Raw genomic sequence first — 72,089 nt, 5'->3', positions numbered from 1 at the left:
TTACACCGTAGACTCCCCTCGACCTCCCCGTCCCGAATCCTCACTCCGTTTCCCTCTAATGTTGCTCGATCTTCTCGAATATTAGATCGAAAACCTGGAACCCTAATAGCCGCCACCCTTTCCCCCTTTCCTCTGGTGGCAGAACCACTTCCCCTCAGCCCCAAATTAACACCAAATGACCACCAAACCTCCCTCACCACAAATCCAATGAAGGTTCCCCTCGAATACGCCCCTAACTCGTCGAATCTTAATGGGAAGATGAGACCTAAAATTGTCAAAAGTACAGAAGCGACGAGTTTTTTGTCAATTGAGACCACAGTGGATCTTGACCATGTGTTTTCATTTGAGAACATATGGTTAAGACCCCGTGTGGGTGAAATAAAGTGTATGAAGAAAGAATCTCATAGCTGGGCTAGTGTTTAGGTATGTCTGTTTCACTTGCTTTTATTTTTCTTTCTTTCTTGCACTGTTATTGGTTGTTCTTCATCTCCTACCCCTTCCTTTATTTTTATTTTTTTTTGAATGTTTTGATTCTCCGGTTTTGTTGGTCCATTGATTTAGTCTGTGAACTAGGTCGTCTGTTTAATAAATTGATTCCATGTTTGTTTGTTGTTAATCAGTTGTATCTTGAGTCTAGTTTAAAGTAGTCAACTCCGTTTTTCTGCCTTACACATAAGCGCCAAAACTGGTTTTGGATCATAGTTTGGGCCTCGAAGGGTTCAAGGACCCAAAGGTCACAGAACCCGCTAATACAGTAGCCCAAAGACTTTGGGTCAATCTGACCGTTTGATAGGTTCGAATGATTCATGGAATTTTTAAAGGGGTAATTTAAGGGGTAGTCGAGGAACCTCAATAATTGAAGTAAAGGGGTTGTTAGCAGAGGATAGTGGGTAGTACAATTAATGAAAAACACTAAGCCAGTGGGTGAATTAAAAAATGAAAAATGGGGATTGGTAGTGGAAATGTCACTAGCTTAGTGCCTACTGATGGGCTGGAAACCAGAGAACATTGGGGGAACTCACTGATAAGGAGGAGAAGTCTAAAGTTTAAAAGGGACTGGAATGGACAGGAAGAGGGGAGTCAAAAACACATAGAAAAAAACGATCAGTCCTCTTAGGTTCTGCATTTGGTTCTTCTTTAATCAGTGAAAACAACATTGAGAGAGAGTGGGGGGACAGTTCGGGTAAGGAATCAACTTTGAGAACTTAAACTCAGACACAGAGTGAGGGAAGACAATCTGAAAAAAGAGAGTTAAAGGAGAGGAAGAGAGTTTAAGAGCTGGGGAGAAGAACAACATTTGGGGGGGATCTTTTGGAGTCTGGTTTGGTTTTTCTTTTTGGGCAGACCTGAGAAGAGAGAAAAAAAATCTGAAGAGAGTTGAGAGAGCTTTTACTGTTTCATTACCTTAACTAACCTGTCAAAATCTCAGCCGGTAACCCGAGCCCCCTGAGAATCATAAACAGTTTTAAAATTCTCTACTTCAAGTTTCAGAGATCACTTTTGAGAATTCCTTTGAAATGCAGTCTCATTTAGTGTGGTCAAAGCTTCAGAAAGTTTTTTTTTTCTGGTTTAGTTTTGAGTGTAGTTTGGTACAATCCGGTCTGTTTGGGTATCTGTTGTTGTTGTTGTTCTACAATTCATTCCAGGGTAAAATTTGAGTGTGTTGAGTTCATTTCTGGGTTGAGACTGGTTTGTTGTTGCTATTTGAGTTCTGGCTGCTGATACCTGTTGAAAATTGTTGCTGATTCCTATTGTTGTTGCTGTTTGACTGACCCCCTCATTTTTTGGTTTATACTTCAACTTCCAGGTACATATTTCGAGCCTATGTCGACGTAGCTCCATCTGTTAGAAACGTGAAATGAAACTGAAGTTGAATATCTGTCGTAGTTCTATTTTGATAATTTTGTTACGTTAGGTAGTTCTCTGTATATTGATTGAGTGCTTATTGTAATAAAAATAGGACTATTTTGAATGGTAAATCTAGGACTGTTAGCTTAAGGATTGTTAAACTAATTAGAGAAGTATGTTGAATCCGGAGTTAGCAGTTTATTTTGGTCTAGCTATTGTTATCAATGTAGGGCAATTTGGATCTGTATGAGGAATAGTTTTGCAATTGGACATTGAATTAATAATCAATAGACGCTAGGGCGATAAGCAGTTCTAATAGTTTTCAGTAATCCATTTCTAAATTCATGATTCCTTTAAGTATTGAGTGTTGGTTTAATATTGTTAGTTTGAGTTAGTAATTACTGTTGCTCAAATCCAATCATGCTTCCCGTCTGATTTCCCTTTATAGTGATAATTAGGAACTCACTAATAGATAAGCAAGTAAGGTAATCTTCATAATCATCGAGTGCATGTTGAATAATTTGTAGCATCTCAGTGTATGTGTATTTAACTCGAGTTAAAACTGGGTCTGATTTAACAATTAAAGGCTTAACAGTCCACTAGCGGACGGTTTGGGCTTCAATGTCCTTCACAGACAGCCCAGACTTCATACACGTAGCAACTTGTCAAGGCAGGTTGGCCATTTCGTTCCTGGGCAGACCTTGAGGCCCCTAAACCGTTGAGAGTTTGACTTAGTTGGAAGTCATAGGTTCAAAAGTAATAGCTCATAAATAATGCTCATTAATTAGGATTTTATTTTGTTATTAGAGATAAATAGAGTAGAAACTCACAATTGCTTTAGGTTTACCTTCCTAAAATAAACGAGACGGGCCTCGCCAAATAAAATGCACAAATTGTGGGGTCCTCAATAAATGGTTACAATAAAATACTTAGAATTCTGGATGGGACGTTTAGCGGATTTCACGGCCTTCCCCAAAAATAATAATGCGCTAGTCTCTTTAGGCACGTATTTTAATGAGGTTACCTTCCTAAACTCGGGTGCGCATTTATGTGACCCAAATCCAAATCTCAACGAAGTTAAAATATGTCAAAAACCACGGGTGCATTTATGTGACGTGGTTCAAGATTTGTTTTAGTGACGTTGCAATTTTCCTTACAAAAAATAAATAAAAAGTGGTTGAAGTTAAAATTTGTGCATAGGTTCAACATGTATGAGAATCAGATAAATAAGCCGAATATGACAGTTGAGCGACCGTGGTAGAACCACGGAACTCGGGAATGCCTAACACCTTCTCCCGGATTAACAGAATTCCTTATCCAGATTTCTAGTTCACGGACTGTAATACAGAGTTAATCTTTTCCTCGATTCGGGATTCAACCGGTGACTTGGGGCACCATAAACCTCCCAAGTGGCGACTTTGAATTAAATAATAAATCCCGCTTCGATTGTCCTTTAATTAAAAAAACTCCCCTACGCCCCTGCGGGCGCGGGTAAAAAGGAAGTGTGACAGCTCTGGCGACTCTGCTGCGGACAAAACCCAGAATCTCTGGTTCAGGGTTCAGAATTCGAGCTTAGATAAATTGTTATATTTGGCTTTATCTGATTTTGTTACATGTTTGGACCTAATGTGCTAAGTGATGCTTTTACCGCTTTGATATTATCTAAACTATATATAAGCTGTTACGAAACCCGGCTCTTCTCATCTTCGTGGATGTGCTCTCTGGACGACACTCTCTATTCTGTTAGTGTTATACCTTGAAATAGGAAAGAGGCTCGGACAAGTTACTAAGCCGGATGGCCTTTTGGTTCCCGGTACGTAGCCCTCTCCTCGACTCGAGTTGTCCGCTCGGGTACACAGTCTAGAACAAATACCCAGGTTATGAACCTAGAATAACTCAGCTTTATGCCGGATCCCTAGTAGGAACGTTTGTTTGCATCACGTGCATTTGACTTTGGAGGCTCAACACAGGGGTTGGGTCTGTCTAGGACAGGTGTACCAAAAATGAAAATGACCATCCTAATGCATCTTACTTGCTACTTGTGCATTTATTTGCTTCGGACTTGCATGTTGACCGACTTTTGAATATTTTGAGGAAAGAGAAATAGCAGTATGAGGGTTAAAGAGAATTAATCGCCTGTTTTGAAAAAAAACAATGTCCAAATAGTGTCGAAACTCTGCCGAATTTTTTTGAGAAAGTGGAAAAAAAGAAGAAAAAAAACAAAAATATAGTTTTATTTGCCAATGAAAAGAGTCTGGTTTTCAAAAAGAAGTTTGTTTTATCGGCCCGAACTACACCAGTTTGATTCCCACAGGGTGTGAGATACGTAGGCAACCCCCATCGGGTCCAACTTCGCTTTTTGAGAAATTAGCCAAATTTTATTCGAAAATAATTAGGGTGATGCCATTCTTGCTAGAAATAACCGAATGTCCCTACAAGGGCGCCGGAAGGCTATTTTTGCAAAAACAGCCGCCTGTGGTCATTTTTTAGGCTTTTACCGGTTAGCCGACAAAGCCTTAAAATTTTCGACCCCGAGGTGCTAAAAGGTCGTACTGGCAAAACCGGGTTTTATTTTAAATAAATAAAAAAGAAAAAAAAAAGAAAAAAAGGGAAAGTGTCCAGGTTATCTTTGAGTCAATTGAATCGTGATTTTTGCTTAACCACCTTAATAAATGTGCAGAATTAGCACAAGTCAGAATTTGCATGTAACAATTGTGAACAAGATCCCGTTGGAGTTGCACATGTGGTGGGATGACTTGGGCGAATCAGGGCGCGACACAGTCAATCTATACCTGAGAGGCCTCACTGGGTTGCTGAAAATTAATCCTAGGGGGGATATCATAAAGGCCTTGGTCGCATTTTGGGACCCGACTCACAACGTGTTTCATTTCTCAGATTTTGAACTTACCCCAACATTGGAAGAAATAGCCGGATACATCGGGGGTCCCAAAATTCCTCTGAGACACCAGTACCTGATTGCTCCAAGGGTTGTAGCCGTACACAGGTTCCTAGACTCTTTGAAAATAAGTATTGGGTCCACAATCCAGACTTGGCAGCTAGTTTTTGTACTTTGCGGTTCATATACAGCAGATATGGCCATGTAGGGGGGTTCAATAAGCCGGAAAACAAAATCTGTAGCAAAGGAAATCGCCTTAAGTGGGAAGAACATAGGTGTTTTGCATTCATGGTAGCCTTTATGGGACTCATGGTGTTTCCTAGAAAAGACGGGAACATTGACATACGAGTATCTGGGGTTTTCAGCACTTTACTTACTTAGGCCAACAGCACCCTCGCACCCATGATAGTAGCTGAAATCTTCCGCGCTCTCACAACCTGCAAAGCCGGGGAAAACTTTTTTGAGGGGTGCAACACGTTGCTGCAGATGTGGATGATTGAACACCTATGTCGTCATCCTCAATTTATGAGTTATTGGTCGACGGAGAAAACATGCATAGAGGAATTTTCTACGAGGGTTGACGGAATCAGCTTACCAGAAGGGGTCACAGAGTGGACAACGCGCCTCCGTTCTGTCATTGCGAGCCAACTAGAGTGGACTTTGGGTGGCTACCTGTGGATGAAATCGTATATATGCTAGCCACTGGACCCCATTTCCTTTTGATGGGGCTCAGGAGTATCCAGCCCTATGCCCCATATCGAGTTTTGAGGCAGTTAGGGAGATGCCAGATAGTTCCGAAAGATGAGGATCTTAGCGGCCAAGTAGTTGAGATCGGGCCCTACGGACAATTTCATGAAGCAGCAGTCCGACAAATTTGGAGCGAATGTCAATACTTAACAGCCAATACATGTGTACGTGATCGGTCCAAGGGTGAAATTTCGCCGGGATACCTTGCTTGGTTTAGGAAAGAAATCGAGTTTGGGAAACCGGCCAAAAGGCCCCATCTCCAGGAGTTCGTCCATGCGTCGCAAGAACAGTGGGATTGGTTGGATAAAGAAGAGAGTTACAGGGCAGAAATAGGCAAGCTGAGGCAACATATTAGAGACCTGGAATTTGAAAATAGTCTGCAAGTTGATGCCGATCGGGGAGAAAAGAGCAAATTGGCCCAAGAAAATGAGGCGCTGAAAGCCCAAATCCGACAAATGAGAAGAGATGCTGACAAACAACAAAGGAGTCGGTCGGATGAGCGGTTAATAAAAGGGTTGAAAAAGGAAATCGGTGAGTGCCAGGATGATTTGAAGAAATTTGAGGATACCATAGCATAACTCTAGGCACAATGGGCAAAGAGAACAAAAGAGCTCACACAGTACTTACAACAGGCGAGGAAAGATTATGAAAAGACCATTGTCGGTCTAAAAAGGAAGGTGACCACCCTAGAGAGCAAGGCGGCTAAACAAGCCAAGGCTTTTGAAACCGAGAGTAAACACTGCTATAATCTGATGGCTTCGATGGAAGATGAGATACAACAGTTACGGAAATAACATCTGCATAATTCTCGGGTTTTGAAGGCTAGAGGGGATCAGATAGAACGCCTACTCCTAAAGAAAGACCGAATCAGGAACAAGATTCTGACTATTGCTCATGCTATTACCAGGAAATGTCGGGAGTGTGAAAACATGACCCGCACTACCTTCTTCTCGGCGGTGATGATATTTGTGAAGCAAATCATGTATGAATTGGAACAGCTGGAAAGGAACCTTACACCTAAACCCGCGGCGAGGCCGAATGATGCCCCGCGGGCACCTAAATTTAAAACTTTAATGTGTTCATAGTTTGAATCTGCATTTTTCTTTTTCCTAGAGTCTGTTATCTGTTAGAGTCTGTCTTTCTTTCGCATCAAAGTCTGTCAGTAGTTATTGAGTTCGCACTTGGTTTGGTTTTGAGTCTGTTATTTTCCTTTCCAAAAAGCGTCTAGTTTGTAATAGAATGTCTATTAATGAAAAATTGAAATTTTCCAAAAAATTATTTCTTTGCTTTTCACACTTATAGGGCAGAACTACGCACGGTCTGATTCATGCGGGGATATGATGCGTAGGCAATCTCTATAGGATTCGACCACCACTAAAACGAAAAGGGCAAAATGAAAAAATGGAATAAAGAAAACTTAAAAGAAGGGGCACAATTATGAGAGGCCAGAATGACGCACGCAACCGAAGCAAATGCATGATAGAAATGGTTAATTGCCTAGATTCATGGCATCCCAACGTGTAATTGCATATGTGTTAAACTCTAAAAACTAACAAGTTTGTCAACTTCTAGAGAATTCAAGCCGTTAGTTTATTTAGAGGATACTGGCACATTACCATTACCAAACCAGATCGAAGGGACCAATACCGGAAATCATGTCTATTCCAGATGTCGACACTAGTGTTGAGGTAGAAGAGTTGGACGTCTACAAAATGAAAGAGGAGATGCTCAAGCTTAAGCAACAGATGGCCGAAATGTACCAAGCCTGGTCCAAAGGGCAATCACCGCCAGCTTACCCTGCTAACCCAGCGTTTACCCCACCATTAGCTCAGTCTCAGGATCATCCCGCCACCGATCCAGATTTTCCCATTTATCAACACTACCATGGCATTACTTCTCATACGCCACAAGCTCCACCACAAAAATCAATTCCATACCCTCCTCCGCCAATCACCCCTGTCTTTGTGGCATCTCCACCAGCTACACTCTATAAATCCCCAAGCGAACCTGTGTGCCAAGCTTAGGACAACCAGTATTATCCCCCGGAGCTCACCTTCAAAGCACCCGAAGCCTATCCATATGATCCACATTCTGACCTACCGGAGAAAGCAGAAAAACCGGCCAGAAATCCTGAACAGGAAGAGATGTTCAGAAAAATGAAAAGCATAGAGCAATCCTTCAGGGATATGAGAGGGCTAGGAGGTCAGGTAAGCGTGGCTTACAAAGATCTGTGTTTATTCCCGAATGTACAACTACCGGCAAGGTTCAAAATGCCCAAGTTCGACTTGTACAACGGACACGACGATCCGATGGCTCATCTGAGAGGTTTTTGTAGCAAGATGAGCGGAGCGGGCGGAAGAAATGAATTACTGATGGCGTATTTCAGCCAAAGTTTGAGTGGATCAGCGCTAGAATGGTACACCAGGCAAGATCATAACAGGTGGTACAAATGAGACGATTTGGCCCAAGCATTCGCTTGTCACTTTTAATATAATCTTGAGATCATTCCAGACCGACTGTCCCTGACCAAACTGGAAAAGAAGCACAGTGAAAGTTTTAGAGAGTATGGTTTCCGGTGGAGGGAGCAAGCAACAAGGGTAGATCCCCCAATGAAAGAGAGTGAGATGGTTGATTACTTTTTGCAGGCTCTGGAGCCAACTTACTTTGGTCATTTGGTATCCGCAATTGGCAAGTCTTTTAATGAGGTTGTAAAAATGGGAGGCATGGTCGAAGAGGGGCTTAAGTCCAACAAAATCATGAGCTATTCAGCAATCAAGGCGACCACTCAGGCCATCCAAAGCGGCACTGGGGGTATACTTGGGAAGAAGAAGAAAGAAGATGTCACGACTGTTGAGTCCGGAGCCTGGTTCGGATCTAGAGGCCCGTCACCCTACTATAGCCAGCCACGATCCTACCACCAAAATTACCCCATACTCCATATAGCCCTCAACAACATTACTATCCACCGCCAGATCCCCATTTTTCCGTCCATCATACACAAACCTATACCCAAACTCCGGCACACGCACTATGGCGCGCGCCATCTCCACAAAATCCCTACCTAGCTCCACAAAACACATATCCACCCCCAAGGGCCTATAGAAATCCCCCCAGGACAGGTTTCCGACCAAACCCAACCCTCAAGAATGAGAGGTCACAGAAGCAAAAGACTTTCACTCCACTGGGGGAATCATATACCAGTCTTTTCCACATATTGAGGCAGTTGGGCATGTTGAATCCAATTGAGCCTAAAATGTCAAATCCTCCCCCTAGAAATCTTGACCATTCGGTGAGTTGTGAGTACTGTTTAGGGGCCCCAGGGCACGATACAGAGAAATGTTGGAAGCTGAAAACAGTTGTGCAAGAGCTTATCGATACTTATCGGATCGAGGTTCAAGCACCAGAAGCACCAAATATTAATCAGAATCCACTGCCAGCTCACCATGAGACACACATGATTAAGTTGATACACAAAGAGGGGGAGCCCATGAAGCCCTCACAGACGGTAATGATGATCCGTTCCAGCGAAACCAACCCAAAGGAAAAAGTAACCAGTGGGAAATCAGTGGTCCAGTTGATAGGGGTAGATGATAAGCCAGCTGTGGTAGCCGAGAGAGGGTCGTCTAGCCTTGTTGCAGTGAAACCTGAGAGAGCTAAAGTGGTAGTGCCAGGGGTTGCAAGTAAACCTATTGTGGTCGTGAAGGGTGCTCGCACAGGGCCTATTATTATAAAACCGGTAACTCAGCTTCCAGTGATCAACAACAAGGCTGTTCCTTGGAATTATGAATGAGTGATGGTGATTTACAAAGGGAAAGAAGTCAAAGGAGAAGTGTGTGAAGCCCAAGGTCTAACTCATTCGAGAAGGTGTTTTGCTCCCGCAGAGTTAAGAAGGGCCAATCCAGTAGCAACAAAGAATCCAGTTACCGAGGAAGAGGCGGAAGAATTTTTTAAGAAAATGAAGGAGCAAGATTACTCCATTGTGGGGCAATTGAGGAAGACCCTGGCACAAATCTCATTGTTATTCTTGTTGATCCATTCAGATGAACATCGCCAGGTATTGATGAAAATTCTGAACGAAACCCATGTTCCGAATAAGATCTCTGTGAACCATCTGGAGAAAATAGCAAACAAGATTTTTGAGGTCAACAGGGTCACTTTTTCAGACGATGAGTTGCCCGTGGAGGGTACAGAACATAATAGGGCCCTCTATTTGACTGTGAAGTGTGAAGACTCGGTAGTCACTCGAGTACTGATTGATAATGGTTCCAGTGCCAATATCTGTCCTTTGACCACCTTGAACAAACTGAAGGTCGATGGTGATAGAATTCACAAGAACAACATCTATGTTCGAGGGTTTGATGGTGGTGGTACAGACACAGTGGGTGACATCATACTTGAATTAACAATTGGTCCGGTCGAGTTCACCATGGAGTTTCAAGTGTTAGATGTGGCAGTGTCATATAATCTTCTGTTGGGGTGACCCTGGATCCACGCTGCCAAAGCAGTGCCTTCTACATTACATCAGATGGTCAAATTTGAGTGGGATAGACAAGAGATTGTAGTACATGGGGAAGACAATACAAGTGTCGTAAGTGATGCCATCGTACCCTTCATAGAGACTGACGATGATAAGGGGCCGTGGGTTTACCAGGTTTTCGATACGCCTTCAGTGGACAAATTTCCCTAGGGTGAAAGCATTCCACTTCCCAAAATAGCAGCTGCAACTGTCATGGTAGCCTCGGAGATGTTGAAAAACGGGTTTGTGCTAGGCAAAGGTTTAGGGGCTGATCTTCAGGGTATTGTTCAACCGGTTTCTTTGCCCAAAAATCTGGATACCTTTGGGCTGGGGTTCAAGCCTACAGTGGCGGATGTGAGACGGGCCCGCAAATTGAAGAAAAGAGTCTGGGTCCTTCCCAAACCAATCCCGCGCCTGTCCAAATCTTTTGTCAGGCCGAGCATCAAAAAGCAATTGCTATCCAAAGTTACATGGCCTTGAATTGGTGCAGATGGAGACTTAAATGAAGGCTTTGAAAGATTATTCACTGAAATCAACATGGTAGAAGTTGGGGAGGGGTCCAGCAAGGTAGATGTGCAGTTTGTGGGGCCAAAGGCAAAAATCAACAATTGGGTGGATACTCCTTTTCCCATTCGGAGAGAGTCTTGGTAGTTGGCTCTGATTTTCCTTCCTGTTGTCTAGATTATTCCAGGGTTGTAGTCCACATTCCTTTTATTTTGTTGTGTTCATCAAAGTGTGAAACCTTGTTATCCTGTAATTCAATAAAATTAAAAAGTTTCTTCTTCATTCCTTATTTTATTTTAATTTTGTTTCTTCTTTTCTTTTCTGTATAGTTCTCTTTATACTGGTCTTAATGACATGGCGTGTATAAGGAATTCTCAGCCCAGTCTTAAAAATCAATATGATTCCGAAATGATAGATCAAGAAGTAGATTGTGATTACGAATCGGAATATGATGATGAGGATGAAGCCTTCGAAGAAATTAGTAAGGAGTTAATTCACTTCGAAGAAAAACCCAAACCCAATTTGAATGACACGGAAGCCGTCAATTTAGGGGACACAGACAACGTCCTAGAGACTAAAATAAGTGTCCACCTCGAGCCAAAAATTCGGGAGGAGTTAATCAAAGCACTCATCGAGTACAAAGATGTTTTTGCGTGGTCATATGACGACATGCCGGGTTTGAGCACTAATTTAGTAGTTCACAAATTGCCCACTGACCCAGCATTCTCCCCCGTCAAGCAAAAGTTAAGGAAGTTCAAGACTGATATGAGTGTGAAGATTAAAGAAGAGGTTACCAAACAGTTGGATGCAAAGGTTATCCGGGTCACCCGATATCCTGTTTGGTTGGCTAATGTTGTGCCTGTGCCGAAGAAGGATGGCAAGATCAGAATATGCGTCGATTACCGCAATCTCAACAAAGCAAGTCCGAAGGATAACTTCCCACTACCCAACATCCACATTTTGATCGATAATTGTGCCAAGCGTGAGATTGGATCTTTTGTGGATTGCTATGTCGGGTATCATCAGATTCTAATGGATGAAGAAGACGCAGAAAAGACGGCATTCATCACACCCTGGGGAACTTATTGCTACCGGGTAATGCCATTTGGTTTGAAGAATGCTGGGGCAACTTATATGAGGGCAATGACTACTGCGTTTCATGATATGATACACAAGGAGATTGAAGTATATGTAGATGATGTGATCATAAAATCAAAGCATCATGCCGACCACGTCAAGGATTTGAGGAAATTCTTCCAGACGCTTCGCAGGTACAACCTCAAGCTTAACCCCGCCAAGTGTGCTTTTGGTGTTCCATCCGGAAAGCTGTTAGGATTTGTAGTCAGTCGGCGAGGCATCGAGTTGGACCCATCAAAGATCAAAGCCATACAAGATTTGCCCCCTTCGAGGAACAAGACTGTAAGCACGTGATTTTTGCCCTATATGAGAATTACTCCCAAAAAATTCAAAAATAAAATAATTTTTCTTGGTGTGCAATTTTTGTGATATTTTGTGTAACTATTTGTATGTTTGTCTATGCATGTTTATTTGTTAAATTAATAAAAAATACAAAAATAGGCATCTTTTGCATTTTTAGCATTTAATGTCCAAATGAACAATTTTATGCTTAATTATTACTTAATTGTGCGTTAATTGTTATTGGAAGTTAATTTGCGCTTTTATAACTTAATTTAGTTCTTAATAATAATTTAAGTACTTTTATAATTTAGTTTTAGAAAAATAAAAGAAGAAAAGAGAACAAAAATACAAAGAAAAATCGGATTGGGCCACTTCTTCAATTTCAAACCACAGGCCCAAATAATTGCCCAACTTTCCCCATGACCCGGTCCGTTTCAAACCGGGTCGATCCGGTCCGCTCCATTAACCCAACACCCCTTCTTCATTTTTGTCCAACACAAAACAAAACCAAAAAAATAAAAAATAAAAAGTGAATTATCACTATTAATAGTTTTATTTTTTGTTTTTTTATATATAAAATAAAATCCGAAAATATTTTATTTTATTTATTATTTTTATTTTAAAAAAAATATATATATAGTAATTTCGGAAATGATTTTAAAAAAATAAAAAATAAAAAAATAAAAAAGTAAAAGAATGTAGAAAATTTAAAAAAAGTAAAAAGTTTTAAAAAATTTAAAAGTAAAATAAGGTTGGAATTAAAAAATAAATATAAAGGTATCTAAAAATTTAAAAAATTTAAAGTAATTGAAAGTAGCATTTTTAAAAGAAAAAGAAAAGATAGTGGTTTGTTTTTTAAAGAAAAGTTAAATAAAGTGAGATTCTCTTTTAAAAAAAATAAAAAGTGGGATTTTAAATAAGATAAAGTAATTAAAGTTGGAATTTTAAAAATAAAAGTAAATAAAGGTGGGATTTCTTTTTCTAAAAAAATAAAAGCAATTTGTAAGTGAGATTTCTTTTAATTAAAAAAATAATAAAATAATAAAAAAACAAATCTGAAAATTTCGAAAATTTTGCTATAAAGGGTGGAAAAAAAGAGGAAAAACTAGATAGAGAGAAGAAAAAAAGAGGGGGCGGAGTGAGAAGTATACACCCGATATACATTCTGGATACACTGAATATACAGGGGCAGAATTCATTTTGGAGAGTTTTGAAGTTGAAAAAGAATAGTTACTGTTTCATTGCCTCGCTTAAGATCTGAAATAGTCAGAACCTTCCTGCCTTTTACTTCTTCTCTATACTTGGAGTCGTTTATAGTCTCCTGGGTTTTCTACTATTCCTACTGTTACTGGTCTATTCCTGTGTTGCTGGACTGTCGTTGTTGTGCTACATTGTTACTACTGTTGCTGCTTCTCAGCTTCATCTTCTCTTGTTTTCCAATACCAGGTACACGAATGTAATACTAGTTATTGCAAGCTAAAAATGTGGAAGCATGAATACATATGAAGAATCGAATTTTGAAGTTTTAATTTCGCTTTTTCTCTGTTCCTTTTATTGATTGTATTTAGGCTATTTTATGTATTATTGAATAATAATTGGAATAAGAGAAAATAACATAAGTTAGTCTTTAATGAATCGGCTTGGCAAAACGGGTTAATTCACTAGCTATGAAGGTTCTAAGATTATCAACAGTAGGTTAATTGTGAACAAGTACTTAAATTTAGCTAAGACATGAATTTGAACTAAATTTCGTGAATTAGGTATTAAGGCATGATTTGAGTTCAAACAAAATTAGAAGAACGTTTAAGTCTAATAAACTTTCTATTAAGCTTTAGTAATTATGGTTAAATCCAGTTTCAAATGGTTGTGAATAATTAATTCCAATAGTTTTTTTTATATATAACAATGCGAGCTTCAATCTAACTATATTTGATTCTTTTGAATATTAGTTGTCAAATTTTTATTTTATTTATAATTTCGAATTTTTTTAGTAAAATTCTTGTTCATCAATATTTGTATTAATATAGCAATTAGTATGCCATGCTTTCTTAAATAAAAAAAGCTCGTAATTAATTAGGATTTTCTTTATTTATTTTAGAGACTAATTTTAATAGAAAAGATGTAGTCGCTTTAGGATTTGTCCATTTAAAATAAATGAGATGAGCCTCGCCTAGTAAAATATATAGATTGCGGGGCCCTCACAAATGTATGTGTTAATTACTTAGAACTCGGGATCGGCCGCTTAGCGAACTTCACGGCCTTTTCTCAAAATAACCCTGCGCTAGTCGCTTTAGGCGCGTATTTAATAATGTTATCTCCTTAAACTCGGGTGCACATTTATGTGACCCAAATCCAAATCTCAACGAAATCGAAATGTGTCTCTAATCACGGGTACATTGATTGTGACGTGGTCTGAGATGTATTTCCATGACATTGCAAATTCTTTTTAATAATGAATGAGACGAGCCTCGACAAACAAAAAATGCACAAGCTGCGGGGCCCTCTAAATGTATATATTAAAATACTTAGAATTCGAGGACAGGCCGTTTAGCGAATTTTACGGCCTTCCCCAAAATAACAAGACGCTAGTTGCTTTAGGCGCGCCTTTAATAATTTATTTTCCTTAACTCGGGTGCACATTTATGTGACCCAAATCCAAATCTCAACCGAGTCGAGATATGCCAAACAACTACGGGTGCATTGATGTAACGTGGTTCGAGATATGTTTCCACGACGTTGCAATTCTCGTAAAATAATAACAATAAGTAAGAAAGCGGTAAAAAGATAAAATTTTGCACATAAGTTCATATTTGTATAAAATCAGATAATCAAGCCGAATATAACAGTTGAGCGACCGTGCTAGAACCACGGAACTCGGGAATGCCTAACACCTTCTCCCGGGTTAACAGAATTCCTTATCCGGATTTCTGGTGCGCAGACTGTAATATGGAGTCATTCTTTTCCTCGATTCGGGATTAAAATTGGTGACTTGGGACACCCTAAATCTCCCAAGTGGCGACTCTGAAATAAATAAACGAATCCCGTTTCGATTGTCCTTTAATTGGAAAAAACTCCCTTGCACCCCATCGGGTGCGGAAAAAGGAGGTGTGACAGCTCTGGCGACTCTGCTGGGGATAAAACCCAGAACCACTGGTTCAGGGTTAAGAATTCGAGCTTAGATAAATTGTTATATTTGGCTTTATCTGATTTTTACATGTTTTGAGCCTAATGTGCTAAATGCTGCTTTTACCGCTTTGATATTATCTGAACTGTATATAAATTGTGCCGAAACCTTTCTCTTCTTACCTCCGGGGATGTGCTCACTGGTTGAGACTCCCTATTCTGTTAGTGTCATACCCTAAATAAAAGAGGCTCGGAAAGTTTCTAAGCCGGCTGGCCTTTTGGTTCCCGGAAAGGAGCTCCTTCCTCAACTCGAGTTGTCCGCTCGGGTACACTGTCTAGAACACCGACCCAGGTTTTGAACATAGAATAACGTGACTTCATGCCGGATCCCTAGTAGGAACGCTTATTTGCATCACGTTGCATTTGACTTAGGGGACTCAACACAGGGGTTGGGTCCGTCTAGGACTAGCAACCTGATATGAAAAGACCATCCTGATGCATCCTATTTGTTTTCCGTGCATTTATTTTGTCTCGCTGACCGGTGTTTGAATATTATGAATATTGTGAAATCGAAAAATAGCGGTTAGGGAATTGATTGTTTATTTTTGAAAAAAAACCAATACCCCAATACTGTCAAAACTCTGCCGAAATTTTGAGAAAATAAGAATGTCTTATTAGTTTATTTTATTAAAAGCAAAGGAAAAATAGAAAAAAAGAGTCGTTGTTCTGTCTTGTTTTTCAAAAAAATAGAAAAGGAAAATAATTTGTCTTGCCATGAAAATGAAAATGAAAAAGAGTCTTTCATTATTTGTCGCAAATATATATATATATATATATATATATATATATATATATATATATAAATCCGAAAAGTTTTTTTTTATTTCCGAAAGATATATATATCTTTATTTGCTGCAAAGGGTATTTGTCTTGCCAAGAAAATTCAAAGTAAAATTCCAAAAAGATATGTCTTGCAAAAATAATATAAATATCTTTATTTTCCATTGTTGATAAAACAAAAATAATAAAAATGCTTTCTTTTTAAAAAAAAAAATAAAAAAAAATAAATAAAAAAAATCCGAAAATATTTTGATTCTTCTTTCAAATTGAAAAGAAAATTCAAAATTCAAAAAATACTTTTTAGAAGCATTTCTTTTATTAAAAGTAAAATTCCAAAAATATTTTCTTTTTTCTTTAGAATAAAAACAAATGAAAATTCAGAAAAACAAATATCTTCCTTTTACTTTTGAAATTCTCAAAGTTCAAATCAAAAGAAAAGGAATTTTTACAAGTCTTTCTTTCAAAAGGAAATCAATAAAAAAAAAATACTTCCTTTCTTCTTTTGAAGCAGTTCTTTCACAAATTTCAATTAAAAAAAATGTTAGTTCATTTACTTATTCATGATCAACCCGAACTACGCGGGTTTGATTCTCACCGGATGTGAGATACGTAGGCAACCCTCATTGGGTCCAACCCCATCTTTTGCTAAAAAGCCAAAAACAATTAATTAATAATAATAATAAAAAATAAATAATTTGTCAAATATTGATTTTTGTCGTAAATAAGTCGGGTGATGTTGTTTTGCCATAAATAGCCGAATGTTCCCGAAAAGGACGCCGGAAGGCTGACTTTGCGTAAACAGCCACCTTCGGGTCATTTTTTAAGATTTGGTCCAGTTGACCCACACAGCCTTAAAAATCTTCGTCCCCGAGACGTTGAAAGGCCGTGCTTGCAATATTGAGTTTTCTAATTTGAAAAAATGATAAAAAGAGTCATAAATAAGTCAGGTGATGCTGTTTTGTCATAAATAGCCGAATGTTCCCGAAAGGGACGCCGGAAGGCTGACTTTGCATAAATAGCCACCTTTGGGTCATGTTTAGGATTTTTGGTCTAGTCGACCCACACAGCCTTATAAATCTTCGTCCCCGAGGCGCTGAAGGGCCGTGTTTGCAACACCACGTTTTTATTGTAGTTTGGAAAAAAAGTCAGCGGTCAGGTGAATACCTTTGGGTTTTGTCAAAAATAAGCCAAGCCAGCTTCAGCCGCGTCTTAAACCGTTCTTGCCGAAATAGCCTTAGAGTATCTTTCAGTTGTCGAAAGGCTATTTTCGTAAAAGAACGGACAAGTTTGTAAAGTGTCATAAAATAATCCTCCTCGGCCTCAAAATTCATGTGAAATTTGGAAGGGGCCACATTTGCAAAAATAGCCGTTTGGTTGCATTTGACAAACGGGGAAAGGAAGCTAGCGTTTGTTTTTGAGTTTGTAAATCTTTTGATTAGAATATGCGGGTTGTTTGATTTTCAAGTTTGTAGGTCATCTTTAAACCTTTGAAACCCAGTTTGTTTTAATATGAAAATAAAAAAAAATGTTGAGTATTGTTTATCTTTATTGGCACGAACTACGCAAGGTCTGATTCATGCGGGGTCATGATACGTAGGCAATCTCCATAAGATTCGACCACAACAAAAAAAAATGAAAAAAATCAAAAAGGAAAAATGAAAAAAAAATCAAAAAAATCGAAAAAAGAGACAGAAAAATGAAAAAAAAGAAGGAAAAAAAAAACATCGAAAAAAAGAAAAAGAAAAAAAGATGTTGTTAATAATGAGGACCGACTTATTCCATTCTAACCTGTTTGTTTTGCAAAGAAAGTTAAGGTGGTTGGTTTGTGGTAAGCCGGACGATGACACTCAGATTCCTTTACTTGCACCCCATGATACACACTCTGCGGGGATCAGGCCTGATAACAGAAGCACTTGAATCCTATTGGGAACTTGTTGACGAAGATGGATGATACTGAAGCTGATAATGGTCTTGGCAGTATTGATGCGAAGCTCAGTGGCTAAGATGCCAGTTTTGATAAAGTGGGAGGACGCTCCGTTCTTTGGTTAACAAGAGAGAAGCTTGTGGTGGTTTATTTTGTTGTCATTTCTGTTTATTCGGATTATTAGGATTGTAATTCGGATTTTGTTTTGTATCAATATCTTTCCGCTTATCTTTCCATTTTTTGTCATAACGGTTTGTTTAAGTTTTGCCCAGGTTGTTTAGGATTTTATTCCGGTTTGTTTTTGTCTTTTCAAACCATTTCACCGGTAATCTAAATGCAAAATCCGGTCTTCTATTATTTCCAGTTTTCTTTTGTTTAGTCCTTTTATCATTTTTATTCAATGCCGATTCTAATGACATGACATGCGCACCCAGTTTGGGCCTAATCTTAAAAGTTAATCATAAAACCCTGGGAAGGTGATCAAAGCGTTTAAAGGGAGTAAGAACGGTTCAAGATTATTTGGAGCCCGAGTCATGTGGAACTAGGGCAAGTAAAACACAAATAAAACCGTTAAAAGCAAGATTCACCAAATTGGCATGAGGGTCATTCATGATAATAAGCGTGTCACCCAACGGTGTTTTAGAATTGACAAATGAAAAAGCAAATATGAATATGATTGTCAAGTCCAGCACCATCGGAATAGACTATAAATCTATGATCAATTGTGTTGTTTGCACTTGGCATGTTTTGAAGACTGGAATGACGAAGGCATTTTGTTCTGCTACCTAAACACTTTATCCCTCGTTACCCCTTTTGAGCCTTATTTATTTTCTTTCATACCCCTCATTCGGAATCGGTAACAACAAGTTAGAGACGCAAAACATGGAAAAGAAAGAAAAGAAAAACAATAAAACGAAAAAAGAGAAAAGAAAAAAAAAGAAGAGAAAAATGATAACAAAAAAACAAAAACAAAAGAAAGTCAAATGAAAAAGAGGAATTGGGAACTACGTTTGACCTGATTCCTCAAAGAGGATACGTAGGCGCTTCACGGCTCGGTCATAGTTTTGAAAAATGAAAAAAAAATCAATTAAAATATCCCCAAGCAAGAAACTAGGGCAAAAGTTGCGTTTGTTGTAAATAAACCTAATTCCGAAGGTTGTAACTAATAACCCAAAATTAATGTATTTTTTGAGCCATTTATACCCTTTCTTTCTAGCCTATCCAAAACCTACATTACGGTCCAAAGAAAGACCTTCTGATCAGTTTTCAAAAAATGCCAAGTCAGACAAATGAAGAGTCTTACCGGCGAACATAACATTCTGTTCCACATCAGAAAGGACTCTAATCTCCAACAAAAAGAGTCATACCGGCAACACTCCAAATCCCCAGCTGGAAAGTGATACAAATGAGAGAGTCTTATTGGTGAAAACCTTCACAGGCACCATAAGGCGATGAAAGCTGAGAGAAAACCAAAATGAGAGAGGCTTGATAGTGAAAAACCCTTCGGGCACTACAAGTCGAATAAGATTGGGAATCAGATGGGGAATCGTCAAGGGAAGGTCTTGAGAGACGATTGACGGCAGAGGATAGGCCACATACGCATGTCATGGCCATTAGAGTCGGTATCTGCGTTTGATAGATTTTTATTTATAGTTTCTTTTGTTAAAGAGTCATCTTTTCCTTTGTCTTTATTTTGTTTCTTTTTATTTTTTTCCTTTCATAGGAAAATTCCCTAGTAGAGTCTGTTTGGTCGGAACCAGTGGGAAATGACTTCAAAATAGGCCATCAACTAGTACATCCAAGTGGTACAAGGAACAGGCGCAAAACCCGTGTCAAGAAGGGTATCCCTATCAAGATGAGATTGATAAAAGGGATGGGCCAGTGTCAGCAATTAATATCATCCCCAGCAAGTTTGATAGCATAATGGAACACAAAGCTGGGAAAGGAGAAAGAGGAAACCATCCCCAACAAGAGTGGCATGACCGCTTACCATGTTTTTAAACTAACAAATTTTTCTTTGATTTAGAAACAGGGAAAATGAACGTTATTGATGGCGGAAAGACAGGCCATAAAGAAAATCATCAAACCGGGGCAGAAAATTTTCTCATTGTGAAAATTTTCTCGAAGACAGGCGCCCACCTGAATAACGAGAGGAATACTTTTATGTCTTAGTATAGACAGGCGCCCACCTGAATAACGAGAGGAATACTTTTATGTCTTAGTATAGACAGGCGCCCACCTGAATAACGAGAGGAATACTTTTTGTCTGTGCATTTCATATTTCAGGCACCCACCTGTATAACAAGGGAATACATTTCATGTCTTTACCATTAGGCGCCCACCTGTATAACAAGGGAATACATTCCACGTCTGTTCCAATAGGAGACGCACTTCCTAAGCCTAGCCTTTACCAATAGGAGACGCACTTCCTAAGTCTAGTTTTGCCAATAGGAGACGCACTTCCTAAGCTTTACCCATAGGAGACGCACTTCCTAAGTTATTTCACCCATAGGAGATGCATTTCCTCCTAAGTTTATTTTTACCCATAGGAGATGCATTTCCTCCTAAGTTTGTTTTAGTTTCACCCATAGGAGATGCATTTCCTCCTAAGTTTGTTTTAGTCCACCCATAGGAGATGCATTTCCTCCTAAGTTTGTTTTAGTCCACCCATAGGAGATGCATTTCCTCCTAAGTTTGTTTTAGTCCACCCATAGGAGATGCATTTCCTCCTAAGTTTGTTTTAGTTTCACCCATAGGAGATGCATTTCCTCCTAAGTTTGTTTTAGTCCACCCATAGGAGATGCATTTCCTCCTAAGTTTGTTTTAGTTCCACCCATAGGAGATGCATTTCCTCCTAAGTTTGTTTTGGTCCACCCATAGGAGATGCATTTCCTCCTAAGTTTGTTTTAGTTTCACCCTTAGGAGATGCATTTCCTCCTAAGTTTGTTTTTTACCCATAGGAGATGTATTTCCTCCTAAAGTTTATTTTTACCAATAGGAGACGCACATCCTAAGTTAAGTTTCACCAATAGGAGACGCACATCCTAAGATAAGTTTCACCATTAGGAGACGCACTTCCTAAGTCAATTTCACCAATAGGAGACGCACATCCTAAGTAAGTTCCACCAAGAGGAGATGCACATCCTAAGTTAGTTTCACCAAGAGGAGACGCACTTCCTAAGAAAAGTTTCACCAATAGGAGACGCACGTCCTAAGGAGACGCACTTCCTAAAAATAGTTTCACCAAGAGGAGACGCACATCCTAAGTTAGTTTCACCAAGAGGAGACGCACTTCCTAAGAAAAGTTTCACCAATAGGAGACGCACGTCCTAAGGAGACGCACTTCCTAAAAATAGTTTCACCAAGAGGAGACGCACATCCTAAGTTAGTTTCACCAAGAGGAGACGCACTTCCTAAGAAAAGTTTCACCAATAGGAGACGCACGTCCTAAGTTAAGTTTCACCAAGAGGAGACGCACTTCCTAAGTAAGTTTCACCAAGAGGAGACGCACATCCTAAGTCAGTTTCACCAATAGGAGACGCACATCCTAAGAATAGTTTCATCAATAGGAGACGCACTTCCTAAGAATAGTTTCACCAATAGGAGACGCACTTCCTAAGCTAAGTTTCACCAATAGGAGACGCACTTCCTAAGCTAAGTTTCACCAATAGGAGACGCACATCCTAAGGAGACGCACTTCCTAAGAATAGTTTCACCAAGAGGAGACGCACTTCCTAAGAATAGTTTCACCAAGAGGAGACGCACATCCTAAGTTAGTCCTAAGATAAGTTTCACCAAGAGGAGACGCACTTCCTAAGAATAGTTTCACCTATAGGAGACGCACTTCCTAAGAATAGTTTCACCAGTAGGAGACGCACTTCCTAAGCCAAGTTTTACCAATAGGAGACGCACTTCCTAAGAATAGTTTCACCAATAGGAGACGCACTTCCTAAGTTTAGTTGTACCAATAGGAGACGCACTTCGTAAGTTATTTCACCCAATAGGAGACGCACATCCTAAGTTATTTCACCCAATAGGAGACGCACTTCCTAAGTTAGTTTTACCCAATAGGAGACGCACTTCCTAAGAAAAGTTTCACCAATAGGAGACGCACTTCCTAAGTTTATTTCACCAATAGGAGACGCACTTCCTAAGTTTATTTCACCAACAGGAGACGCACTTCCTAAGTATAGTTGTACCCATAGGAGATGCACTTCCTAAGTAAGTTTTACCAATAGGAGATGCACTTCCTAAGTTTAGTTTTTCCCAATAGGAGACGCACTTCCTAAGTTTATTGTACCCAATAGGAGACGCACTTCCTAAGTTCAGTTTTACCATAGGAGACGCACTTCCTAAAGTTCAGTTTTACCATAGGAGACGCACTTCCTAAGTTCAGTTTTACCATAGGAGACGCACTTCCTAAGTTCAGTTCTAACAATAGGAGACGCACTCCCTAAGTTCAGTTTTACCATAGGAGACGCACTTCCCAAGTTCAGTTCTACCAATAGGAGACGCATTTCCTAAATTATTTTCATTCATAGGAGACGCACTTCCTAGTTCAAAATCATTAAGGTTTCACCCATAGGAGACGCACTTCCTAAGACTATTTAACCCCTAGGAGACGCACTTCCTAAGTTTAATTTCGTGCATAGGAAACGCACTTCCTGAATTAAGTTTACTTTAGGAGACGCACTTCCTAGTTTGGCTTTTTCAGGTTATACTTTTACTTTAGGAGATGCACTTCCTAGTTTGGCTTTTTCAGGTTATACTTTATTTCAGGAGACGCACTTCCGGAATTGAGATTTCACCCTTAGGAGATGCACTTCGTAGTTTGATTCATTTTGAGTTCGACCATAAGAAACACAATTCCTAGTCTAGTTCTTTGAAGTTTTCACCCTTAGGAGACGCACTTCCTAGTTTAGCTCATTCCGATTCAACTATAGAAGAAGCACTTTCTAGTTTGAGTCATTGAGGTTTTTTTAGCAGACACATTTGCTAGCAAGAGTTTTGGTTTTACTCGTAGGAGATGCACATCCTAGCCTAGTCTTTAGTTTACTCTCATCATTGCATCAGTAGTATAAATAGGTTACAATTTTGCTAACGACTCACAAATCTTCCCAGTGCAAACTGGGTTAGGAAATTCTCGTTTGTTTTGTTTGTTTTGGTTGTAGGATCCCACCTGGAGAATAGAGGTTGTTAAATTCAAGATGATGAAGCCAGGCGCCCGCCCATAATAACAGAAGAATACATTCCAGTCTTTACTTTTCAAGTAGTGAAGTTGGGAGTCCGCCCAGATAACAGAGGCATACATTCCAGTCTTTATTTTTCAAGTAGTGAAGTTGGGAGTCCGCCCAGATAACAGAGGCATACATTCCAGTCTTTACTTTTCAAGTGTTGAAGTTGGGAGCCCGCCCAGATAACAGAGGCATACATTCCAGTCTTTACTTTTCAAGTGTTGAAGTTGGGAGCCCGCCCATAATAACAGAGGCATACATTTCAAGATCAAGTCAGAAGACAATAAAACAGAGGGTTACAACAAGAATCTCCAGCAGGAAACAATAAAATCTCAGCACCGGAAACAGAAGGTTGCAACAAGAGGTCCCAGCACAAATTCAGGCGCATGAGTCAAAAGGAAGAAAAGAGGCGTCTTGAAAGAAGCAGCTGGTGAACATTAAATCATGCCCAGCATAACAAGTCTGATGAAGAGAGTCGTACCCACCAGAGGAACCGCCAAAAAGCTTGATGAAGAAAGCCATGTCCCTAGCGGACCGAGCAAAATGATGAAAACTGGTATTCAGAAAAGCAAAAGGCCAGTATCACGCCCAAATTCAAGAAAGAAAAGCACCGGAGGAAACACAAGCCGACAAGAAAGCAAGGCAACAAGAACAAATTTTAGTCTAGCCTAGCTTCTTGTTTTCTTTTAAGCACGGTGTAACAAGGAGATCGGTAAGCAGTGATAACAGCATGCAACAACAGTAACATTGCAGTCCCACGGTAGTCCCAGCTACCAAAGCTTCCCGAACTACATTGACCTGATTCCTGTTTAGCCCAGGATATGTAGGAAACCTTTGAAGCAAAGGTTCAGTCAAATCTTTTTCAAAATAAAAAAATAAAAAAAAATGCTTCACGCGGAGTACTCGGATGGGCAAAAATCGCTCGCTTTATCTTTGCACGAAAACCATTCGTGTCTTCGGGCAAAGAGGGGCAGTTGTAAGCACGTGATTTTTGCCCTATATGAGAATTACTCCCAAAAAATTCAAAAATAAAATAATTTTTCTTGGTGTGCAATTTTTGTGATATTTTGTGTAACTATTTGTATGTTTGTCTATGCATGTTTATTTGTTAAATTAATAAAAAATACAAAAATAGGCATCTTTTGCATTTTTAGCATTTAATGTCCAAATGAACAATTTTATGCTTAATTATTACTTAATTGTGCGTTAATTGTTATTGGAAGTTAATTTGCGCTTTTATAACTTAATTTAGTTCTTAATAATAATTTAAGTACTTTTATAATTTAGTTTTAGAAAAATAAAAGAAGAAAAGAGAACAAAAATACAAAGAAAAATCGGATTGGGCCACTTCTTCAATTTCAAACCACAGGCCCAAATAATTGCCCAACTTTCCCCATGACCCGGTCCGTTTCAAACCGGGTCGATCCGGTCCGCTCCATTAACCCAACACCCCTTCTTCATTTTTGTCCAACACAAAACAAAACCAAAAAAATAAAAAATAAAAAGTGAATTATCACTATTAATAGTTTTATTTTTTGTTTTTTTATATATAAAATAAAATCCGAAAATATTTTATTTTATTTATTATTTTTATTTTAAAAAATATATATATATATATAGTAATTTCGGAAATGATTTTAAAAAAATAAAAAATAAAAAAATAAAAAAAAGTAAAAGAATGTAGAAAATTTAAAAAAAGTAAAAAGTTTTAAAAAATTTAAAAGTAAAATAAGGTTGGAATTAAAAAATAAATATAAAGGTATCTGAAAATTTAAAAAATTTAAAGTAATTGAAAGTAGCATTTTTAAAAGAAAAAGAAAAGATAGTGGTTTGTTTTTTAAAGAAAAGTTAAATAAAGTGAGATTCTCTTTTAAAAAAATAAAAAGTGGGATTTTAAATAAGATAAAGTAATTAAAGTTAGAATTTTAAAAATAAAAGTAAATAAAGGTGGGATTTCTTTTTCTAAAAAAATAAAAGCAATTTGTAAGTGGGATTTCTTTTAATTAAAAAAATAATAAAATAATAAAAAAACAAATCTGAAAATTTCGAAAATTTTGCTATAAATAGAAGAGAAAATTTAGGAAGAAGGGGTGGAAAAAAGAGAGGAAAAACTAGATAGAGAGAAGAAAAAAAGAGGGGGCAGAGTGAGAAGTATACACCCGATATACATTCTGGATACACTGAATATACAGGAGCAGAACTCATTTTGGAGAGTTTTGAAGTTGAAAAAGAATAGTTACTGTTTCATTGCCTCGCTTAAGATCTGAAATAGTCAGAACCTTCCTGCCTTTTACTTCTTCTCTATACTTGGAGTCGTTTATAGTCTCCTGGGTTTTCTACTATTCCTACTGTTACTGGTCTATTCCTGTGTTGCTGGACTGTCGTTGTTGTGCTACATTGTTACTACTGTTGCTGCTTCTCAGCTTCATCTTCTCTTGTTTTCCAATACCAGGTACACGAATGTAATACTAGTTATTGCAAGCTAAAAATGTGGAAGCATGAATACATATGAAGAATCGAATTTTGAAGTTTTAATTTCGCTTTTTCTCTGTTCCTTTTATTGATTGTATTTAGGCTATTTTATGTATTATTGAATAATAATTGGAATAAGAGAAAATAACATAAGTTAGTCTTTAATGAATCGGCTTGGCAAAACGGGTTAATTCACTAGCTATGAAGGTTCTAAGATTATCAACAGTAGGTTAATTGTGAACAAGTACTTAAATTTAGCTAAGGCATGAATTTGAACTAAATTTCGTGAATTAGGTATTAAGGCATGATTTGAGTTCAAACAAAATTAGAAGAACGTTTAAGTCTAATAAACTTTCTATTAAGCTTTAGTAATTATGGTTAAATCCAGTTTCAAATGGTTGTGAATAATTAATTCCAATAGTTTTTTTTATATATAACAATGCGAGCTTCAATCTAACTATATTTGATTCTTTTGAATATTAGTTGTCAAATTTTTATTTTATTTATAATTTCGAATTTTTTTAGTAAAATTCTTGTTCATCAATATTTGTATTAATATAGCAATTAGTATGCCATGCTTTCTTAAATAAAAAAAGCTCGTAATTAATTAGGATTTTCTTTATTTATTTTAGAGACTAATTTTAATAGAAAAGATGTAGTCGCTTTAGGATTTGTCCATTTAAAATAAATGAGATGAGCCTCGCCTAGTAAAATATATAGATTGCGGGGCCCTCACAAATGTATGTGTTAATTACTTAGAACTCGGGATCGGCCGCTTAGCGAACTTCACGGCCTTTTCTCAAAATAACCCTGCGCTAGTCGCTTTAGGCGCGTATTTAATAATGTTATCTCCTTAAACTCGGGTGCACATTTATGTGACCCAAATCCAAATCTCAACGAAATCGAAATGTGTCTCTAATCACGGGTACATTGATTGTGACGTGGTCTGAGATGTATTTCCATGACATTGCAAATTCTTTTTAATAATGAATGAGACGAGCCTCGACAAACAAAAAATGCACAAGCTGCGGGGCCCTCTAAATGTATATATTAAAATACTTAGAATTCGAGGACAGGCCGTTTAGCGAATTTTACGGCCTTCCCCAAAATAACAAGACGCTAGTTGCTTTAGGCGCGCCTTTAATAATTTATTTTCCTTAACTCGGGTGCACATTTATGTGACCCAAATCCAAATCTCAACCGAGTCGAGATATGCCAAACAACTACGGGTGCATTGATGTAACGTGGTTCGAGATATGTTTCCACGACGTTGCAATTCTCGTAAAATAATAACAATAAGTAAGAAAGCGGTAAAAAGATAAAATTTTGCACATAAGTTCATATTTGTATAAAATCAGATAATCAAGCCGAATATAACAGTTGAGCGACCGTGCTAGAACCACGGAACTCGGGAATGCCTAACACCTTCTCCCGGGTTAACAGAATTCCTTATCCGGATTTCTGGTGCGCAGACTGTAATATGGAGTCATTCTTTTCCTCGATTCGGGATTAAAATTGGTGACTTGGGACACCCTAAATCTCCCAAGTGGCGACTCTGAAATAAATAAACGAATCCCGTTTCGATTGTCCTTTAATTGGAAAAAACTCCCTTGCACCCCATCGGGTGCGGAAAAAGGAGGTGTGACAAAGACTGAAGTGCTGAGTCTGTTAGGAAGGCTGAACTACATCAGCAGGTTTATTGCTCAGCTCACGACAACTTGTGAGCCCATTTTCAAGTTGTTGAGGAAGGACGCTGCGATCAAGTGGACTGATGAGTGTCAAGAAGTGTTTGACAAGATAAAAGGTTACTTGACTAACCCACCTGTGTTGGTTCCGCCAGAATCAGGGAGACCTTTGATTCTTTACTTGACAGTCTTGGAAAATTCATTTGGAGGTGTACTGGGGCAGCATGACGTCACCGGCAGGAAGGAGCAAGCCATCTATTATCTTAGCAAGAAGTTCACAGCTTATGAGGTTAAGTACACTCACCTGGAAAGGACATGTTGCGCCTTAACTTGGGTGGCATAGAAGTTGAAACATTATTTGTCATCCTACACTACTTACCTCATTTCATGCTTGGATCTATTGAAGTATATCTTTCAAAAGCCTATGCCGACAGGAAGACTTGCAAAATGGCAGATTTTGCTCACAGAGTTTGACATAATCTATGTGATTCGGACTGCGATGAAAGCTCAAGCACTGGCCGATCATTTGGCCGAGAACCCGGTCGATGAAGAGTATGAGCAACTGAGGACTTATTTTCCTGATGAAGAGGTGATTCATATTAATGAACTAGAATAGGCCAAAAAACCAAGCTGGAAACTTTTCTTTGATGGGGCTGCTAACATGAAAGGAGTCGAAATAGGAGGTGTGCTTATTTCTGAAACAGGGCATCACTATCCTGTTACGGCTCAGCTTCGCTTTTATTGTACCAATAATATGGCTGAGTACGAAGCATGTATTTTGGGTTTAAGGTTAGCTGCAGACATGGATGTCCAGGAAGTCTTGGTCTTGGGAGACTCAGACCTTCTGGTACATCAAATTCAAGGAGAATGGGAAACGCGAGATTTGAAGCTCATACCGTACCGACAATGCTTGCATGATCTTTGTCAACGGTTTAGATCAGTGGAGTTCAGGCATATTCCGAGGGTCCATAATGAGGTCGCCGATGCTTTGGCTACCCTAGCATCAATGCTGCACCATCCGGACAAAGCTTATGTTGATCATTTGCATATTCATGTCCGAGATCAGCATGCTTATTGTAACATGATTAAAGAAGAACTGGATGGCGAACCATGGTTCCACAATATCAAGTAATACATCAGAATGGGGATATACCCAGTGCAAGCCACGGGGGATCAAAAGAGAAAAATTCGACGGTTGGCAAGTGGATTTTTCTTGAGTGGAGGAGTTCTGTATAAAAGAACACCAGACCTGGGATTGTTAAGGTGCATAGATGCTAGACAGGCTATGGTTGTCATGTCCGAAGTACATTCAGGAGTCTGCGGACCACATATGAGCGAATATGTGCTGGCGAAGAAAATTCTCTGATCAGGTTATTATTGGCTCACCATGGAGCGAGATTGTATTGGTTTTGTGCGCAAATGTCATCAGTGCCAGATACACGGAGATTTGATTCATTCTCCACCATCGGAATTGCACACAATGTCAGCGCCATGGCCCTTCGTCGCTTGAGGCATGGATATCATTGGACCAATTGAGCCAGCAACATCCAACGGGCATAGGTTCATTCTGGTAGCCATTGATTATTTCACCAAATGGGTTGAGGCCAAAACTTTCAAGTCTGTGACCAAGAAAGCAGTGGTCGATTTTGTTCACTCTCATATCATTTGTCGATTTGGAATCCCGAAGGTGATCATCACAGATAATGGTGCTAATCTTAACAGCAATTTCATGAAAGAGGTATGTCAACAGTTTAAGATTACACACCGCAATTTCACCCCATATCGACCCAAGGCGAATGGAGCAGTTGAGGCAGCCAACAAAAACATAAATAATATACTTCGGAAAATGGTAGAAGGTTCGAGGCAATGGCATGAAAAATTACCATTTGCATTGTTGGGTTATCGCACCACTGTCCGTACTTCAGTAGGTGCAACTCCTTATTTGTTGGTATATGGAACTGAGGCCGTAATACCTGCGGAAGTTGAAATCCCGTCCCTTCGGATTGTCGCTGAAGCTGAGATTGATGATGATGAGTGGGTCAAAACTCATCTGGAGCAGTTGAACTTGATTGAAGAAAAAAGGTTGGCAGCTATGTGTCATGGCCAGTTATATCAAAAGAGAATGGCAAGAGCGTACAACAAAAAGGTGCATCCCTAGAAATTTGAAGTGGGTCAACAAATGCTGAAACGCATCCTTCCACATCAGGCTGAGGCAAAAGGCAAGTTCGCCCCGAATTGGCAAGGGCCATTCATTGTAACTAGAGTATTTTCCAATGGTGCTTTATGTCTAACAGATATCGAAGGAAAATGCACAGACATGGCTATCAATTCTGACGCAGTTAAGAGATATTATGTATGATTTCCTTTAGTTGTAATTGTTTTTTGTTTGCATTTGGCATGGTATCGGAGAATGAAATGACGGAGACAATTTGTTCTTCCATCCAAACACTTCAACCTTTGACCTGATTGGGAATTGGGATCAAAGGAAAAGTCACAGGAAAAACAAAGGAATTGGGAACTACGTTTGACCTGATTCCTCAAAAAGGATACGTAGGCGTATCACGACTCGGTCATAGTGTAATAAGAATCGAAAATCCCCAAGCAAGAAAAACTGGGGCAGAAGTGGTGTTTATAATTTTGGGAAAGAAAGGTGATTCAAAAAGTTGTAATGTTTTACCCATCAAAATTATTTTAAATTTTTCTTTAGCCATACACCAGAAACCCATATTGATGTCCAAAAGACCTCCCGATCAGTATCCGAGAAGTGCCAAGTCGGGCAAATGGCAGTCTGGAGTAATACTCTGGCCCCCAGCAGAAAAGAAATGAAATGAGAGAATCCCCAACAGAAAGGAAATGAAATGAGAGAATCTTATCGGTAACACCTCAATCCCCAGCTGAAAAGAAATAAAATGAGAGAGTCTTATTGGTGAAAACTTTCACGGGCACCATAAGGCGACGGAAGTTGAGAGAAATAAAATGAGAGAGTCTTATCGGTGAGAACCTTCACAGGCACCATAGGGCGACGAGAGTTGAGAGAAATGAGAGTCTTATTAGTGAAAACCCATCGAAAGGCACTATAAGGCGACAAGGAATTTAAAGTGGGCAAACGAGGTAAGGTTGACAGAAATAATCCGTCGAGGCATCAAGCAAAACAAAGATGTTGATTCAGCAAAAGAGTTGGGTGGCGGGACCTTTTGAAATGCAAAGTAAGGTCATCAGAAAGATTGAGTGCATATAATAGGCTGGGTTGATTAAACCAAAATGCACGACATGATCATGGAGATCGGTTATACCATTCAGATAAGTCTTTTTCCTTTTTCTCTTCAAACAATTCTTTAGGAATATTTTTTTTTGTCTTTTGAAGTCATCATCTTTCATTTCTTTTGGTTAAAGATTTTTTAGTAGTTTGTTTTTAAGAAGGATTTTCAAGGCCAACTACCAGTCGCCAACATGGGACAAGGTAAATGGGGATAAGACAGGCCGAAGATAATGTGACGGGACAAGAAAGACGTCATTATAAGACCAAATGATGGATTGCTCTAAGATGTCGTGGAAAGTATGGAGTAAAAGTGGAAAGACAACGGTTGAGAAGTTGGCAAATAACAGAAGCATCAAGAAGGTTGAAAGTTATCGGCCAAGTTTCAAGATGGTCGAACAACGCAGAGCATGGGAAAAAGAAAAGGGGAAAACCATCCCCAGCAGGAACGTCCCCCACATTTTAAACTAACAAATTTTCTTTGATTTGAAGCAGGGACAGGAAATGTTATTGATGAAGGGAAGACATGCCACAAGAAAGATTGTCAAACTGGGGCAAAAAATTTTCTTTCATTTCGAAAATTTTCTGGAAGTCTAACACAAGTTTGTTGAAAAGCGGTATCCCCAGCAGTTTTTGGGAGAAGGCAAAACAAGTTTTAAAGAAAGCAATTTCGGAAGGAAAACACCAGCTTTAAGGGAAGTAGTCTTTGAAGGAGGAGAATAACATATTTTTGAATGAAACACCGGAGTTATCCCCAACAGTTTTCAAAGGAATGAAACACCGGTTATGAGGGAAGCAGTTCTGAAAGAAGATTATTCAAGTTAGAAGGAAAATGGTTCAAGAGGTAGGAAGGAACCACGGCGATAGAACGCATTTTAAGAAGTTGTTGAAGTCAGGAGCCCGCCTGGAGAATGGAGGTGTTATATCTTTAAGTTGTAGTTGAAGTTAGGAGCCCGCCTGGAGAATGGAGATGTTATATTTTATTGAAGTCAGGAGCCTGCCTGGAGAATGGAGGTATTATATCTTTAAATGGTAGTTGAAGTCAGGAGCCCGCCTGGAGAATGGATGTATTATATTTTAAGAAATAGTCGAAGTCAGGAGCCCGCCTGGAGAATGGAGGTGTTATATTTTTAATAAATTGTTGAAGTCAGGAGCCCGCCTGGAGAATGGAGGTGTTATATTTTCAAGTTGTAGTTGAAGTCAGGAGTCCGCCTGGAGAATGGAGGTGTTATAATTTTAAGAAGTTGTTGAAGTCAGGAGCCCGCCTGGAGAATGGAGGTGTTATATTTTAAGGTTTATTGAAGTTAGGAGCCCGCCTGGAGAATGGAGGTGTTATATTTTCAAGTTGTAGTTGAAGTCAGGAGCCCGCTTGGAGAATGGAGGTGTTATAATTTTAAGAAGTTGTTGAAGTCAGGAGCCCGCCTGGAGAATGGAGGTGTTATATTTTAAGGTTTATTGAAGTCAGGAGCCCGCCTGGAGAATTGAGGTATTATCTTGTTAAGTCAGGAGCCCGCCCGGAGAGCGGAAGGTTGCAACAAAGATCCCAGCATAAATTAAAGTTCAGAAGTCGGAAGGAAGGCAACACTAGTCAGAAGAAGGCAGTTCAAGCTTCGAAGGAAAAATAATTCGAAACTCACAAGAAGGAAATAAGCAGTTCAAATTCGGCAATCAAGAGAGGATACAAAGCAAGTCGGAAGTAAAGAAACATCAGAGGAAGCACAAGGCAACAAGAGCAAGTTTGAAGATCTAGATAAGATTTTGTAATTTCTAGTTTAGTCTAGCTTCTTGTTTTCTTTTACCATGGTGTCATAAGGAGGTCAGTAAGCGGTAGCAACAACAGCGATAGCAGTAACAGCAAAATAACAGCCCCATGGTAGTCCCAGCTACCAAAACTTCCCGAACTACATTGACCCGATTCCCTTTTAGCCAGGGATATGTAGGAAACCTTTGAAGTAGAGGTTCAGTCAAATCTTTCAAAAATGCTTCACACGGAGTAGCCGAACGGGCAAAAATCGCTCGTATCCGCTCACTTTATCTTTGCACGAAAACTCTTCGTGTTTCCGTACAAAGACGGGCAGCTGTGAGCACGTGATTTTTGCCCTACAAGAACTACTCCCACAAAATTTCAAAATAAAATAGTTGTATGTTGCTTGTGATTTATTTGTATTTGGTTTGTTGTTAACTGCTTATTGATTATTAACTGATCATGGTTACAAGGTGAGCGTAATGACAGAATGAAAATAAGGAACCTAAAGCAAGATTTCTAATGAATGTGAGCACGCAATTTTTGCCTCACACAAATTACTCCCAAAAATTCAAAATAAAATAGTTTTTCTTTTTTGTGAATTTTTCGTGATATTTTCAGCTATTGATTGCATTTGTGTGTACACGTTTATTTGTGTAAAATAATGGAAAAGTACAAAAATATAGCATTTTGAATTTAGGATTTTATTTTTAATAAAATTTTATTTTCACAAGAAAAACATAAAAAATAATGCACTTTGCATTTTAGTGTTTAATTGTGTGATTTGGTATTTAATTATTCTGTGATAATTACTACTTAGAATAAATTAACATTTTTAGGATAAATTGATCAAGTTTAAATTTAGGTTTGGATTTTTTTATTTTATTAGAATTCTAGAATAATAAAAGGAAAAGAATAATAAATAGTTTATCAGAATTTTGGGCCAAATTCAGTTTAATTTGAAAAGCCCAAATCAAATTCGCCCCAACACGGTCCGCCTCCAGCGTCGACCAAACGACGACGTTTTGGTCATGTCAATCTGGACCGTTGAATCAGCTTGATCAAACGGTCCAAAAGTTAACCCATTGACAAACCCTGACCCGACCCACCTTGTACCCGGTCCGGTCTAGTACCCATGTGGTTGAAACGACCCCGTTTTGATTATTGACTCGATTAGGACCGTTGGATTCCATTCATCCAGCGGCCCTGATTAGATCAACAATTTTAATATACCACAACCCCCAAACCTCTTACCCCCATTTCATTCTCACACCCCCGTCTCTCGTCTTCTTCAGAGACAAAACGTAACGCCACCACCCGCCACCAAGCTGAAAATCGCCTACGGTGGTGTTCGACGCCCAATCCCTCCCACTTTTACACCGTAGACTCCCCTCGACCTCCCCGTCCCGAATCCCCACTCCGTTTCCCTCGAATGTTGCTCGATCTTCTCGAATATTAGATCGAAAACCTGGGACCCTAATAACCGCCACCCTTTCCCCCTTTCCTCTGGTGGCTGCACCACTTCCCTTCAGCCCCAAATTAACACCAAATGACCACCAAACCTCCCTCACCACAAATCCAAAGAAGGTTCCCCTCGAATACGCCCCTAACTCGTCGAATCTTAACTGGAAGATGAGACCTAAAACTGTCAAAAGTACAGAAGCGACGGGTTTTTTGTCGATTGAGACCACAGTGGATCTTGACCATGTGTTTTCATTTGAGAACACATGGTTAAGACCCCGTGTGGTCGAAATCAAATGTATGAAGAAAGAATCTCATAGCTGGGCCAGTGTTTAGGTATGTCTGTTTCACTTGCTTTCATTTTTCTTTCTTTCTTGCATTGTTATTGGTTGTTCTTCATCTCCTACCCCTTTCTTTATTTTTATTTTTTTTGAATGTTTTGATTCTCCGGTTTTGTTGGTCCATTGATTTAGTCTGTGAACTAGGTCGTCCATTTAATAAATTGATTCCATGCTTGTTTGTTGTTAATCAGTTGTATCTTGAGTCTAGTTTAAAGTAGTCAACTCCATTTTTTTGCCTTACATATAAGCGCCAAAACTGGTTTTGGATCATAGTTTGGGCCTCGAAGGGTTCAAGGACCCAAAGGTCACAGAACCCGCTAATACAGTAGCCCAAAGACTTTGGGTCAATCTGACCCATTTGATAGGTTCGAATGAATCATGGAATTTTTAAAGGGGTAATTTAAGGGGTAATCGAGGAACCTCAATAATTGAAGTAAAGGGGTTGTTAGCAGAGGATAGTGGGTAGTACAATTAATGAAAAGCACTAAGTCAGTGGGTGAATTAAAAAATGAAAAGGGGGGATTGGTAGTGGAAATGTCACTAGCTTAGTGCCTATTGATGGGCTGGAAACCAGAGAACATGGGGGAAATCACTGATAAGGAGGAGAAGTCTGAAGTTTAAAAGGGACTGGAATGGAGAGGAAGAGGGGAGTCAAAAACACATAGAAAAAAAATGATCAGTCCTCTTAGGTTCTGCATTTGGTTCTTCTTTAATCAGTGAAAACAACATTGAGAGAGAGTGGGGGGGACAGTTCGGGTAAGGAATCAGCTTTGAGAACTTAAACTCACACACAGAGTGAGGGAAGAAAATCTGAAAAAAGAGAGTTAAAGGAGAGGAAGAGAGTTTAAGAGCTGGGGAGAAGAACAACATTTGGGGGGGATCTTTTGGAGTCTGGTTTGGTTTTTCTTTTTGGGCAGACCTGAGAAGAGAGAAAAAAATCTGAAGAGAGTTGAGAGAGCTTTTACTGTTTCATTACCTTAACTAACCTGTCAAAATCTCAGCCGGTAACCCGAGCCCCCTGAGAATCATAAATAGTTTTAAAATTCTCTGCTTCAAGTTTCAGAGATCACTTTTGAGAGTTCCTTTGAAAGGCAGTCTCGTTTAGTGTGGTCAAAGCTTCAGAAAGTTTTTTTTCCGGTTTAGTTTTCAGTGTAGTTTGGTACAGTCCGGTCTGTTTGGGTATCTGCTGTTGTTGTTGTTCTACAATTCATTCCGGGGTAAAATTTGAGTATGTTAAGTTCATTTCTGGGTTGAGACTGGTTTGTTGTTGCTATTTGAGTTCTGCCTGCTGATACTTGTTGAAAATTGTTGCTGATTCCTGTTGCTTTTGCTGTTTGACTGACCCCCTCATTTTTTGGTTTATACTTCAACTTCCAGGTACATATTTCGAGCCTATGTCGACGTATCTCCATCTGTTAGAAACGTGAAATGAAACTGAAGTTGAATATCTGTCGTAGTTCTATTTTGATAATTTTGTTACGTTAGGTAGTTCTCTGTATATTGATTGAGTGCTTATTGTAATAAAAATAGGACTATTTTGAATGGTAAATCTAGGACTGTTAGCTTAAGGATTGTTAAACTAATTAGAGAAGTATGTTGAATCCGGAGTTAGCAGTTTATTTTGGTCTAGCTATTGTTATCAATGTAGGGCAATTTGGATCTATATGAGGAATAGTTTTGCAATTGGACATTGAATTAATAATCAACAGACGCTAGGGCGATAAGCAGTTCTAATAGTCTTCAGTAATCCATTTCTAAATTCATGATTCCTTTAAGTATTGAGTGTTGGTTTAATATTGTTAGTTTGAGTTAGTAATTACTGTTGCTCAAATCCAATCATGCTTCCCGTCTGATTTCCCTTTATAGTGATAATTAGGAACTCACTAATAGATAAGCAAGTAAGGTAATCTTCATAATCATCGAGTGCATGTTGAATAATTTGTAGCATCTCAGTGTATGTGTATTTAACTCGAGTTAAAACTGGGTCTGATTTAACAATTAAAGGCTTAACAGTCCACTAGCGGACGGTTTGGGCTTCAATGTCCTTCACAGACAGCGCAGACTTCATACACGTAGCAACTTGTCAAGGCAGGTTGGCCATTTCGTTCCTGGGCAGACCTTGAGGCCCCTAAACCATTGAGAGTTTGACTTAGTTGGAAGTCATAGGTTCAAAAGTAATAGCTCCTAAATAATGCTCATTAATTAGGATTTTATTTTGCTATTAGAGATAAATAGAGTAGAAAATCACAATTGCTTTAGGTTTACCTTCCTAAAATAAACGAGACGGGCCTCGCCAAATAAAATGCACAAATTGTGGGGTCCTCAATAAATGGTTACAATAAAATACTTAGAATTCGGGATGGGACGTTTAGCGGATTTCACGGCCTTCCCCAAAAATAATAACGCGCTAGTCTCTTTAGGCGCGTATTTTAATGAGGTTACCTTCCTAAACTCGGGTGCGCATTAATGTGACCCAAATCCAAATCTCAAGGAAGTTAAAATATGTCAAAAACCACGGGTGCATTTATGTGACGTGGTTCAAGATTTGTTTTAGTGACGTTGCAATTTTCCTTAAAAAAAATAAATAAAAAGTGGTTGAAGTTAAAATTTGTGCATAGGTTCAACATGTATTAGAATCAGATAAATAAGCCGAATATCACAGTTGAGCGACCGTGTTAGAACCACGGAACTCAGGAATGCCTAACACCTTCTCCCGGATTAACAGAATTCCTTATCCGGATTTCTGGTTCGCGGACTGTAATACAGAGTCAATCTTTTCCTCGATTCGGGATTCAACCGGTGACTTGGGGCACCATAAACCTCCCAAGTGGCGACTCTAAATTAAATAATAAATCTCGTTTTGATTGTTCTTTAATTGGAAAAACTCCCCTACACCCATGCGGGCGCGGGTAAAAAGGAGGTGTGACAGAAAGCATTTTGAAAGATTTGACCGCACCCTACTTCCGAGGTTGTCTACATATCCTTGGCTAAAAAGGAATCATGTCAGTGTAGTTCAGGAACGTTTGGTAGTTGGGACTACCATGAAGCTATGATTTCACTGTTGTTGCTGCTACTGCTTACTGAACCCCTTATTATACCATGATAAAATAAAAAGAAGTTAGACTAGACTATGATCTATGCATTACAAAATCCTATCTATATCTTCAAACTTGCTCTTGTGGTTCTTGTTGACTTGTATTCTCCCAGTGGAATCCCCTTGTTGCCGCCTTGAATTGTAATATGAGATGTTTTCTCTTTCTCCAGGTGGACGCCTGATTGCTGAAACTTGAATGTATTCTGAGATGCTTTCCCTTTCTCCAGGTGGATGTCTGACTGCTGAACCTGAATTATATTCACGTGCTTTCCAGGTGGGCGCCTGACTACTGAACTTGAATTGTATTCCCGTGCTCTTCAGGTGGGCGCCTGATTGTTGAACTTGAAATGTATTCTCGTGCTCTCCAGGTGGGCGTCTGATTGCTGAACTTGAATTGTATTCCCTTGCTCTCCAAGTGGGCGCCTGATTGCCAAAACTTCAATTGTTCATATGAAACTGCTACCTTTGAACCTGATTACAACAAAACAAACAAAACAAAAGAAATTTTCCTGCCCCAGTTTGGTGCTGGGCGCATATATGAGTGTTAATTGAATCATGTCACCAAATATTTCTATGAATTTAAAAGCTAGATCCCATTATCCAGGAGGGGGCTGAAAACTCCTGGTTAAATGTCAGTTTTAAAAACTGAATTATGCTTTCTAGAGGTATGACTTCTGCTAGATCTTATTATCTAAGAAGGTCTTACGACTACATCCCATTATCCAGGAGGATCTTGGCAACTCTTAATTAAGCGGCAATTTTAAACCTTAAGTCATATCTTCTGAAAGTAAGAAAGTATTAAAGCTATATCTTATTATCCAGGAGGGTCCTGGCAACTCTTAATTAAGCGGCAATTTTAAACCTAAGTCATATCTTCTGAAAGTAAGAAAGTATTAAAGCTACATCCCATTATCCAGGAGGGTCCTGACAATCAAAAATCAAGTCTTATCTTAAGAGTGACAACTTTTACGGCTGAATTATACCACCCTACAACAAAACTTACGCCAAATTTTGTTATCTAATGGAAATCTTAAAGTTAGGTCTCATTATTCATGAGGGTCCTGAAAACTCTTAAATGCATCCTATCTCAAACATGCAAACTTTGAAGCCTACTTATGTTCCTTTGGGGTATATTTATGTTAGATCTTGCTACTCATGATTGTTTGGAATTTTAAACTAGGTCCCATTATCCAGGAGGGTCCTGAAAACTTCAAATGAAATCCCATTATCTTGGCGGATCCTGAAAACTTCAAATGAAATCCCATTATTCAGGCGGGTCCTAAAAACTTCCAATGAAATTCCATTATCCAGGCGAGTCCTAAGAAGGTCATACTTGTCTGGTGCTTGCCTTTCCTTATGGCGAATTTCCCCGAAACAATCGAAGCTTTCTGCCCCTATTTCAATCAAAGAAAAATCTTGTCAGTTTAAAATGTGGTGGTTAGTTTGTGGCACTCTTGCTGAAAGTCTCCCCGCTGTCGTGCTTTGTTTTGATTAGCTTTCCCGAACTGGCTCTGAACCTCTTGACTTTCTGGCTATCTTTCGACCCTCGTGCCCTCAGATGACCCGATTGTTCTATACCCAAACAACTATTTTACACCTCTGACCCCTTTCACTGAGCCCCTGCATTGCCCATGAAATTACTAAATCATTCCATCGGTGGATCTTTTGCTGGCATTTTATCCCACTCAACATCATGCTATCTTTGGTATGTTCTATCCATAATGTGCTTTGCAATGTTTGGTAGTGAGATTTGAAATCCTTTCTTACTTTGCTTGACCAAGACTGACATTGAAACTTCTTAGAGAAATGAAACCCAAAAGAAATGAAATACAATGACCCTGAGAGTTAAGGATAAAGAAAATCCAATGCTGGGTGACTTGCTAAAAAGGAAAAAGGAAAGAGACTTATCTGAGTGGAACAGTTGGTACCAATGATCATGACACGCATTTTGGATTAATTGGCCTAATCTGTCCAACCAATCAACTCTCAGTTGCCATACTTTGTTGCCCCGGAGTTTCCACAACCTGACTTCTTTGCCAAAACCTTGACCTTGTTCAGCGTGCGGTGCCCTGAAGGGTTTTCACCAACAAGCCTCTCTCATTTGTTCATCTCTCAACTCACTTTCGCCTTACGGTTCCCGTGAGGGTTTTCACAAATAAGACTCGCTCATTTTGATTTCTCTCAACTCCCGACGCCTTATGGTGCCCGTGAGGGTTTTCACCAATAAGACTCTCTCATTTTTTCATTTTCCTGCTTGGGCCAGAGTGCTGCCCCAAATATGAATCACCTCTACTTGCTCGACTTGGCATCTCTCGAAGACTGATCAGAAGGTTTTTCTTTGGATCATAACGTGGCTTTTGGACAGGGTTAGAAAAAAAGGGTGCCAAAAGGCTCAAAACAATTCGAATGAGTTCAAAATTACAACTTTCGGAATCAAATTTCTTGCAACAACCACAACTTCTGCCCCAGTTTCTTTGCTTGGGGACTTTTGGATTTTTGTTTGATGGGACCGAACCATGAGGCTGCCTCCGTATCCTTTAAAGGAATCAGGTTGAACGTAGTTCATGTCATAGGAATTACTTTGTTGTTGTGATTTTCTTTCCCTTTTCTTCCTCTTTCTCCTCTTTTCTTTTCTTTCTTCTTTTCTCTTTTGTTGTTTTGTTGTGTTTTTTTTCTTATTTTTCTTTTTTTTTCCTTTACTTGTCTTTCACGCTTGCATTTCTGATCTTTGCTACTGATTCCGAAAGAGGGGTATGAAACAAAATAAATAAGGCTCAAAGGGGTAACAAAGGATAAAGTGTTTAGACAACAGAACAAAATGCCTTCGTCATTCCAATCTTCAAAATATGCCAATTACAAACAAACACAATTTAACCGAAGAGATCATACATAATATCTTTTGACCGCATCAGAATTGATGGTCATTTATACACATTTGCCTTCTACATCTGTTAAATACAAAGCACCATTGGACAACACTCTCGTCACAATGAACGGCCCCTGCCAGTTTGGGGCGAACTTGCCTCTTGCTTCAGCCTGATGAGGAAGGATATGTTTCAATACTAACTGACCCACTTCAAACCTCTGTAGACGCACCTTCTTATTATATGCTCTTGTCATTCTCTGTTGATACAACTGGCCATGACACACTGCTGCTAGTCTTTTCTCATTAATTAAACTCAACTATTCCAAGCGAGTTTTGACCCACTCATCGTCATCAATTTCGGCCTCAGCGACAATCCGAAGGGACGGGACTTTAATTTACTCAAGTATCACCGCCTCAGTGCCATATACCAACAAATAAGGAGTTACCCCTACTGAAGTGCGAACAGTAGTGCGATAACCCAGCAATGCAAAAGGCAGCTTCTCATGCCATTGCTTGGAACCTTCCACCATTTTCCGAAGTATCTTCTTTATATTCTTGTTGGCCGCCTTAACTACTCCATTTGCCTTGGGGCGATAAGGGGTGGAATTGCGATGCGTAATCTTGAATTGCTAACATACCTCTTTCATCAGATGACTATTGAGATTAGCCTCATTATCTGTAATGATCACCTTTGGCATCCCAAACTGATAAATGATATTTGAGTGCACAAAATCAACCACCGCTTTCTTGGTTACGGACTTGAACATTTTAGCCTCTACCCACTTGGTGAAATAGTCGATGGCCACTAGAATGAACATGTGCCCATTTGATGCTGATGGCTCAATTGGTCCAATGACATCCATGCCCTACGCGACAAAAGGCCATGGTGCAGACATTTGGGTGCAATTCAGATGGTGGAGAATGAATCAAATCCCCATGCACTTGGCACTGATGACACTTGCGCACGAAACTGATACAATTTCTTTCCTTAGTGAGCCAATAATAACCTGCTCGGAGGATCTTCTTTGCCAACACGTACCCGCTCATATGCGGTCCACAGACTCCAGAATGTACTTCGGTCATGATAGCTATGGCATGACTAGCATCTATGCATCTCAACAATCCAAGATCCAGAGTCCTTTTGTACGAAACCCCTCCGTGAAGAAAAATGCGCTCACTAATCGCTGAATTATTCTCTTTTGATCGCCTGAGGCTTGTACCGAATACACCCCCATCCTGATATATTCCTTGATATCATGAAACCAGGGCTCACCACCACATTATAGTAAGCATGCTGATCATGGACCTGAGCCGGCATCTTCCTCAACTGCTCCACAATGGAGTAATCTTGCACAATCACCTTTCTCAAGAATTCCTCTACTTCCTCCTCGGGCACAACTTTCTTCACTAGCACCGGGTTGTCTTTGGAGCTCTTAGCTTTTCTCAACTTTTCGGGGGCAAAGCATCTCCCCGATCGAGTCAAACCATGAGTCTCACAAACTTCTTCTTTAACCTTTTTCCCCTTGTAAGTCACTGTCACTCGTTCATAATTCCACAGGACTGCCTTGCTATTGACTATCGGTAATTGAGTTACCGGCTTGATAATGACCGAGTCTATGCGGGCACCCTCTACGATTACAACAGGCTTGTACGCCACTCCTGGCACAATTACTTTGGCTACTTCTTGTTTTATTGCCACATCACTTGTAGTCCCCTTTTTGACTACTGCAGACGATTCACTGTCTGCCCCACTCAACCAGGTCACTGATTTTTCACTTGTTGGCTTCTCAACCTGCCTGACTTCACTGGCCCGGATCATCATCTGTGAAGGCTTCTTGGGCTCCCCTCCCTTATGCACTATCTCGATCATATTTGTCTCAAGATGGGTCGGTAGCGGATTTTGGTTGCTATTGGGTACCTCCGGAGCTTGGACTTCAATCTGATTAGTATCAATGAGCTCTTGAATAGCTGTTTTCAATTTCCAACACTTCTCTATGTCGTGTCCCAGAGCACCAGAGCAATATTCGCAACTCACTGAGTGATCAAGATTCCTCAGGGGAGGGTTTGGCAGTTTTGGCTCGATCGGGCTTAACATACCCAATTGTCGCAACCGGTGGAACAAACTGGTATAGGATTCTCCCAATGGAGTGAAGGTTTTCTTCTTTTTCAACCTCTCGTTCTTAAATGTTTGGTTGGGCCAGACACCTGATCCAGAAGGGTTCTGGTAGGCTTTTAGGGGTGGATAGGCATTTTGTGGAGCTGGATATGTATTTTGTGGGACTGGCGCATGCCATTGTGCGTGGGCCGGAGGTTGGCTGTATGTTTGGGCATGGTGGACAGAAAAATAGGGGTCTGGTGGTGGGTAGTAGTGTTGTGGGCTATATGGGGTATGAGGGTAGGTTTGGTGGTGGGGTTGAGGCTGGTTATAGTAATATGATGGACCCCTGGGTCCGAACCAAGCTCCTGAATCAATCGTTGCTACATCCTCTTTCTTCTTCTTTCCAATTACTCCCCTAGTTCCTCTTTGAATGGCTTGGGTGGTTGCCTTAATAGCCGAATAACTCATGATTTTGTTTGTCTTGAGCCCTTCTTCTACCATACTGCCCATCTTTACCACTTCATTGAAGGACTTGCCTACAGCTAATACCAGATGACCATAATAAGTAGGTTCTAAAGCTTGCAGAAAATAATCCACCATTTCACTTTCTTTCATTGGAGGGTCAACCCTCGCTGCCTGCTCTCTCCACCTAAAACAATATACCCTAAAATTTTCATTGTGCTTTTTCTCAAGTTTTGTCAAAGACAGACGATCCGGAATAATCTCGAGACTATACTGGAAGTGGCAAGCAAATGCCTGGGCTAGATCATCCCATATGTACCATCTTCCGTGATCCTGCTAAGTATACCATTCTAACACTGACCCACTCAGACTCTAACTGAAATACGCTATTAGCAGCTCGTTTTTCCTGCCATCTCCCCTCATTTTTCTACAAAAACCTCTCAAATGTGCCACTGGATCACCGTGCCCATCATACAAATCAAACTTGGGCATCTTAAACCCTGCCGACAATTGCATATTTGAAAATAGACATAGATCTTTGTAAGCCACACTTACTTGACCTCCCAGCCCCCCCCCCCCATGTCCCTGAATGACTGTTCCAAGCTTTTAACTTTCCGGAACATCTCCTCCTGTTCAGAATTTTTAGATAGCTTTTCAGTTTCCGCAGGGAGGTCAAAATGAGAAGTGTAGAAATAGGGTTCGGGAGCCTTGAAAGTGGGCTCTGGTGGGTAATACTGGTTGTCGTAAGTTTGGAATAGAGGCTCACTAGAGGATCGGTGTAATGCAGCAGGTAGAGGGGCCACAAAAATAGGAGTGACTAGTGGAGGAGGGTACAGGACTTGTTTGGGTGGTGGAGCTTGTGAAGTATGGGAAGTGGTGCCATAGCATTGTTGGTAAAGGGAAAAGGCCGGGAATGAGTTTACAGTGGGAGGTTCTTGGGTATGAGCCAATGGCGGGGTAAACTGGTGGTGGGTGCCCTTTTGCCCATGCTTGGTACATTTTAGCTATCTGCTGATTCAGCTTATACAACTCATCTTTCAGATTAACCTCCGATTCTTCCACCTCTTTTGACGGATCGGCAATACTTGCCTCAAGTTCCTGGTTGGCCATGTTCGACTTTTTTTTGGACTGGGTATTGTAGGAGTGAGTTACCAGAATGCCAATCAAACTAACCACCTGTCTGGACTATAATTTCATTAATAACAAACTCGTTAGCGATTAGGGTTTTAACAGATAAGCAACTGCACATTTGAGGAGTGAATGCACCTAAGCAGTTAACCATTTTTGTTATGCATTTGATCGGCTGCTTGCGTCTTCCTGACTTTTCCTTATTTCCGTTTGCAACTTCTCTTTTCTCCCTCTCTTTTTCTTTTTATTCTTGCCTTTCCTTGCTTGGTCTCTCTTTTGTTTTTATTCTCTCATGACTCTTTCTTGCTTTGTCATTGTTTCTTTCTCACCGTTTCTCATTTCTTTTCCTTCTCTCTCTTATTCTCACTCTTTTCTTTCTTTTAGTTATGGTCGAATCCTATGGAGATTGCCTACGTATCATGACTCCGCATGAATCAGACCGAGCGTAGTTCTGGGAGAGATAAATGTAAAATAAATAACAAAATATTTTGGGATTTTCAATTTTCATAAAAAGCAAATGCTTTGATTACGAAGACTCAAAACTAACAGACTCAAAAGAAACTAACAGACTCTGATGAAAGAACGAAATACAGACTCCAAAATAAGCTATCATACTCCAACAAAAGAAAATACAGACTCGAAAACAAATGACAGACTCCAGAAGAAAGAAAATACTGACTCAAGTGAAAATCACAAATACATCAGTGCCTCCAACCCTGCCCTAGGAACACCAACCGATCTTGCAGCGGGCCTACTTGCCATTTCATCTTGGAGCCGATAGAGTTCTTCCATTATATGACGGACGAAGATCATTACAGTGGCGAAAAACATGGACCTTGTCATGTCCTCACACGCACTACACTTCATGGTAATATAGTCAGCAATCCTTCGAACTCTCTCACTCATGATGCCCTTCTCTTGTAACAGACGACCAATTTAACGAGATCTAGCCTCTAAGACCTGAGTGGCAGCGTGATTTTGCTCTTGCAAGTGTTGTAAGTCCTTTTCCAACCGTGCCATTAAGGCGTAACAATGTTCTCTTTCAGTCTTAAAGTTTTTGGCTTGTTTAGCCGTTTCACCTTCGAGGTTGCCAATTGCCTTTTCCCAACCTGTGACCCCTTTTTCATATCTTTCTTTCATCTGTTGAACGAAAGTTGCACGCCTTTCGGCACTTTTAGCCAACCTTGCTTGTGCTTTTGCTAGTTCAAACTCAGCTTTCTACAGGTCATCTTCATAGTCACGTACCTTTTGAGTAAGGTTATAAATGAGTCTTTCATCTTTCCAACTTCGGCCTAGATTTCGACTTCAATTTTCAACTGTCGAACCTGGGCTCTGAGAGCTTCATTTTCTCGCACCAATCTTCTCCTCACACCCTCGGCCTCTTGTGCCTGTAAATCATTGTTGAAGGTGACATTTCTCAACTCTTCTCGTAGATCATGGATGGTGGCCTTATATTCCCTTTCCTTCTCCCCCCCCAGGCTAACCTCTCCTGAATTTTATCATCAAAGGCTTGAACATGACGCCTTTTGGCGGGCCTCTCGGGCTCTGGCTCGTTACAAGACATTTTCTCAAACCAAGTAGCATAGTTTAGATCTACTTCTCCCTTGGCGATGTCTGGTACCTGGGTGCCATTTTTTAGATACCGGCAGCTATTCCAATCCTACTGAACTACAGCCTCGGACAATGCAGCTTCTGGATGTAACTCTATGACCTGAGTGCTTAGATCTTCATCTTCGGGCACAATCTGATACCTTCCTAATTGCCTTAAGACCCTCTGCAGTGCATATGGCTGAATACTCCTTACACCCATTAACCTTAGGTAGCCCTTGGTAGCAGTCATATATATGGCTTCTATACTCGGGAGCCATCCTATAGTCCACTCGACCAGACCTGTGTTGAGAACTTTCAAGTGGGAGACCCATGCTTCAAACCCTTATGGTGCGTTGTAATCCTTTACCCTCTCCTCGTAGCTGGTGATGAAGTTACCCGGGCTCGAACCATAACTCATGAATCTGGGATGATGGCGAAGGTGCTCGATAAACCACATTTGCAAAAGGATGTTTCAACCTTCAAAGAGCCCCTGCTTTGCATAAAGTCAATGCTCGATAAATATCCGCCAGCACCAACGGGGCAAGTGTATGATCTTCCTTAGTAGTGAGGATTTGTACAATTCTAGCCATACGAATATCCACTGTCCCTTTCTCATTTGGAAAAACCATGATCCCCAAGAATGCCACAATAAATGCAAACCGACGATGAATTTGCCAACGACCCTTATCTTATTTGTTGCTCAAACCCTTTTCATGCGTTTCGAAACCAGCAGAGTGCCCGAACCTGAAGTATAAGAAATGGAAAACACAACACTCGTTGCTCATATGGTCTTTATTCGTTTGTTTACTAATATTCAGGAGGTCAAAGAACTTGTGCACCGACAGAGCCCTTAGAAATATAAGTTATTGCTTCCTCAAATCCCGTCCAAACTCAATGTACCCAGCCATTTCCTCCAAAGTAGGGGTGATCTCAAAGTCCGAGAAATGAAAGACATTGTGTACAGGATCCCAGAAAGTTACCAAAGCCTTGATCAGATCTTTACGTGGTTTAATCTCAAAAATGTTCATAAGGGCACCCAATTGCTTTTTCACCAATTTCCGACCATCTTCATCTAGATCATTCCACCACATACGCAAGTGCAACCGAGCATGTTCCCTGACCACTTCTGGCGGATCCTGGATGGTATTCATTTGTTCCTGTAAAAAGTTAAGGTTAGGGTTGACTCTAGTGGACCTTTTTTGTAAATAGGTTTCCAAAGAAAAAAACTAATCAAAGGACCATGATTTCTTCCCTTATATGCCAATTTTAGCCAAATGATTGTTTTTGCAAATGTGGCCCCTTCCCAATTTCACATGAATTTTGAGGCCGGGGAGGATTATTTTACGACACTTCACAAACTTGTTCATTCTTTTACGAAAATAGCCTTTCGACAACTGAAAAATACTCTAAGGCTATCTCGGCAAGAACGGTTTAAGACATTGCCGAAGTTGGATCAACTTATTTTGACCAAAAATCAAGACTGTACTCACTTGACCACTGACACTCTTTTTCTTGTTTTTTTTTCAAAAATAAGGCCGAACCTTATGTAGATTGCCTACGTATCCCACATCTGGTGAGAATCAGACCTGCGTAGTTCGGTCAGTTTTGACACATTTGGAAGAACACAATGTTTGATTCTTTTGGAATAACTCTTTTTGAAAATTTTTGGCAAAGTTTCGGGACGTTTTCAAATACCTGGGTTTTCTTTAGAACCGGGCTTTATTTCTTCCCTATATCACTCTTTGTTTTTCTCTTTGCTTTATTTTCCCTAGCCGGTCAGCATGCAATCCAAAACAAATAAATGTTCACATAGCACATAGAATGCATCAGGATGGTCTGTTATTTCGGGCACACCTGTCCTAGACGGACCCAACCCCTGCGTTGAGTCCCCTAAGTCAAATGCACTCTTTGTCGCTTGCCCAGCCTCGTTCTATTTGGTATAATTTCTATAGAAAAAGCGGGCCACGCGAACATGTGCACCATTTTCAGAAGACTCAGAGGGGTGGCGTAAGAAGATAGTTATATACAATTCAAATAATATCAAAACAGTAAATAGACAACGATTAGCACAAAAGGTTCACAAAATACAGCAATATCAACAATAAATAAAGCAAAGCAAAAATCATATCAACAAGCTCGAATTCTAGAACCCTGAACTAGAAGTTCTGGGTTTTTGTCCCCAGCAGACTAATTTCCAGAGTTCGAGACTAACGAACTTTAGTCAAACCTCCCAAGCTAGAAAGGCTCAACTGTGTCAGCAATTTGTAAGTCATAGGCTCACCTCTAAAGTTACAGATCATGGGCCCAAAACTGAAGCTGAGACAGGTGGGCCTGGGGAGCCTATAAGGCCACTAATCATGGGCCAAAAACTTAAGCTCAGACAAATGGATCTGGGAAGTGCAATACAATCAATTCTGCCATATAAACCTTTATTTTATTCTATGGTCATAGTTATATCACGTCCCAATAACAAAGACAATTATCTACTTCTATCAAGCATGGCAGCAGATGGTCAGAAACTTTCTCTAGACGTTACACCACGTGACTTTGATCAAATTCACAAATAGAATCAAATGAACCAATCCAATTTCATTCCTGATTTCTGAATTCTAGAGGACTGATATGAGGGCTGATATTCGAGGAGTAAATTACCAAATACTTCAGAACAGACAAACATGTAAATGCCATAAAACAACTGATTAAGACTAGAGAGGAAGCAACCCAACGTAGAGAAGAATAAGGTTAACTGACAATTCTACAAAACTTAACAGTAGTGCCATGAACTAATCCCAGAGTGAAAATACTGCTTGAGTTTTAAAAGTCTTGAGCCCATCATCAACTAATCCCGATGAGCATGCACAATTCACACTTCAGGTATGTTAAAACTCAAACTAATACGTCAACTTCATCTATTGAAAATTAGGCATGGTACTTCATAGTCTTAGATGAAATAGTATCAAACAGAGTACCTAAATAACTCATGCTCGAACAATAAATGGCACAAAACTAAAACTGATGCCATGAGTTGAACAACAGCTACCTTAGTACAATTGAAAGGAATTCACAGAGTTCGCAAGTTAATTATTTTGAAGGCAAAATAGAGGAACGAAACAGAGGAAGGAAACTTTAATCCGTAAGATTGACGAAAGCAAAGCGCTCAGATTAATCACATAACAGAAGCGTGGTATCAAGCAGAAATATCATGGCTAACAGTGAGGGCCATTCTTGGCCAATTACACATTCCCAGTACAACTTGATGGTTTCCTGAACCTTATGGCTCGTGCTGAGTACAACAGAATGAGCATACAAAGGACTAGAATGGATGCTCAAGTCAGTAACACACTCACAGTTCGTACCAACAAACAGGGAGTAAGGCAAATAATCAGTGGACTTAATGTTCTCATAATTTCGAATGTAAAACAGAGCTAGAAATTAGGACAGATTCAGCCTTATGATCTCAAAGGATCCCCATGAACTAGATATTCAGTTTACACTTGGATTCCAAGGGTCTCTACTCTATATCGATTACTTGCACCTAATCGCTACAAATCAAACAGGAAGCACCCTTATACTGAGAGAAAAACAAAGATCGATGCGAATAGTTCAATATTCATGCTCAAACTGTTAGGTTCAAAACAAAACAACCAAGGGAGACACGATGAGAAATTCGTAAAAATAGTTGGAACACCTAAAAGTAACTTTTAGAACAGGGATACTAATCGACTACTTGTGAATGATTCGAAGTGCAAGTCGGATTACGATATGTGTAAGAGTCTAGAAGAGCTAGCAAGCACAATCACAGGACCAAACACTACTCGAATGAGAAGCAAACATCACGAGGCAGATTAGTGTAACGTCCAGCGAGATTCAAACATTTTTGGTTTCTCAACACTGAAGTTAAAGTAAAAGAAAGAAACAAAAATGAACCTGAAAATTAAACTTCGATTAATTCTGTTCGGAAGCAAAATACAAGTAACTGGCGTCAAAGTCGTCAATCCGAGAAAAATCAATGAAAGTCAGACAAGGAACACGAAAATCAACCACCAAACAGCAACAGAAGGCTTCGAAATCTCCAGAAAAACTCAATCGAATTCCATCATTGAAAGTTTAAATCAAGAAAACCAAGATATATTTTTTGTGTTTCTTTTGCTTTGGGGAGAAATCAAAGAACAAACCTCAAAAACTAAAATCAGAAAACGACTTAATAGAAATCAAAACTAAGGAGACTCAGTTTTTTTTTTGTCAATTCTTATCCCATAAACCTCTCTCAAAAAAAAGAATCCCGCTCAAAAGAGAAAAGCTCACCTTATATAGACCCTCTTGATTTTTTCTCGAACCTTCAACACACACACCCGAAAATTTCTGCAAATCTCCTTCTATGAACGATTTTTGGGACAGATGGAGGGCGAGGATTGATTTTCATCCATACACGACCCCCATTTATCCAGCAAATCGATCAGGAGCTAAACGACGCTCAAAAAATATCTGAAAGGAATCATCTATTTGTCAGAAACAGTTACATTGTGGTGACGAGGAGAGAGGGGGAACGTGTGAGGAGAGATTTGAGGCTCACTCGCCCGAATTTTGGCAATTTTGGGAGTAGATTCGGGTGTTCTTTGTAGAGAAGAAGAACAATACGCGTCTGGGTTTGGGAGATTAGGGTTGTCTGTTCGTTTGTGTTATAATTTGGGGTCGGGTCGGGTTAACAGGTGGGGGCGGGTTAATTAGAAGATGGGGGTTGGGCTTGGGATTCTTTTTGTTGGTCTTGGCCCAAATATGTGTTTTTTTCTTTAAGAACAAATTCCCTTTCCCTTTTCTTTTGTTCAATTGCTTTTTCTTTTCCTTATTAATTAATTACAGTTAAATTAAAACTCCTAAAAATAATTAATTTACTAAATTAAGCTAAAAACCTAATATTATATTTACAAGAATTAATTACTTTTAAATTAAAGGGGAAATTATTGATTTATAATTAAAAGGCTAGAAATGCAAAAGTAAACCAATTTTGTAATTTTATTTTTTTAATAAAGCACCTAATTTAATAACTAACCTTAAAATGTGAAAATAAATCCTAAATGCAAATGCATGGTATTTTTGTATTTTTCAATGATTTAATTAAAATTAAACATGCGTGGACAAATGCAAACAAAAAGCTACAAAAAATCTATGAATTTGCAAATGATGGAAAAAGTCATTTTTGTTTTGAATTTATGGGAGTAATTCATATATGGCAAAAATCACGTGCTCACAGCCACAACCTCCTATCAAGGCCATGTCCTCAGTAAACTGAAGAAGCGCCATATAATGTCTAATCAGCTCTCCCCAATACTTCTTAGGTCTTCCTCTACCCTCCTTAAAACCACTATATGCAACCTCTCGCACCTCCTAATTAGGGTATCCAGACATCTCCTCGATGTTGGTCCTGGTAGAGTGTTGTTTTTTATACAAAAGCATAAAAAAGGACAACCTAGTACACAAATCATCTTGCATTTTACATAGAGTCCGGAAGGGCCGCACCCCAAGCGAATGTGATGTAGGCAGTCTACCTAAACACAAGCATCATCAATTGATTCTATGGTTCACCCGTGACCTATAGGTCACATGGAAATAACTTTGTCATTGCATCCAAGGCTCCCCTTCGACTTAGGGATAAAACATAATAGAAAGAATTGACGCAACTTGCTAACATTGCATGCTATAAGTTGCATTTGTGGAATGAGATTTATAAGTCCATTTGTGAAATGCGATATATAGGTTGCATTTATTGAACGCGGTTTACATTCGATGATACAAACACTCCTCAATTTTTCCCCATTCTTTATTCCTATTTTGGACCTTTTTCCCTAGTTATATAAAGATTTTTTTCTTCAAAATTTTACTCTTCACTTATAAAACTCTGATAGAGAATGATTTATATAAGAAAGAAATTTCTCCCATACAAAGTAATGAGTTATTCTTCAATGGCATATATTTAATAAGGTTCTAAAAAATTAACTTATAAAATACTATTCAATACACATACATATCAACGGATTTATACGTGTACCACAATCATAGTTTGGTTGAGATTTAAAAAAATAGGATTTGAAGTCGAAAAAGGGTATTTGTACATGAAAACACAGCTGAAGTTTTGTGAGCAAAAACTTGAATAAACTCCTAATAAATGTATTTCAAACTTCAAAGTCTATATTTCAAGTTTGAAGTTGAAATAATGAGTTGAAAACGCAGTTGATGTTTTATACTTCAATATCCTATAAGAGGGGGAGTAGGTGAATTGTGTGGTGCCCAATTTTCACGTGTACTGGATTATCGAAGAACTTGGTTCTTTGATGCATTTCTTATACTACAGTTGCAGAATAAATATTGCAGAAATTAAAGAACACAAAATTTTCACGTAGAAAATACCCGTCTAAAAAAGGTAAAAAAAAAACTACGACCTACTGTGAGCACGTGATTTTTGCTTCACGAAAACTGCTCCAAAAGAAATCGACAAATAAAACAAATGTCATTTTGGGTACAAGTTTAAGAATTTTGCGTGACATTTTTCGTAATTATTTTGTTTGTGCATGTTTTTTTTTATTATTAATAATAAAATATAAAAATATATCGCATTTGCATTTAGGATTTAATTCTACAATTAGGAGTAATTAAGTTTGTTTTACAAAAATGAAAAAATTACAAAAAATAATGTATTTTGCGTTTTTAGCATTTAATGTCCAAGTTGTGTGATTTTATTTAATTGTGTGTGTTAATTGTTATTAAAAGTTAATTAGTACTTTTATAAATTAATCTAGTCTTATAAGTTAATTTAGGATTTTTGGAATTTTTAGTTTTATTAGTTTCAGAAAAGAAAAGCAAAATAAAAGAGTGTTAAGTCATATTTGGGCCAAATCAATTTAAAATTCATCATCCCAAACAATCTTCTTCCCCTTGAAATTGAAACCCGTCCAAGACAGCCCAGATACCCAGCCCATACCCTATCCCCGACCCCGTCTGCCCCATAGCCCATACGACCCCCCCCCCTTTCTCCATTTTTCATTTCCTTAACAAAAAAACCTAAACCACCCGCCCCCTCTTCTCTTCATCTTCTCCAAACGACCCCTCCAACTCCAAACGACCCCCATGGCTGCCATCTTCTCTTCATCTTCTCCAAACGACCCCTCTAGCCCCAAACGACCTCCATGGCTGCCCTCCTTCTTCTTCTTCAAACCAACGACCCCTCCTTCTCCCTCGACCCCCATGGCTTCCCTCTTCTCTTCATCAGCTCCAAATGACCCCTCCAGCTCCAAACGACCTCCATGGCTACTCTCCTTCTTCTTCTTCGAACCAATGACCCCTCCTTCTCCCTCGACATCCATGGATGTCCTTCTTCTTCTTCTTCGAACCAACGACCACCGGTGACTCCATCAACTCGTCGACAGCCCGCCTCACGTCCACCGCGACCCTCCAGTTTGCGAGCTCCATCCAGTCCGCCAGTCGCGAGCTCCAGCCTTCTCCATCGACGTCCAATGCCATCACACCCAACGTCATCACTCGTCGACCACCTGAAACAGCCCGCCTCACGTCCACCACAACCACGTCCAGCAGACGAACGACCAGCTTCGTCCAAACGACCCCCAACCCATCAACTCACCTTCTCCATAACCACCCTCCAGTCCAAAACGAGACCAGTCGTTTGAGGTCGTGCTCAGTCGTACGTCGAGGCAGTACATCGAGGTTTCGTCCGAGTCCGTATTTGTTAGTCAAGCATCGAAACAGTGTTGTGAATGAAGCTGTGTTTCATCGGAAGTTCAACATTGTTCGACGTCGGATCGTTAGCATAAAGGTCAGCCATAGCTCGTTCACGGATTTTTGCTTTTTCTTTGGAGTTTCGTTTTCACTGTGCGTAACGGAGCAAGAAAGTGCAGTAGTAAAGGTCATATCTCTTACCTCGAATCTATGTTATTCACGGATCTATTTGTGGTTTCGTTTTAATGTGGGTTCATTTTGATAAAGTTTTCGCATGAAGTATCCTACTGCATATTAGTTGAAACTATATGTGTATGCATTTTGACGACTTTCCTACTTTTTTGAGTTCAATTGATGATTGTGTTTAGTGATTTGGATATACTTGTTTGTTCTGTTAAATTTGTTCTGATATGAATCTGGCCTTGTTGAATTGTCCTAATGTTGTTGATTGGGTGTTAGTTTCATGTGTTTAATTAGTCAATTGTTAGGATTTCTCAATTAATATTGGTTATAGCTGTTATAGTTTGGTTAATTGATTAGGAGGATTGGATATAGCTGATGGGGTAGAATGGTAATTTCAATAGTTTCAGGGGTATTTTGGGATTTAAAGTTTTAAAAATGATTAATTTGAGTGCTCTGTCTACTAAGCACTAATAATATTAAAATAAGGCATTGTTTAATACATAGTGGGGAACAAGACATTTGCTAGTGGGGAACAAGGCATGCAAGTGTGGGGAACAAGGCATGCAAGTGTGGGGAACAAAACATAATGGTATGAAAAGCTTAAAAGGGATTGATTAAAATATGTTGCCCATACCTGTTTGAACAATTAAAAAGGGAACAAGGCATACAAGTGTGGGAAACAAAAATAACTTTAAATAAGAAGACATGAGGTGATGGGATTCAAAGGTGGATCGGGGGTTAGAATCTGATGGTTTTTCAAGGCAGAGATAAGAGGCCTGTTTTTGGGTTATAAATAGGGTCATTCAAAACAGAAAAGGGCCTGGGTTTTTTTTGGAAGGAAAAAAATGAGTTCTCTTTCAGTTTTTTTTCAGAGAGTTTAGGCCGGATTTTTAACATTTAAAAATTCAGTAATTTGAGAGTAAAAAACAGGCTGGTTTTTAATCCTAAAAGGTTCAGTGTTTGGAGAGCTAAGAAACTGAAAAGTGAGTCTTTTCTTTTACTACTGAATATCAGAACTAGTACTGTTGTTGTTTCATTGGTGTTGCTGTTTGGTATTTCTGGGGTTTCAATTGGTTCTTCCTGAGTTTGTTATTGGTTATTGGCTACTGTTTTCATTGGGTGTTGCTGGAACTCTACTGGTTCCTTCCTTTTTAATCTGTCACTGGGTTATTCTGTCACTGCGTTGCTGTGTTATTACTATTGCTGACTGCTCCTTCATCTTCTTGTATTTCCATTATCCAGGTACACGTTCTAAAGCTCTCAAATTTAATGGAAAGGAAGTAAAGAGTTGTTGGAATGGATTTCTAAATTTTCCTTGTTTCTTTGTGTTTAATTTGATGTATAAGCAGTAGTTCACTTGATATTTCATAGTATGTATTGGAATGACTTTGGAATGCATAAGCTGGACTGATTGAATCTATTTCTAAAAACATGGAATATCAATTGTACTTAATCTTAGTTGGTGATTACTAGTTATGAAATATACTGTATTTAATTTTTTTTCAGTGGTCGTGAAATAGTTTCAAATAGTTTATGTCACAAAATAGGTTCAAATAGTTTATGGAAATCAGCATGTTGGTTTAATAGGTCTAATAGTTTAGTAGTTTGTTTTTAAGAAGGATTTTCAAGGCCAACTACCAGTCGCCAACATGGGACAAGGTAAATGGGGATAAGACAGGCCGAAGATAATGTGACGGGACAAGAAAGACGTCATTATAAGACCAAATGATGGATTGCTCTAAGATGTCGTGGAAAGTATGGAGTAAAAGTGGAAAGACAACGGTTGAGAAGTTGGCAAATAACAGAAGCATCAAGAAGGTTGAAAGTTATCGGCCAAGTTTCAAGATGGTCGAACAACGCAGAGCATGGGAAAAAGAAAAGGGGAAAACCATCCCCAGCAGGAACGTCCCCCACATTTTAAACTAACAAATTTTCTTTGATTTGAAGCAGGGACAGGAAATGTTATTGATGAAGGGAAGACATGCCACAAGAAAGATTGTCAAACTGGGGCAAAAAAATTTCTTTCATTTCGAAAATTTTCTGGAAGTCTAACACAAGTTTGTTGAAAAGCGGTATCCCCAGCAGTTTTTGGGAGAAGGCAAAACAAGTTTTAAAGAAAGCAATTTCGGAAGGAAAACACCAGCTTTAAGGGAAGTAGTCTTTGAAGGAGGAGAATAACATATTTTTGAATGAAACACCGGAGTTATCCCCAGCAGTTTTCAAAGGAATGAAACATCGGTTTTGAGGGAAGCAGTTCTGAAAGAAGATTATTCAAGTTAGAAGGAAAATGGTTCAAGAGGTAGGAAGGAACCACGGCGATAGAACGCATTTTAAGAAGTTGTTGAAGTCAGGAGCCCGCCTGGAGAATGGAGGCGTTATATCTTTAAGTTGTAGTTGAAGTCAGGAGCCCGCCTGGAGAATGGAGATGTTATATTTTATTGAAGTCAGGAACCTGCCTGGAGAATGGAGGTATTATATCTTTAAATGGTAGTTGAAGTCAGGAGCCCGCCTGGAGAATGGAGGTATTATATTTTTAATAAATTGTTGAAGTCAGGAGCCCGCCTGGAGAATGGAGGTGTTATATTTTCAAGTTGTAGTTGAAGTCAGGAGTCCGCCTGGAGAATGGAGGTGTTATAATTTTAAGAAGTTGTTGAAGTCAGGAGCCCGCCTGGAGAATGGAGGTGTTATATTTTAAGGTTTATTGAAGTTAGGAGCCCGCCTGGAGAATGGAGGTGTTATATTTTCAAGTTGTAGTTGAAGTCAGGAGCCCGCTTGGAGAATGGAGGTGTTATAATTTTAAGAAGTTGTTGAAGTCAGGAGCCCGCCTGGAGAATGGAGGTGTTATATTTTAAGGTTTATTGAAGTCAGGAGCCCGCCTGGAGAATTGAGGTATTATCTTGTTAAGTCAGGAGCCCGCCCGGAGAGCGGAAGGTTGCAACAAAGATCCCAGCATAAATTAAAGTTCAGAAGTCGGAAGGAAGGCAACACTAGTCAGAAGAAGGCAGTTCAAGCTTCGAAGGAAAAATAATTCGAAACTCACAAGAAGGAAATAAGCAGTTCAAATTCGGCAATCAAGAGAGGATACAAAGCAAGTCGGAAGTAAAGAAACATCAGAGGAAGCACAAGGCAACAAGAGCAAGTTTGAAGATCTAGATAAGATTTTGTAATTTCTAGTTTAGTCTAGCTTCTTGTTTTCTTTTACCATGGTGTCATAAGGAGGTCAGTAAGCGGTAACAACAACAGCGATAGCAGTAACAGCAAAATAACAGCCCCATGGTAGTCCCAGCTACCAAAACTTCCCGAACTACATTGACTCGATTCCCTTTTAGCCAGGGATATGTAGGAAACCTTTGAAGTAGAGGTTCAGTCAAATCTTTCAAAAATGCTTCACACGGAGTAGCCGAACGGGCAAAAATCGCTCGTATCCGCTCACTTTATCTTTGCACGAAAACTCTTCGTGTTTCCGGACAAAGAGGGGCAGCTGTGAGCACGTGATTTTTGCCCTACAAGAACTACTCCCACAAAATTTCAAAATAAAATAGTTGTATGTTGCTTGTGATTTATTTGTATTTGGTTTGTTGTTAACTGCTTATTGATTATTAACTGATCATGGTTACAAGGTGAGCGTAATGACAGAATGAAAATAAGGAACCTAAAGCAAGATTTCTAATGAATGTGAGCACGTAATTTTTGCCTCACACAAATTACTCCCAAAAATTCAAAATAAAATAGTTTTTCTTTTTTGTGAATTTTTCGTGATATTTTCAGCTATTGATTGCATTTGTGTGTACACGTTTATTTGTGTAAAATAATGGAAAAGTACAAAAATATAGCATTTTGAATTTAGGATTTTATTTTTAATAAAATTTTATTTTCACAAGAAAAACATAAAAAATAATGCACTTTGCATTTTAGTGTTTAATTGTGTGATTTGGTATTTAATTATTCTGTGATAATTACTACTTAGAATTAATTAACATTTTTAGGATAAATTGATCAAGTTTAAATTTAGGTTTGGATTTTTTTATTTTATTAGAATTCTAGAATAATAAAAGGAAAAGAATAATAAATAGTTTATCAGAATTTTGGGCCAAATTCAGTTTAATTTGAAAAGCCCAAATCAAATTCGCCCCAACACGGTCCGCCTCCAGCGTCGACCAAACGACGACGTTTTGGTCATGTCAATCTGGACCGTTGAATCAGCTTGATCAAACGATCCAAAAGTTAACCCATTGACAAACCCTGACCCGACCCACCTTGTACCCGGTCCGGTCTAGTACCCATGTGGTTGAAACGACCCCGTTTTGATTATTGACTCGATTAGGACCGTTGGATTCCATTCATCCAGCGACCCTGATTAAATCAACAATTTTAATATACCACAACCCCCAAACCTCTTACCCCCATTTCATTATCACACCCCCGTCTCTCGTCTTCTTCAGAGACAAAACGTAACGCCACCACCCGCCACCAAGCCGGAAATCGCCTACGGTGGTGTTCGACGCCCAATCCCTCCCACTTTTACACCGTAGACTCCCCTCGACCTCCCCGTCCCGAATCCCCACTCTGTTTCCCTCGAATGTTGCTCGATCTTCTCGAATATTAGATCGAAAACCTGGGACCCTAATAACCGCCACCCTTTCCCCCTTTCCTCTGGTGGCTGCACCACTTCCCGTCAGCCCAAAATTAACACCAAATGACCACCAAACCTCCCTCACCACAAATCCAAAGAAGGTTCCCCTCGAATACGCCCCTAACTCGTCGAATCTTAACTGGAAGATGAGACCTAAAACTGTCAAAAGTACAGAAGCGACGGGTTTTTTGTCGATTGAGACCACAGTGGATCTTGACCATGTGTTTTCATTTGAGAACACATGGTTAAGACCCCGTGTGGTCGAAATCAAGTGTATGAAGAAAGAATCTCATAGCTGGGCCAGTGTTTAGGTATGTCTGTTTCACTTGCTTTCATTTTTCTTTCTTTCTTGCATTGTTATTGGTTGTTATTCATCTCCTACCCCTTTCTTTATTTTTATTTTTTTTGAATGTTTTGATTCTCCAGTTTTGTTGGTCCATTGATTTAGTCTGTGAACTAGGTCGTCCATTTAATAAATTGATTCCATGCTTGTTTGTTGTTAATCAGTTGTATCTTGAGTCTAGTTTAAAGTAGTCAACTCCATTTTTTTGCCTTACATATAAGCGCCAAAACTGGTTTTGGATCATAGTTTGGGCCTCGAAGGGTTCAAGGACCCAAAGGTCACAGAACCCGCTAATACAGTAGCCCAAAGACTTTGGGTCAATCTGACCCATTTGATAGGTTCGAATGAATCATGGAATTTTTAAAGGGGTAATTTAAGGGGTAATCGAGGAACCTCAATAATTCAAGTAAAGGGGTTGTTAGCAGAGGATAGTGGGTAGTACAATTAATGAAAAGCACTAAGTCAGTGGGTGAATTAAAAAATGAAAAAGGGGGATTGGTAGTGGAAATGTCACTAGCTTAGTGCCTATTGATGGGCTGGAAACCAGAGAACATGGGGGAAATCACTGATAAGGAGGAGAAGTCTGAAGTTTAAAAGGGACTGGAATGGAGAGGAAGAGGGGAGTCAAAAACACATAGAAAAAAAAATGATCAGTCCTCTTAGGTTCTGCATTTGGTTCTTCTTTAATCAGTGAAAACAGCATTGAGAGAGAGTGGGGGACAGTTCGGGTAAGGAATTAGCTTTGAGAACTTAAACTCACACACAGAGTGAGGGAAGAAAATCTGAAAAAAGAGAGTTAAAGGAGAGGAAGAGAGTTTAAGAGCTGGGGAGAAGAACAACATTTGGGGGGGATCTTTTGGAGTCTGGTTTGGTTTTTCTTTTTGGGCAGACCTGAGAAGAGAGAAAAAAAATCTAAATTCAATTGGTCTAGCTATTGTTATCAATGTAGGGCAATTTGGATCTATATGAGGAATAGTTTTGCAATTGGACATTGAATTAATAATCAACAGACGCTAGGGCGATAAGCAATTCTAATAGTCTTCAGTAATCCATTTCTAAATTCATGATTCCTTTAAGTATTGAGTGTTGGTTTAATATTGTTAGTTTGAGTTAGTAATTATTGTTGCTCAAATCCAATCATGCTTCTCGTCTGATTTCCCTTTATAGTGATAATTAGGAACTCACTAATAGATAAGCAAGTAAGGTAATCTTCATAATCATCGAGTGCATGTTGAATAATTTGTAGCATCTCAGTGTATGTGTAAGAGTCTAGAAGAGCTAGCAAGCACAATCACAGGACCAAACACTACTCGAATGAGAAGCAAACATCACGAGGCAGATTAGTGTAACGTCCAGCGAGATTCAAACATTTTTGGTTTCTCAACACTGAAGTTAAAGTAAAAGAAAGAAACAAAAATGAACCTGAAAATTAAACTTCGATTAATTCTGTTCGGAAGCAAAATACAAGTAACTGGCGTCAAAGTCGTCAATCCGAGAAAAATCAATGAAAGTCAGACAAGGAACACGAAAATCAACCACCAAACAGCAACAGAAGGCTTCGAAATCTCCAGAAAAACTCAATCGAATTCCATCATTGAAAGTTTAAATCAAGAAAACCAAGATATATTTTTTGTGTTTCTTTTGCTTTGGGGAGAAATCAAAGAACAAACCTCAAAAACTAATATCAGAAAACGACTTAATAGAAATCAAAACTAAGGAGACTCAGTTTTTTTTTTGTCAATTCTTATCCCATAAACCTCTCTCAAAAAAAAGAATCCCGCTCAAAAGAGAAAAGCTCACCTTATATAGACCCTCTTGATTTTTTCTCGAACCTTCAACACACACACCCGAAAATTTCTGCAAATCTCCTTCTATGAACGATTTTTGGGATAGATGGAGGGCGAGGATTGATTTTCATCCATACACGACCCCCATTTATCCAGCAAATCGATCAGGAGCTAAACGACGCTCAAAAAATATCTGAAAGGAATCATCTATTTGTCAGAAACAGTTACATTGTGGTGACGAGGAGAGAGGGGGAACGTGTGAGGAGAGATTTGAGGCTCACTCGCCCGAATTTTGGCAATTTTGGGAGTAGATTCGGGTGTTCTTTGTAGAGAAGAAGAACAATACGCGTCTGGGTTTGGGAGATTAGGGTTGTCTGTTCGTTTGTGTTATAATTTGGGGTCGGGTCGGGTTAACAGGTGGGGGCGGGTTAATTAGAAGATGGGGGTTGGGCTTGGGATTCTTTTTGTTGGTCTTGGCCCAAATAGGTTTTTTTTCTTTAAGAACAAATTTCCTTTCCCTTTTCTTTTGTTCAATTGCTTTTTCTTTTCCTTATTAATTAATTACAGTTAAATTAAAACTCCTAAAAATAATTAATTTACTAAATTAAGCTAAAAACCTAATATTATATTTACAAGAATTAATTACTTTTAAATTAAAGGGGAAATTATTGATTTATAATTAAAAGGCTAGAAATGCAAAAGTAAACCAATTTTGTAATTTTATTTTTTTAATAAAGCACCTAATTTAATAACTAACCTTAAAATGTGAAAATAAATCCTAAATGCAAATGCATGGTATTTTTGTATTTTTCAATGATTTAATTAAAATTAAACATGCGCGGACAAATGCAAACAAAAAGCTACAAAAAATCTACGAATTTGCAAATGATGGAAAAAGTCATTTTTGTTTTGAATTTATGGGAGTAATTCATATATGGCAAAAATCACGTGCTCACAGCCACAACCTCCTATCAAGGCCATGTCCTCAGTAAACTGAAGAAGCGCCATATAATGTCTAATCAGCTCTCCCCAATACTTCTTAGGTCTTCCTCTACCCTCCTTAAAACCACTATATGCAACCTCTCGCACCTCCTAATTAGGGTATCCAGACATCTCCTCGATGTTGGTCCTGGTAGAGTGTTGTTTTTTATACAAAAGCATAAAAAAGGACAACCTAGTACACAAATCATCTTGCATTTTACATAGAGTCCGGAAGGGCCGCACCCCAAGCGAATGTGATGTAGGCAGTCTACCTAAACACAAGCATCATCAATTGATTCTATGGTTCACCCGTGACCTATAGGTCACATGGAAATAACTTTGTCATTGCATCCAAGGCTCCCCTTCGACTTAGGGATAAAACATAATAGAAAGAATTGACGCAACTCGCTAACATTGCATGCTATAAGTTGCATTTGTGGAATGAGATTTATAAGTCCATTTGTGAAATGCGATATATAGGTTGCATTTATTGAACGCGGTTTACATTCGATGATACAAACACTCCTCAATTTTTCCCCATTCTTTATTCCTATTTTGGACCTTTTTCCCTAGTTATATAAAGATTTTTTTCTTCAAAATTTTACTCTTCACTTATAAAACTCTGATAGAGAATGATTTATATAAGAAAGAAATTTCTCCCATACAAAGTAATGAGTTATTCTTCAATGGCATATATTTAATAAGGTTCTAAAAAATTAACTTATAAAATACTATTCAATACACATACATATCAACGGATTTATACGTGTACCACAATCATAGTTTGGTTGAGATTTAAAAAAATAGGATTTGAAGTCGAAAAAGGGTATTTGTACATGAAAACACAGCTGAAGTTTTGTGAGCAAAAACTTGAATAAACTCCTAATAAATGTATTTCAAACTTCAAAGTCTATATTTCAAGTTTGAAGTTGAAATAATGAGTTGAAAACGCAGTTGATGTTTTATACTTCAATATCCTATAAGAGGGGGAGTAGGTGAATTGTGTGGTGCCCAATTTTCACGTGTACTGGATTATCGAAGAACTTGGTTCTTTGATGCATTTCTTATACTACAGTTGCAGAATAAATATTGCAGAAATTAAAGAACACAAAATTTTCACGTAGAAAATACCCGGCTAAAAAAGGTAAAAAAAAAAAACTACGACCTACTGTGAGCACGTGATTTTTGCTTCACGAAAACTGCTCCAAAAGAAATCGACAAATAAAACAAATGTCATTTTGGGTACAAGTTTAAGAATTTTGCGTGACATTTTTCGTAATTATTTTGTTTGTGCATGTTTTTTTTATTATTAATAATAAAATATAAAAATATATCGCATTTGCATTTAGGATTTAATTCTACAATTATGAGTAATTAAGTTTGTTTTACAAAAATGAAAAAATTACAAAAAATAATGTATTTTGCGTTTTTAGCATTTAATGTCCAAGTTGTGTGATTTTATTTAATTGTGTGTGTTAATTGTTATTAAAAGTTAATTAGTACTTTTATAAATTAATCTAGTCTTATAAGTTAATTTAGGATTTTTGGAATTTTTAGTTTTATTAGTTTCAGAAAAGAAAAGCAAAATAAAAGAGTGTTAAGTCATATTTGGGCCAAATCAATTTAAAATTCATCATCCCAAACAATCTTCTTCCCCTTGAAATTGAAACCCGTCCAAGACAGCCCAGATACCCAGCCCATACCCTATCCCCGACCCCGTCTGCCCCATAGCCCATACGACCCCCCCCCTTCTCCATTTTTCATTTCCTTAACAAAAAAACCTAAACCACCCGCCCCCTCTTCTCTTCATCTTCTCCAAACGACCCCTCCAACTCCAAACGACCCCCATGGCTGCCCTATTCTCTTAATCTTCTCCAAACGACCCTTCTAGCCCCAAACGACCTCCATGGCTGCCCTCCTTCTTCTTCTTCAAACCAACGACCCCTCCTTCTCCCTCGACCCCCATGGCTGCCCTCTTCTCTTCATCAGCTCCAAATGACCCCTCCAGCTCCAAACGACCTCCATGGCTACTCTCCTTCTTCTTCTTCGAACCAATGACCCCTCCTTCCCCCTCGACATCCATGGATGTCCTTCTTCTTCTTCTTCGAACCAATGACCACCGGTGACTCCATCAACTTGTCGACAGCCCGCCTCACGTCCACCGCGACCCTCCAGTTTGCGAGCTCCATCCAGTCCGCCAGTCGCGAGCTCCAGCCTTCTCCATCGACGTCCAATGCCATCACACCCAACGTCATCACTCGTCGACCACCTGAAACAGCCCGCCTCACGTCCACCACAACCACGTCCAGCAGACGAACGACCAGCTTCGTCCAAACGACCCCCAACCCATCGACTCACCTTCTCCATAACCACCCTCCAGTCCAAAACGAGACCAGTCGTTTGAGGTCGTGCTCAGTCGTACGTCGAGGCAGTACATCGAGGTTTCGTCCGAGTCCGTGTTTGTTAGTCAAGCATCGAAACAGTGTTGTGAATGAAGCTGTGTTTCATCGGAAGTTCAACATTGTTCGACGTCGGATCGTTAGCATAAAGGTCAGCCATAGCTCGTTCACGGATTTTTGCTTTTTCTTTGGAGTTTCGTTTTCACTGTGCGTAACGGAGCAAGAAAGTGCAGTAGTAAAGGTCATATCTCTTACCTCGAATCTATGTTATTCACGGATCTATTTGTGGTTTCGTTTTAATGTGGGTTCATTTTGATAAAGTTTTCGCATGAAGTATCCTACTGCATATTAGTTGAAACTATATGTGTATGCATTTTGACGACTTTCCTACTTTTTTGAGTTCAATTGATGATTGTGTTTAGTGATTTGGATATACTTGTTTGTTCTGTTAAGTTTATTCTGATATGAATCTGGCCTTGTTGAATTGTCCTAATGTTGTTGATTGGGTGTTAGTTTCATGTGTTTAATTAGTCAATTGTTAGGATTTCTCAATTAAGATTGGTTATAGCTGTTATAGTTTGGTTAATTGATTAGGAGGATTGGATATAGCTGATGGGGTAGAATGGTAATTTCAATAGTTTCAGGGGTATTTTGGGATTTAAAGTTTTAAAAATGATTAATTTGAGTGCTCTGTCTACTAAGCACTAATAATATTAAAATAAGGCATTGTTTAATACATAGTGGGGAACAAGACATTTGCTAGTGGGGAACAAGGCATGCAAGTGTGGGGAACAAAACATAATGGTATGAAAAGCTTAAAAGGGATTGATTAAAATATGTTGCACATACCTGTTTGAACAATTAAATAGGGAACAAGGCATACAAGTGTGGGAAACAAAAATAACTTTAAATAAGAAGACATGAGGTGATGGGATTCAAAGGGGGATCGGGGGTTAGAATTTGATGGTTTTTCAAGGCAGAGATAAGAGGCCTGTTTTTGGGTTATAAATAGGGTCATTCAAAACAGAAAAGGGCCTGGGTTTTTTTTGGAAGGAAAAAAATGAGTTCTCTTTCAGTTTTTTTCAGAGAGTTTAGGCCGGATTTTTAACATTTAAAAATTCAGTAATTTGAGAGTAAAAAACAGGCTGGTTTTTAATCCTAAAAGGTTCAGTGTTTGGAGAGCTAAGAAACTGAAAAGTGAGTCTTTTCTTTTACTACTGAATATCAGAACTAGTACTGTTGTTGTTTCATTGGTGTTGCTGTTTGGTATTTCTGGGGTTTCAATTGGTTCTTCCTGAGTTTGCTATTGGTTATTGGCTACTGTTTTCATTGGGTGTTGCTGGAACTCTACTGGTTCCTTCCTTTTTAATCTGTCACTGGGTTATTCTGTCACTGCGTTGCTGTGTTATTACTATTGCTGACTGCTCCTTCATCTTCTTGTATTTCCATTATCCAGGTACACGTTCTAAAGCTCTCAAATTTAATGGAAAGGAAGTAAAGAGTTGTTGGAATGGATTTCTGAATTTTCCTTGTTTCTTTGTGTTTAATTTGATGTATAAGCAGTAGTTCACTTGATATTTCATAGTATGTATTGGAATGACTTTGGAATGCATAAGCTGGACTGATTGAATCTATTTCTACAAACATGGAATATCAATTGTACTTAATCTTAGTTGGTGATTACTAGTTATGAAATATACTGTATTTAATTTTTTTTCAGTGGTCGCGAAATAGTTTCAAATAGTTTATGTCACAAAACAGGTTCAAATAGTTTATGGAAATCAGCATGTTGGTTTAATAGGTCTAATTCTGAAATTGCGAGTTCACTTGAGTAAATAACATCATTTTAAATAGCAATGTAAATAATGTTAGTAACTAATGTTAGTGATTAATGTTAGCTTGATATCAGTTTTTAAGCATTGATGCATTTTTCAACAAATCGTAAAAAGAGCTCAAAAATGGCTTTGTATTCCACATAGTTAATTCCAATAGTCCAATTCATATAATAAAGCTAAAGTTGAACTGGATCGAAATGATAGCTGGTTTGTTAATATTTACAACAGCAGGCGGCGGATCTTAAGTTAGGTAGCGGGTTCAAACTAGAAGGGGTTTCCTTTTGTTTGGACCCGGACTTGAACTTGAAGCCCGAACTTTTAATGCTAATTGATTAGGATTTTTCTTTATTCTTAGAGACAACTAAATAGAAAATCATAGTCGCTTTAGGATATCCTTGAATAAAAATGAGATGAGCCTCGCCGAATAAAAAATACAAAAATTGTGGGGCCCTCAATAAATATTTGTTTTAAAATACTTAGATTTAGGGACAGACCGTTTAGCGAATTTCACGACCTTCCTCAAAAGATAATAACGCGCAAGTCACTTCCGGCGCGCTTTAAATAGTTTACTCTCTTAAACTCGGGTGCGCATTTATGTGACCCAAATCCAAATCTCAACGAATTCGAATTGTGTCGCTAATCACGGGTACATTGATTGTGACGTGGTTCGAGATGTATTTCCACAACGTTGTAAATTCCTTTTGTTTTAAAAAAAAATATGAATGAGACGAGCCTCGACGAACAAAAAATACACAAGCTGCGGGGCCCTCTATACGTGTTGGTAAAATTACTTAGACTTCGGGATGGGCCGTTTAGCAAAATTTCACGACCCTACCCAAAATAATGATACGCTAGTCGCTTAGGCGCACCTTTAATAAATTACTTTCTTAAACTCGGGTGCACATTTATGTGACCCAAATCTAAATCTCAACAGAGTTGAAATGTGTCAATAACCACGGGTGCATTGATGTGACGTGGTTCGAGGTGTATTTTCACGACATTGCAATTCTCGTTAAAAAAAAATAATAAAAGCGGTAAACAGTTAAAATTTGCACATAGGTTCGACATGTATTAAAACCAGATAAATAAGCCGAATATGACAGTTGAGCGACCGTGCTAGAACCACGGAACTCGGGAATGCCTAACACCTTCTCCCGGGTTAACAGAATTCTTTACTCGGATTTCTTGTTCGCGGACTGTAATACAGAGTCAATCTTTTCCTCGATTCGGGATTCAACCGGTGACTTGGGACACCATAAATATCCCAAGTGGCGACTCTGAATTAAATAATAAATCCCGTTTCGATTGTCCTTTGGTTGGAAAAACTCCCTTTTACGCCCCTTTGCGGGGTGGAGGTAAAAAAGAGGTGTGACAGCTCTGGCGACTCTGCTGGGGAACCGAACCCAGAATCTCTGGTTCAGGGTTCGAGAATTTGAGCTTGGAATAATTGTTATAATTGGCTTTGTTTATTATCTGATTTTTACATATTTAGGCCTAATGTGCTAAATGCTGCTTTTACCGCTTTGATATTATCTGAACTGTATATAAACTTTGCTGAAACCCTTCTCTTCTTACCTCCGGGGATGTGCTTGCTGGTCGAGACTCCCTATTCTGTTAGTGTCATACCTTGGAATAAGAAAGAGGTCGGACAAGTTACAAAGCCGGACGATCCCACGGGTCCCCGGTACGTAGCCCCCTCCTCGATTCGAGTTGTCCGCTCGGGTACACAGTCTAGAACAAACACCCAGGTTACGAACCTAGAATAACTCAGCTTCATGTTGGATCCCTAGTAGGAACGTTTGTTTGCATCATGTGCATTTGACTTTGGAGGCTCAACACAGGGGTTTGGTCTGTCTAGGACAGGTGTACCAAAACGACAAAAGACCATCCTGATGCATCCAACTTGCTACCTGTGCATTTGTTTGCTTCAGACTTGCATGCTGACCGGCTTTTGAATACTTTGAGGAAAGAGAGATAGAGGTAGTTAATCGCCTGTTTTGAAAAAATCAATGTCCAAATAGCGTCGAAACTTTGTCGAATTTTTGAGGAAAAAAAAGGTTTTGTTTATGAAAAATGGTTTTATTTGCCATTGAAAAGAGTCTTGTTTTCAAAAGAAGTTTATTTTATCTACCCGAACTACGCCGGTTTGATTCTCACAGGGCGCGGGATACGTAGGCAACCCTCATCGGGTCGAACCTCCCCTTTACAAAAACGTCAAAATTTTAATTTTCGTCATAAATAAGTCGGGTGACGCCGTTTTTGTCAAAATAGCCGAATGTTCCCAAAAGGGACGTCGGAAGGCTGACTTTGCATAAACGGCCACTTGTAGTCATTTTTTGGATTTTTGACCGGTTGACTCACCCAGCCTCAAAATCTTCGTTCCCGAAGTGCTGAAAGGTCGTGTTCGGAACCGGATCTTTCTTTTAATCTGTGAAAAATTTAAAAAATAGACAATTGGTTGAGTCAAATAAATTTTATTTTTTTCTCAAATCACCTTAATAAATGTGCAGGATGAGCACGATGCAAAATGAACCTTTTTCAATAATGACTAAAATCCCTTTCCAGTTGCGACTATGGTGGGATGATTTAGGTGGTGAAGGGCAAGATGAGATCAAGAAATATCTAAAAGGTCTTACGGGTTTACTGGAAATCCAGCCTCGGGGGGATATCATAAGAGCTTTGGTCACTTGCTGGGACCCGGCACACAATATCTTCCACTTCTCCGATTTTGAACTCACTCCGACTTTGGAGGAAATAGCCGGGTACACCGGAAATGCTGAAGTTCCGTTGAGGCAAAAATACATGGTTGCTCCAAGAGCTGTCACTGTGCATCGGTTTTTAGATTCGTTAAAAATACCCAGGACGGTCCATAACCCAGATTTGGCCGCAAGTTTTTGTAATCCGTGCTTTATATATGACAGATACGGTCATGTCGGAGGATTCAACAACCCGGGTAACAAGTTATGCAGCAAAAGTAACCGTCAGAAATGGGACGAGCATAGACGAGTGGCTTTTATGATAACCTTTTTGGGCCTTTTGGTATTTCCAAGGAAAGACGGAAACATTGATCTGAAAATAGCCGGGGTCGTCAGTACCTTGCTCATTCAAGATGAAAGCACTCTTCCGCCTATGATAGTATCTGATATCTTCCGAGCTCTCACAACCTGCAAAGCCAGAGGGAACTTTTTCGAGGGGTGTAACTTGTTGTTACAAATATGGATGACTGAGTATCTCTGCCACCGTTCCCAGCTCTTGAGGTATGGTTCCTCGAAGAAAACTTGCATAGAAGAGTTCTACACAAGAATCAAAGGGGTCAGTTTACCCGAGGGAGTTATAGTGTGGACATCATTCTTTCGCACCCTCATCGCCAGCCAAATACAGTGGACACTAGGATGGTTGCCCGTTGACGAGGTCATCCATATGCCGGCAGTTAAGACCCACTTTCTATTGATGAGGCTCAAGAGCATTCAGCCTTACGCGCCATATCGGGTTTTGAGACAACTCGAGAGATGCCAAACAGTGCCACAGGAGGAAGATCTTAGTGCTCAAGTAATTGAGATTAGCCCTGACGGACAGTTCCCTGAAGCAAGAGTCTGTCGGATCTGGAGTGAATGCCAATTTTTAAAAGCAGATACTTGCGTGCAGGATCAGGCCAAAGGCGAAGTGGCACCAGGATACCTTGCTTGGTACATGAGAGAACTTGAGCACGAAAGGCCGGCTAAAAGACCCCATCTCCAGGAATCCGTCAAGGCGTCACAAGAACAGTGGGATTGGTTGGCTAAAGAGCACGAGTACATGGTTACAATAGGCAAGTTGGAGAAGCAAGTTATAGATTTGAAATTTGAGAAAGATTTGCATATCGCTGCAAATGAGGGAGAGAAGAGAAAACTAGATCAGGAAAACGAGGTCCTCAAAGCTCAAATCCAGGAAATAAAAATAGCTACCTGAAACCCGAAGAGAAGTCGGGCCGATGAAAGGCTCGTAAACGGTCTAAAGAAGAAAGTCCTCGAGTATCAAGAAGATCTGGAAAAATCTAAAGCTGGTCTAGCGAAAATCCAGGTGAAATGGATAAAGAAGGCAGAAGAGCGAGCACGGTCTATGCAACAAATGAAGGGGGACTACGAAAGGAACATCGCAACATTGAAATAAACAATATCCACTCTCAAAGAACGGATCTTTAGACAAGCCCGAGATGCCAGAGCAAGTAGGAAGCGCTACTATGATCTAATGGCCCGAATGGAGAAACAGATGAATGAGTTTCAGGATCAAATCCTTTACAACGCGCAAATGCTGGGGACGCGGAATCAACAAATAGAGCGATTGCTTATGGAAAGGGACAGAATCAAGGGAGAATCGACGATATCGGGCACTACATCACCATAAAGTGCCTAGCTTGTGAGGATATGTCCCATACCACCTTCTTTGCTTTAATAATGATTTATATCTACCAGATCATGGAAGATTTGAAAGATCTGCAAAGGGGCCTTGCACCAAAACCCGCGGCGAGGCCGAATGACGCCCCGCGGGCGCCCAAATTTAAGACTTTAATGTGTTCATAGTTTGAATCTGCATTTTCTTTTTCTTAGAGTCTGTTGCCCATTAGAGTCTGTCTTTATTTCGCATCAGAGTATGTCAGTAGTTATTGAGTTCGTACTTGGTTTGGTTTCGAGTCTGATATTTTCCTTTCCAAAAAAGCATCTGGTTTGTAATAGAATGTTTATTAATGAAAAATCAAAAATTTCCAAAAATTATCTTTTTGTGTTTCGTACTTATAGGGCAGAACTACGCCCGGTCTGATTCATGCAGGGACATGATACGTAGGCAATCCACATAAGATTCGACCATCACTAAAAAGAAAAAGAAAAAAAGGGCAAAGTAAATAAAAGAAAGGAAAAGAAAGAAATAAAAAGAGAGATAAAGAAAGTTTCGGAAACACTTAAACGAGGCACAAACAAAGTAAGCCGGAATGACGCATGCGGTCGAAGCAAAGACATGTTAGAAATGGTTAAACTGCCTAGGAACATTCCATCCCCCAACGTGAAATTACAATATGTGTTAAACTCTAACGCTAACAAGTTTGTTGTCCTTCCAGAGATTTCGAACCAGTTAGTTTGTTAGAACGTTCTGGCAGATTACCATTACCAAACAAGATCCAAAGGTCCCATACTAAAAAACATGACTAGTTCAGACCAAAGTGTCGAGGATGAAAAGACAGAGAATCAAATGCTGAAGGAGGAAATGGATAAGATGAGACGGGAGATGAAAGAAATGCAGCTGGCCTTAGCTAGGGTACAAAAAGTGTCTGGCCCTCCCGTTACTCCCACTCTCCCACCAGGACACACACCGGAATACCATCCCCCCTGGCCCTTCGACAAACTTCCCCAGTCACCAATACTATCAGGGAAGAAATGCCTATGATCCCCAAGCTTCACAACCCAATCAGAACCCTCCTCCACCAAATGTTCCTATTTTCGTGGCACCCCCGCCAGTCACGCTGCAGAGATCATCCAGCGAGTCGTTGTTTCAGGCTCACGATAACCAATATTACCCCTTGAACCAACCTTCAAAGCACCCGAGCCTCATGCTTATAATACTCACTTCGAGATCCCGGTAGAGACTGAAAAGCCGGCTAAGAGCCCAGACCAAGACGAAATGCTTCGAAAGTTTAAAAGCCTGGAGCAGTCCTTCAGGAATATCCATGGGTTAGGCAACCAAGTCAGTGTGGCCTACAAAGATCTGTGCCCATTCCCCGACATTCAATTGCCGGCAGGGTTCAAGATGCCAAAGTTTGATCTATACGAGGGGCACGGTGATCCGATGGCACATCTGCGAGGTTTTTGCAGTAAGATGAGAGGAGCCGGGGGAAAAGACGAGCTGTTGATAACTCATTTTGGTCAAAGTCTAAGCGGATATGCACTGGAATGATACACAAGACAGGATCTTAGCAGGTGGTACACCTGGGATGATCTGGCACAAGCCTTTGTAGGCAACTTCCAGTACAACCTTGAGATCGTCCCTGACCGTCTCACATTGCTGAAACTTGAGAAGAAGCCCGGGGAAAGCTTCCGAGAATTTGGGTTTCGCTGGAGGGAGCAGGCGGCAAGAGTTGATCCTCCGATGAGAGAGGGGGAAATGGTGGACTACTTTCTGCAGACTCTGGAGCCAACTTACTTCGGTCACCTGGTGACATCAGTTAACAAATCTTTCAATGAAGTAGTAAAAATGGGTGGTATGATTGAAGAGGGACTTAAGTCCAACAAAATCATGAGCTATTCGGCGATTAAAGCAACCACTCAGGCCACCTAGAGTGGCACGGGAGGTGCGCTCGGAAAGAAGAAAAGGGAAGATGTCGCAACAGTCGAGGCAGGTACTTGGTCCAGATCCAGAGGTCCCCCCCCTCACTACCAACCTATACCCCATCACTCAAATTACCCACACATTCCATACGGCCATCCACAGCCCTACTACCCACCACAAGAGCCACATTTCTCTGTCCATCATGCCCAAACTTACACCCAGCCTCCGGCTCGCCCGCAATGGCATGTGCTGGCTCCCCAGAATACATATCCACCTCCACAAAATATATATCCACCTCCACAAAATACATATCCACCACCAAGGGCCTACAAGAATCCTTCGGGACCAGGTTTCCGTGGGAATCAGACTTTCAGGAATGAAAGGGTGCAGATGCAGAGAACATTCACTCCGCTAGGAGAAACCTATACTACTCTGTTCCACAAATTAAGGCAGTTAGGCCAATTGAGTCCTGTGGAACCCAAATTGCCAAATCCCCTTCCCAAAAATCTGGACCACTCGGTAAGCTGTGAATATTGTTCGGGGGCTCCCAGGCATGATACTGAGAAGTGTTGGAAGTTGAAGACTGTTGTACAAGATCTTATTGACACAAATAGGATCGAGGTCCAGGAGCCAGAGGCACCTAACATCAATCAGA

Source organism: Nicotiana sylvestris, chromosome 7 (assembly GCF_000393655.2).
Source record: "Nicotiana sylvestris chromosome 7, ASM39365v2, whole genome shotgun sequence".
Classification (NCBI taxonomy): Eukaryota; Viridiplantae; Streptophyta; class Magnoliopsida; order Solanales; family Solanaceae; genus Nicotiana; species Nicotiana sylvestris.
This window is presented reverse-complemented; position numbering follows the sequence as displayed.